The sequence below is a fragment of the Leuciscus leuciscus genome, assembly GCF_965113295.1.
Source record: "Leuciscus leuciscus genome assembly, chromosome: 17".
Classification (NCBI taxonomy): Eukaryota; Metazoa; Chordata; class Actinopteri; order Cypriniformes; family Leuciscidae; genus Leuciscus; species Leuciscus leuciscus.
In genome coordinates, this window is record NC_138741.1 from 22,224,266 (window position 1) to 22,296,354 (window position 72,089).

Genomic DNA, 72,089 nt, shown 5'->3' on the forward strand with positions numbered 1-72,089 from the left:
AATACATTAGTGACTTTTAAATCTCTTCTTAAAACATTTTATTTTAGGATTGCTTTTACATGATCTTAATTTTATGTGTTTATTTTAATTTTTTTGTATTTACATTGTGTTATTCTTTTGCTGTTATGCTTGTCTGTAAAGCGCTTTGAGAAAGCTACTTTTAAAGGCGCTATACAAAATAAATATATTATTATTAACTTCTATTAACTAATTCTAATTAATATTTGGTGTGACCACCCTTTGCGTTTAAAACAGCTTTTGTTCAGGTACACTTGCACATAGTTTTTTACGTATTTGCAGGTCGGTTTCTTCAAGCGTCTTGGAGACGTTCCCGCAGTTCTTCTGGATTTAGTCTGTCTCAGTTGTTTCTGTTTCTTCATGTAATCCCAGACAGACTCGATGATGGTGAGATCAGATCATACTGGCTGTTATCAGACTCACTTTGCATACAAAAATCTCACTGGATTATTACAATTAAAGGCAAAAGGAATGTTTGGAAATGTAAACTGATATTTCCTGACACACTACAGAAAAATATATAAATAACTGGATTAAAATTATATTTTTTTGAGTGTGAAAATACTAACGTGCATAAGACTTTTGCAAAGTAGCCTACTGTATATATAAACTTTTTGACAGTTGCATAGTGGAGGAAGAAAGGAAATTATGGCTTGGGAAGAATTAAAGGAACAGAACCATCAGATATCATATTTATTAAATTATTATTATTATTTATTGCTTGATATTTAAATTTATTTCTTATATGCTTACCAGACTCAAACCTTGTTTTTATCATTTTTGGATATGGATGTATTTATTGTTTAAACGCTAATCAGAATTATTCCCCAATTTTGGAAATTTACAGGAATATGTAGAGAATCTGATTTCTTCACAGCCTTCCTCACTTCTCCTTCCCTTCCATCTCTCATTCCGTCTGTATTTTTCTTCTTCCCTGCTTTTTCCTCCCTCACTCCATCTCTTCTTTTCTTTCAGTGGGAATAATCCCCCCTACAGGAGACTTCAAAGAGCAGGCCAGGCAGGGACAGGCTTAATTACCCGCCTGCCTTAAAACTGATGCCAAATCAAAACTTGCTCTGGTCCATCTCTGTCCTGCTTTGGCAGGGCTAATTGTGGCTTTGGATTCTATTTTGGAGAGTTTTTTTTTTTTTTTTTAAGAGGAAAAAGTCACAATTAAATCAAAACAAGAAATACGTGGGCAGCACATCACACATCATCATGTAGACTGCTTTATATAGCCTAGTTCTGGAGGCCTTGCCTGATTTATATGTGTGTGTGTGTTTATTTATTTATATATAGGCCTAGCTATTTCAGGGTATAGTATAGCCTATACTTTTAGACTTTTAACGTTGATCAATACAGTATTTGCAGTAAGCTAAATAACTCCTCAGTACTAACTCAAAAGGTCTGCACATGCTGTACTATCGCGAGTGTTATATTTGGCCAGTCCAGAAAGTAAGTAGTTTACTACTTTTTCCATGTTTTTAATCTTACACTGAAGTAATCCAACCCTCTTTTATAAGCGCGTGAAGTTTAAACCCCATCGGGATGCGCCGGGAGGTGTCGATGGCTGGCCGAGGTAGAGCATTACGTCGGGGGTTTTTAACACCGCGGAGAGTTGGATACGAGGAGGCTTAATGATGCCGTAGCAGTCGGGATGAGCGCTAATTCACCGCCCAGGGCCCACGACGAATGGGGCACCTGCAGAGCCAGCCATCAGTCAGCTTACCCACCCTCGACAGGTCCCGGGAGGGGCTCCGTATCCCTCCGACTCATGGAGCTCTGCCACTCTCCACAAAATGGCCTCATAATGACAGACGAGTGCGTGAGGTAATCTGCATCTTTGTTTTTTTCTTTTCAGTCTGACTAAATCTCACTTGAAAATTGATTTAAACTAAAAACACATAAGAATTTAAAACACAAATATGTTTATGTGCTCTAAAAAGTCTTGCGTTCCTTTAAGAATTCCCGCACGATAAGAACATGCCCGGGAGCCAGTTAAATTGAGATTACAGTAGTCTAGTTGGCATCAGAGCAAACAGAAGCTAATGAAGCTAAGCTAGATACTGATTGTAATAGCCCCCCACCCCCACTGGTGTTATCATTTCAGTTTCATATAAAAGGTTTAATATTTTAGCTCAGTAACAAATTTAAACATTATGATGAATCGTGAAGTGTGAAATAATGAGTAAACAGCATTAAAAAATCTTGTTTTTTTTATTCAAGACCTGCATACCAAAGTTGCCTCAGTCCAAACAAGGGGCATCAGCTTCTAATGCTTTGGAAATACGGGAGAGAGAGAAAAAAGACTAAAATATACACAGAAAGGCAGCTTTCAAAAACAACTAGTATAACACAAGTGAACATAATTGTCAGTTTGAGATGAATGTACTGTATAAATAAGTGGACAAACAGTCATACAGAGCTCTCTGACCTCCACAAAGTGCCACATCTTTTTTAAGATGCAGATACCAGAGGTTAATACATTCTGGGAAAGGGTTTGAAAGAATACATGGTGGGTCAGGCTGATTGATATATGTCTGTATGAGTGTGGTCAGTTTTAGTAGCTCTTAATGACTTTAATTGTAGCCTTTGGTTGGAGGCAAAAAGCTTTGATGTGAATTGCGCACAATTGAAGAGAAGATCATATACAGCAAGGTTTGGCTTGGCTTGGCTATCCTGTTACCTACACATTTAAAAAGTCCCCTGTGTCGATTATTTTAGACATATTATGAGCGAGACTGTTTGCTGTGTGTGTGTGTGTGCAGAGAGAGAGAGAGAGAGAGAGAGAGAGAGAGAGAGAGAGAGAGAGAGAGAGAGAGAGAGAGAGAGAGAGAGAGAGAGAGAGAACGAGAAATACCTTCCAAACTTTCCAGACCTTTTTCTTTACTTCCTAATCAGAAAATGATGACACAATAATGACTTGAATAGGTAAAACATTTTGTATTTGTGCTCTATTCTTCTCATGCTAAAAGACCTGAACTTTACAGGCCCCAGAAATCAGGCATTACGCCCCCAAATCAGAGGAATGAAGGGGCTTTGTTTAAATAAAGACAGACTGCTGCCAGTGCTAGTCAGAACACACAAATTGAAAAAAAAAAAAATAATTGGGGGGAGGGAGACACAAAAGTAAAAGTTTGGGCAAGCATATAAAATTATTTACAACCAAGATAAGAGTGAACAAAACATTTACTGTTGTATATGTAGCTACAGTAAAAGGTCAGACAACCTCTTAAACTCATCTGTACATTTTTTAATTTCAATTTTCACAATTGTATCCTGCCAAATGTGTGTACATACAGTATATATATTTATATATATACACACACACGCACACACACACACACATAAACACATCATAGTGCCTACACATGTATTTCATTCCAGCCATTAAGAAAATTCATTACTGAAGAAGAAACCAGAAAGATACACATGACAGGAACCTCAGTATTTTTCCTGTGATCATCTTTCCATACGTAAAAGTTGCTGGCCCCATTGCAGTTCTCTTTTAATCAATTTAATCTTTATTTTCTTACACCCAAGGCAGAAAAGTTACTAAAACTCAAGACTTTTACAGTTACAGTGACAAAACATTTTAAAGACCCACAATTTAAATTGGACTGTAAAATGAATCTTTAAAAAAAAAAAAAAAAAATGAAAAAGACGGAAAGAAATTATAATTGGGGAAAAAATATTTTTTTCTTTTCTTTTCTTTTTTTTTTTTTTTTTTTTTTTTTGTGTAAATTGCCCAGGCATTCTCCAATATTACAAATACTGGTATACTTTTACAGTAAACAAGAGAAATGTCATATATATTTATATATATATATATTTTTATATATATATATACTTAAAATCCCATCACCAAAAACCAATATACACACGCCACTATGGCATTCAGGAAACTTTATAAGCAAACTTAAAAAAAAAATTAAAAAGATTTGTTTAAAACACACATACACAGAAATATCATTTTACCCTTGTACTTGTTTCAATACTGTAAACGTATTTTAAGACAGAGTGCACTAAACGTTTTACTTTTTTCTTTTTTCTTTTCTTTTTTAAAAAAAAGTTTCTGTAGTTCCTGATTTTTGTCCAGTCTCTTCTTTGACTATTTGTAGCAAAAGAATCATCCATTATTTTCAAGGGACGCAGTCCTGTCCTGAAGTGAAAAATTTTACATATATATTTATATATTTGCCTATTGTGTGTGTTTTTGTGCAGTTATATGTACATATACATACATATATACACACATAGACACACATTAGTATTGTGCTGGCTAATTCTCATTTTGTCCAACTTCTTTAAATGACCTACGTATCTGTTTTTATCATTATTCTTTTAGAAGCAGATTAAAACCACATGGACTTAATTTTTTCTTTCAATTCTTTGCATCACAAAAGTGTAGCATTTGTCTTATAAGACAATAAATAGGAAGATCAGTATTCAAGGCACACTCATGTCAAATTGAATGGCAGTACAAAAACTGTCCAAATAAATTAATTTCATTTTTATAGTGCCAGCATTGTGAAAGCCAAGCCTATCAACACTGGCACTTCAATCTCAGATGCTCCCTCTAGCAAGGCCTAATAAATCCGTTTTTAAACATAATTTCTTGCTCAGAAGCCGTTTTCGCCATTGTTCTCAAATATGTAAATCAAAATAATAAAGTGCGGGTCAACTGCGAAAAGCTGTGTATGTTTACTTTTCTTTCTCTCTCTCTTTCATTAGTTTGCTTTGCTCTTTTTAAACCACGATATTCCCTCGCTTCAATCGTTTGCGCTGGTTAGGGCATCTTGTCGAAAGAAGGCTGTTTAACTGCCAATAAATCAGTTGGATAGAAGAGAAAAGAAATGGGAAAATTCAGCTGTGCATTCTGTAAGCGTGTTGCTACTTCTGAGAATGCGTTCAACTACACATCACAGGAAGTCCTGAATGAGAGGAAAGAAAGAAAAAAATTGTCTTACTGTTTTAGCACACGCTCAACAGGTCATGACATACACTCTTTACTGTGCAATTGACTAATCTGCATACCTGCTGATGGCTTTGACACACGGGATATGACCACATTAACCAGATAAGTCAATATCATATACGTTTTTAACTTTAATCAGATTTACTGTGCAGTATAAATTTGTCTCTCAAAATGATTGATAAATATATATATATGTACAAAAATGCATAGGGCTGTTTCAAGTGATTTAAGAAACATTGTAATAGAATGACAACATTGTTGAACGTATAATTGAATTCATTCTAATCTAATCTGGTTAAAGTGGTGACTCCCTCTAGAACCGCAGCCCCTAATACCCAAAAATGACACAACAGAACTGAACACAAAATAACAATGTTTAGATTTAAATGTCAGTCAATGGAAACAGAACAGTGATGCTGCCTTGCTTTTGACTAATGTGCTTTTAGGTTTACTAACCCGGATTGGACTGTAAAGACCCTTCTCTCTCTCTTTCTCTTTCTGCGTGTGTGTGTGTGTGTGTGTGTGTGTGTGTGTGTGTAAGTCACCCTCCTAGTGTACAAAAACTGCTTCATCCTCTGGCCTAGATGTCTGTCCCTTTAACTTAACAACAATGTAGTATGACAAGCCACTTTTATGTGAAAGATGGAGTTGATTCATGACATTTAGGGGTGGTCGGCAGTGTAATATGAAGTGTGGAGACGAGACAAGACGAGGGTTGTGAATGAGCTGAACCAGAGGACTGGACTGCTTTATCAGAGAAGACGGCTGAGATCAGATGGCAGACTTGGCAGAAGTAGCTATGCAGCTCACCCTGAGTTGTTTTAAAGCCGTCTTCCTTCTACCACTATTGTGCTGTTCAGCAAAATCAAACGGGTTTGATTAAGTGCAGTGTCTATGGAAAGGGTGCTGGCGATTAAAATTCACTATTGAGACCTATAGCACAATCCATCCTATGACTAGCGTTGTCTGGGTCGGTACTAGGTACCGATAAGCAGCTGCCTTCGCTTTTGTCTGTTTTTATAGTCTCCTCTCCTTGATTTCGAGTAGACAGGTTTTCAGCCCCACAGTCCTCTTTAGATTTACTGTTAAAACTGATATTCAGTGCTACATTCCCAATTAGATTGACATGCTTATAATCAGTTTGTGCTACAAGGTCTAAGGATTGTTGTCCGCTCATTTAGTATGAATAATAAACAAAAAGGAAACAAAAAGAAAGACATAGCTTTCTCAATTCAGCTTTTGAAATTTGAAGATTGAATGCGGCTTCTCTTCAAGAAATTACACGTGTAGCTTAAATAATCTACATTGTAAGCAGCGGCCTATGGATTTCTCAAACGATACTCTGTTTTGCTAAAAACAAACAAACAAAAATCTCAGGATGTTGTTTGGGTTAAAAAACAACAAAATCTCAGCATTTGAAATAAATCATAAGATAATGGAATAAAAAAATTATGAACTAACAATTAACCTGCACATGCCAAAACATATTTTTTTTTAAATCCAATAAATACAGAAATTATTGCACAGTTAAAGGCTCCATTTAAAATATTGTCTAATGTATCCACTCATTAATAAGGCGGTTTATTCCGGCTCCAAATTAAATTTCCCTCTTTTTTTGCATTTTTTTTCTCTTCTTTAATGTCTTTATCATTCTCAGATGGCAGTTTCTTAGGACAAACTAACTCAAACCATTAACTTGAAAACAAACAAAAAAGCAACAAAAAAACAGACTAAAAAAAAAACAGAGTATCCAGCTACCCCTTTTATAATCAAGGAATTGTGAGGCAAAATAGGAAATCTGGCTTAGCTTCTCTCTGCTTGTTCAATTTTGACCTCATTTGTCATCAAATGTTCCCCATGCCACTTTTTCATGTGTTTCTCGAGCGTGCTGTAGACGCTGAAGGGCATTTGGCAAATGTCACAGCGGTACACTTCCTTACCGAGCTGGCCGTGTGTCTTCATGTGGCGGGTGAGCTTGCTGCTCTGGGCACAGGCGTAGTTGCAAAGCTCACACTTGTAGGGCCTCTCGCCTGTGTGGCTGCGTCTGTGCACTGTCAGATTGCTACAGTTCTTGAACACCTTCCCACAGTACTCACAGGTGTCACTCCTCCGGCTCTCTTTCGAGCTGGGCCGGCCCGGTCCCGCCCCCCCACCCAAGTGCGGGGTGCTGCCTCCGCTAGCGGTACCACTGCGGCCAGAGAGGCCCCCGTCCAGCAGGTCCCCTGGTGGCGTGGAGAATCGCAAGCTGCCGTTCTCAGAGGAGTGCTCCGAGGAGGTGGCGAATGGAGATTGTCTGGAATCGGTGAAGCCAAGAAAGGGATCTTTGATGAAGTGGCGGGATGCTGCATAGCCCACTAGCCACTGGGAGTAGACGTTTTCAGATGGGATTAGGGGGGCTGGGGGTATGTCCAAATCCTTTTCGATTTTGATCCTCTTGTTAGAGGAGTTGGAAAGGCTAGGACTGGTGATGGGAGTGGGCTTGCGGGGAAACAGGCCTGAGAAAGAGTCGCCCGAGCCACAGTTCCTTCCGTTTACAGTTGCCCGCTCCACTTGGTCCATTTCCCCCACTACTGAATCATCATCGCCCACATCCCTCTGCCCCTCTGAGACCCTTTTGGAGAACGGAAACCTTTTCCGATTGTCGACTATTAAGTTATTGTACTGCTGGATGGAGCTGAGTCCTACGTTTTCCACCATCTTCCCCAAGGAGAGGTTCTTCTCATCCGAAGGTGGCTTTGTGCCATTCTCCCTATTCCGACAGAACTCAGAGTCCATACTGAAGTTTGACTCAGGCCTGCTCTCATTTTCCAACTCCTCCTCTTCTTCCTCTTCCTCCTCCTCTTCGTTGTCAGGGCCCTCACCTCTGAAATCGCCATCCCTGTTCTTCATACCCTCCCCGGTTACGTCACTAGTGCCTGGCTCGGGAGAGCTGGTGGTGGACAGGCCATCGTCAGAGCGCCCTGTCATGGAGCCAGACTTGTGCATGTGGGTCTTCATGTGGCGTTTCAGTTTGCTAGCCTGAGAACAGGCATGGTCACACAATTGGCACTTGTAGGGTTTCTCGCCCGTGTGGCTTCGCCGATGAACAACCAGATTACTCTGAAACTTGAAGGTCTTGCCGCAGAACTCGCAGGATTTCGACTTTCCCTGTGTCTGTGGCGGAGTGGTGCTGTTAGGGGGCATGGGAGGCAGCGGAGGGGTGCTCAGAAAGGGCGACTTCGGACTCGGCTGGAAGGGGTTGGGATTAAGGAGGCGATGCATAGGGTTAGCACGGCTTGGTGACAGCGGTGGAGTGGAGTTGTTGTTTCCAGCAAGCTCTCTAAGTCGGCGGGAGAAATCCATGGACTGGGACTCCATGGCCATGGGTGTCATGCGCATCACTCTCTCAAAGGCACTGGGATGCTGGGAGATTAAACCCATTTCCTCTGCACTAAGGCGTTCCAGGCGATGGGGATCTAAATGATGGCGTGGAGGGGGGCTGACAAAGGGAGGCGTATTGGGGAGGCGGTTTTCCACAAATCCTGGTGGGGGCTCTCGGAGTAGGGGCCCAGCCATCCGTAGGAGGTGGAAGGGGTTGTTGTCCCCCAAAAAGTTGGTTAATGGGGACTGTGGTATGGATTCAGCACCAATGGGGGGAGGAATAGTGATCCGTGGGGTCAGGGAGGTATTCGAGGGGTTGGTCTCCAAGTATATGCGGATCCCATGCGTGTTCTGAGCATGCTGCAGAAGGAACCAGGCGTTGGTAAAGGGCTGTTTGCACGTCGTGCATATGTAACTCGAAGGTTCATCTCTACCTGCAACCAAACAGAAAACAACAAAGATCTTTATTTACGTCTCATTCTAAAACCTCTGCAGGTCTTTTCCACAACACTTGTGCCATAGTAGTAGAAATTTAGTCCTGCTAAATAAATAACCCCCTAAAACCAGATCTGAATTGATGGAAAATGAGACATAGGGTCAAGAATGATTACATATTGTAAAGAACAAACTTTGAGGTATCTGACACCTCTCTAAATTTGCCTTGCACTTTGTGCAATGGGCATTGTCGTGTGCCCATCATGCTGTCACATGAACAGGGCAACTCATACTTAACAGAGCTTTGACAAGTGCATTTTCATACTGCTCCACAAAGGGCTGGCGCAGTGTGAACATTACATTTCCCATTTCAGCTTGTCTTTAATCTTCGCTTTTACAAATGGCTGACTCATTTTAGAAGTATAATGCAAGGCAAGAACACTAAACTGGGAAACCCTCCAAGCACCAAGACTGTCCAAGGATGCTGGAGTAATATGCCACCAAATTGGAAAAGTACAATTTAAACTGTGATTTAGGGGACTCTCATCACTATAAAACAAATAAACTTAAGTTGTCTCCTCAAAGAAACAAAAAAAAAAAAAAAAAAATTGAGAGAGGAGGGTCTGGGTTGGGGGGGAAGGGGGAGCACACATCAAGATAAATGGTTTCAAATAAGGAGTGAAAACACTGCCTGTGATTTAAGAGGCTGTGGGGGAAAAAAGTGCACCGTTGTGAGCGTTAAAGTCTGTGGCATTTAAAACAGCTCAAGGGTATTATTTACTGTTCCATTAAGAATTTCTCAAGATTGTTTTTCTTACTTCCTCTCACGTTTTTATCTTATTCTATAGTTACACTTCCTGGAAAGCCCCCTCCCCCTTAATGACATCATAGTGAATCATTGCTGTTCTGAGAGCAAGTTTGATTACAAAAAAATGTCTCACCAGTGAATTAATTGCACAATTTCTCTGATAACAATTTTATTCTTCATTCTACAGTTTTAATCATATAATTAAATACAAGCAAGTTAATGTGTGAAGTTTGCATACACTCTGGGTTCAGGTAAAGTATGAACAGTATCAGTTCTCGGATCAGAGGATGTGTTAAAAAGTGGCTCCTGTGCTTGGTGCGGCTCTGGAGCTTTAACTATACATGACTAATTGATGCTACAACTTCACCGTTACATCGGTTCCGCCATGCAAAGGGGACTCATTACCATGGCAGCACAAACAAGCCAAGTGTACAGAGTATACAGTGAAAAAGGATGCTAAACCATCTCTGCTGTACTCCTGGGGCACAGTTGTAAAAAAAAAAAAAAAAAAAAATCTACAAAGTCCAAATGGTAATTGTGCACTAGGAAATGAGTTTCATTTATTTATTAAATGAAAGCTTGCTGTTCTGACCTAATGCAGCAATTTAGGATACGCAGGAAAACATATGCTGCTGTAATTGTTCAGGTTTTTGATTTCTGGCTGTGCTTTGTGTACCTTTATGAGTGTTTTCATGTATATGTATGTGTGCGAGAGTGAGCGACTGCTGAGAGAACAATAGGGCGGCAGTCACACACAGGGCTCGGAAAAGCTGGGACTAGGAAGCCCTCATGGGTGTCTATTTCAATCATGGCCATTGTGAAGGATCAAAAAGAGCAGAGAGAATGAATGGTTAGTATCTGTTCTAGCATTCCTTTACATGCTGCCGAAAAGCAATGCTAAACAGTGGAGTGTGTTTTCATCTGAAAGAAACAGAGACAAGGGATTATATACAGCAATAGCCTGAAGCTTCATCTTATTGGTATACTGAAATGCAACATTTCATCAAGGAATTTGAATAGTAAGCACACAAAAATGTAAATTACAAAAAATAAAAATAATGAGTAGTGCTATGCTCATTTAAAAAAATTCAAAACTGCCACATTAACATAAAATAAATGAATAAATAAAAAAAACACCTGTAAATGCTAAAATGTGACGTTTTCTTATGCAGGTACCATAGCATCCTTCTGCACTTAGAGAAATACCATCATCATTAGTTTAACCTTCATGTTCTGTTTGGGGTCTGAGACTCCAATGCCCTTTAATAATTTAAAAAACACATTTAGCATTTAAATATCATGTTGATTCTGAATGACTTTCCTAACCTAATAAAATCTCATTATAAACAAATATTTTAAACATCTTCTATGAAAAATCTGAAATTCTGTCTCTGATACCACGGGTACAAAACATGTTTAAATGAAATGTTCACATGCTAACATCAGTTTCAGATATGGACAAATACAATACACAATTATATAAAAAATAATGCAAATTATTTATATATATATTTATATTTACCTACTGGGTTTTGATTAACTCAGAGAAACATAATAATTTACAATAATAATAATTTAAAGGGGGAGGCTAAATTTCAATTGAGTTTCTTACATTAACCATTTGAGACCTCAAATATAAAGCATGAACAGTCACTCTTAACAGAACATGAGGGTTAAAACAAAAATCTTCTATTGGATGATATGCATTAGCTGATATATGACATGTCGATTTTTTTTTTTTTCAATCAATGTCCTTTATCAAAAAACTTTAAAAGATAAACATTTACAAATACTTAAATGCATTTTAAAGGTTCGCTTGGAGGGGGTGTATTATTATGTGGCTGATGTGCATTCATAAGAACATCTGTTTACCTCTACCCTTGTCCTGTAAAGCCTTTGACTTAATTACAGTGGACAGAGCATAAGCTCCTGCACAATGGCCATCTTCCCCCAGCCTCTCAAGACCTACATATATGCATACACATAAAACACACACACACACACAGACCTCCAACCTCCTCTTGTTGTTTTATGGCAGATGCATTCAAAGACTAATGCTCCATGTAAAGAAAGCCTAGAAAACAAGTAACGTCTGTGTTTACCAGGCACTGTTCTTTTCCTCCTTGTGTGTGTGTGTGAGAGACAGAGAGGAAGAGAGAGAGAGCCTTTCTCTATGCTAACAACCGGGGTGTAAAACATAGGCTACTGTACTAGCTGATCCTTTTGCAGACAAACAGAAGTCATCAGGGGGCCGAATGTTCATTTCTGCCCCACAATTAAGACGAATCAATGGTCGCTGCCTGAAATGGTATTTGTGGCCGTGCTGAAGGGACTCGGGCGTGAGTTTATTGAGAAGTGTTCAGCGCCTGCACTCCCGAGGGGATTGGAGTCCGACGCAGATGGCAAATAAAGTATGCAGCCCGAGGCGAGAGCACATTATGCTAATTCTAATGTCAGCTGTACTTTAATATACAGCTCTATTTAATCACCCTATTATTTCACATTTCCATATGAAAAAAGGAAGAGAGAGGCAGAGAGGGGGAGAGAGAGGGAGAGAAAACCTGCAGCACTTCTCCTGCTACCAACACTGAGTGTGCTCAGGTTTAGGTGGATGTATCCCCGGATTTTGTGTCGGCATGGGGCGCTGTAGCTGTTCGCTATCGGATCTTGTATCAACACACGTTTGCACACATTTATACCTAACATAAACCATAATGAATCATATACACTTAATGATCACAAAACACACATTTATACAGGTAATATTTTCCAAAATGATGATACATAAATAATAAATGTATCTAATACTAGCTAATGCAATAATTAATAGTTAAGCGTTATCTTTATACATATACATGCACATAAAAACACAATCATGAATGCATAAAATGCATGCATACATACAGAGATATGAATATATAACACATACGCATAATGTACTTGAAAATTATGTGATTTGATTGGATTCTAAGTATTTGTTATGAATTTTATCAATATTTATATTTTTTATTTATATTTTTTATAGCAGCAGAAAAATGGTCACATAAAAAAAAAAAAATAAATCTATACAAATATAAATATATTACACACACACACACATATATATATATATATATATAATATATGATGTAATATAAAACAATACTTCTGAATAGCATGCATTAATAAATCTAAATTTTTTAAAAACTTTAGTAAGTAAAAATAATAATAATAATTTGGGTGCACCAATATGTACACATTTACCTTTACAAATACAAAAAGAGCACCACAAATACACTAAACATGACCTATAATTTAGACTTCCACACAGAGACATTTACTGATGTCTTTTTTTTATTTTGCATTGTTGCAATGAATTCTGACATCTCAGATTTCTCTGATTTCAAAATGAAAGGACTGAATAGCAGCCTGCCCATTCTCCTGATAAGTTTGGAGTGATTAGTTTCTCATGCTGAGCACTGGCTGATTCTATTTTCAATTAGATATTCCCAACGAGGCCCAGCTGCCGGGCGGGAGAGGAGAACGAGGACAGTATTGTGTGAAAGTGTGTGTCATCGGCAGTATCAGTCGTGCATGCAGACCCCAATTCAATTAAAGAGAAATTATCACTAATAACAATCGTGGCTCTCCGCACACATCGACTTAAACGGCATGCAAATGCCGGGCTTTAAGACACATTAACCGAAAAATAAAAAGATGACAGTTAATAGGTTTCAGCTTTGCACTGAGAGGTACAATGAGCCACTTTAGCTTTCATCCTGAAAATGAGGGGGGGAATACAAGATGAATAAAAATTATTCAACATGCATTCTCTGCTGTTCTCACATTTTATTTTACAGTTCACAGTCAGTGTCGCAAATTTACCATGACGATTATTTTGTGGTAGTCGTTAAAATCAAGGCCAATGCATGATTGTAAATTACACCTGAAGACGTGCTCGGTGAACGGATTGTCTTTTGTTGTTCACACCATTAATGAGATTAAAAATAAACCCTGAATCATTATATCATATCATTTACAATGGATAAAGAAAAAGACACAGATAATTAAAGAAAAAAAGATATTTGCCTCATTTGCCATATATTGTCACATAGTTTATGTAATTTGCTTTGAAAGGGCAATTTTGCTATTTTGCTGTGTGTGTGTGTGTGTGTGTGTGAGCGAGACACAACCAGATTGTCTTGCAAGGACAAAGGAGCAAAAATCTCCAGGAATTTGAGATTTTTGACACAATAAAGGCGGGTTATAAATTGACAGGAAGGGGGGAGAAAAGGGATATACCATCTTTTAATGAGGTGCTCATTTGCTGACAGTGGTTTTCACTATAGGGACTTCATTTAGGCTGTCATTAAGTTATTATCTAGCGTAAAGAATTTTGCCGTCCTGTAAGTAGCGTGTTGGGTCTGGAAGCTTTTCTCTCTCTATTAGTGGAAGCGTGCCGCGCTGGCCTGGACCGCTGCCTGTGTTTTGTTTGGCTGTGGTTCACACACAGCTTTGGCAGGGGGCTTCTTGGATGGCTTACAGAGGAAAGAGGGAAAAGCGCGCGCAAGAAAGAAAGGGAGAGCGAGAAACTAGCTCACTCGTGCACGGTAGCTTTTCTGGGCCCACGAGGGAGTCCGGTGTCCCATTTTTCGGCATTTACAGTTACGCCATCCAAATTTCCAACAGAAACTACAGTCATAGTACAGTAAAGACAGATCCAGAGACAGTTACACCGCTGACCGAGACGCCTTTGAGACATAAGTGCTTCATCATGGCTGTCTGGAAACGTTTTTCAGCTTAAAACAAAAATAAAAATGAAGCTGCTGAATAGTGAAAAATTACTATAATTGTTAATAAGAACAGGTTAAGGGTACTTGTTGAAAAAGCGTAGAAAAAGCATTTAAGAGCACAGTGATGTGCTAAATTTGGCAGCTTGGAATTATGGGTAATTTTTTGTTAGAGTGTAACATTAAGACCACATCCAAGACAAAACCGAACTGTTCCTTCCTATTACATGCATTTCATAAAAAAAAAAAACTTCAGTACATCAGATGCATGTAATTCTGTGGATGCTCCAAAGCGAGACAACCTGGACTTATTACGGTTGTTTAGAGTAAGGCGCTGGGCTTATGAGGAGGCCCTGCCTCATGCGAACATCTTCTGAGACCTCTCTAATCAGCTTCACCTTCATCTCTATCCCGGCATGTTCTCCTAGAATTTTTTTTATTTTTTATATTGATTAAGTGTAGTCTGGTCCTTAATGATAATTTAGAGGGACTAAACTCCACAGGCCTCAGGATGACTATTCCGTTGAACGATTATTAGTGTGGACACCCTGCTCGAAAATTAAGTTAGATTCTCCTCGGATAGATATGCAGAGCGACGCATGTCCCATTAATTAGGACTCAAGCTGCTGTTTTGCGGAGCAGAGACGGGTCTCGTGAAACATGGCGGCAGCCTCATTCAACCGCGGCGTCTGGCTGCAAAGCACCGCGCAGCTGAGTGTAAAGAATCGCCACACGTCTCTATTCAAGCACATGAACGCATCAAACAGAGATGCAATTGTGAGGCAAAATAGTTGTTTATCTGAATCTACGGAGGGCGAGCTAGAGGGAAAAAAGAAGCAAATTAGAGTCCCTTGCGACAACAGGGAAATAATACATGGATACTTAAACGACACAGCACGTCACCTCACGCTAAACGCTATACGGTATGAAAGCAAGACTTGTGAGGTAAAACAACAAAATGAGACTGTAAACATTGGTAGAACTAAGATGATGTTATGGCTGCAGGATTTCGACACTACGGCTAGTCTCCCTTTGAGGAAGGCAGGGTGCGGGATAAGCCTGTAAATGAGGGCCGCGTGCATACAGTAATGCCAGTCTCTTGTGTGATGAATGCCATTGTACTGTAAGGAAGAGGTGGGTGGTGCAGACAGAAAGGGGGGGAGAGAGAGAGAGAGAATGAGAGAGCCGCACGGCATTGTGGGTCTCCCCTGCTGTTCCTCCCTGGAGTACTGTGATGTGTGCTCTTCAAAAGGGCTCCTGTCACTGTCACTGCTTCATTTAAAGTCAGACTCCCCTGAATTTGCATCTTGCAACGTCTTACAGGACGTGCCATATGCCGTCCAAAAAAGACAATGCTCACAAATAAATTGGCATCCCCTCCCCCATCTCTCTCCGGCTCAGAAAAACAACATCTGAGGATGTTGTTTAAAAGAAGGCACACAACAAAATCCAGCCACCGTCTGTAACAAACCAAACAACAAAACATCACCTCAGGTTCAGGGAGAAAATCATCTGGTTTAAAAAAAAAAATTATACTTTTTTTTATAATGCCAGTCTTTATATCCGTATGAGGTGTGAGCGAGAGAAGCTGGTTAACACCGTTTCGCGGTGCAGATCTGAGAAGAAATATTCAGCAGTGTTAATTTAGCTGGGTTTCCGTGTACCGGAATCCTCTCAGGAGCGTGCGCTGGCCCCGAGCGGAGACTTCATACCTCACAGCCCAGTCGGAAAGTGCAATAACGAATAAAAATGCTCATTACCGAATGATTTCAGTTTTCTCTCTGATTCAATTTGCAGTAATTACTGTGGCCTGCGCTAATAAAAACTGCTACAAAACGCGAAGGTCAACTACCAGTTAGGCGTGTTCATTTTCATCTCAATGTATTCATCCTCTGCGCCTAATGGCCCAATTTTCTCCCCTCGCTCTTCAATAAATATTGCTGGAATTACAGGTTAAATAGCTAAATTAAATCATGGCTATTATGGAAGGCTGCACCATTCGGTGAGGGAAACAGGTTTACCTCTGGATCTACAATTGCTGGGGAAGTGCCAATCAGTAGACAGTTTACGATTAATGTCAACTGTGTCAAGGCCATCAAATTACAGCGTTCATTCCCAGCTCGGCGCCCTGTGCGCTGTGAAATATGAGAAACGTATGCAAATTCCTTATTACAGCAAATTCAAAAGGTTATGTGCTGGAACAGATTAGGCTTTTAAACAAACCAGATTACAGATAACTTGGATGAAAAGGACCAAAACATCTGATCTGGTTTTTGAGGAGGAATTGTGTTAAGGTCAAGCTTTTAAATACTTCGCTCAAAGTTATTAGATTACTGGAGGAAAAAAAGACCAAGACGATGATGGTCGAGATGCGCAGTGAAAGGTTTAATTGCCAGCCACTGGGTCTTGGAGGTGTTTTTTAATTGCTTGGGATGAATTTTGTTCCATCTGATTACCCAGCATACTCTAATGACCAGGGCTACTTATGACAACTGCAAGAGGTACAGGCTGATATTGAGGCTGGGAGGTAATTTGTGTAATGACTGCAGAGACCGAGAGTGAAGAGCAACTGATTTGGTACCTTCATTCATTCCGGGCTTTCTGACTGGAGCACTAGGCAGTCTGTTTGTGAAGAGTCCCCTCATTATCCGTCCTCTCGCCCCTTAACGTTTAATTAATATCTTAACCTTTGGAGTTATTTTTGGGAGACTCTGTCTTTTCATGCTGGAGATGAGCAAAGGAAAAAGGAGAAAAAAATTGGTCACATGGGACTGCAAATCCCACTTCAAAACTGGACATCCTGTTAACCAGGACTTACTCAGATAACCTTGGAATTTCCAGAGCGTTAGAAGTCTCCCTTTCTGAGCCAGAGTCATCTCTCTTTGAACTGCCTGGAGTTTTTCACACACTGGAGTTCTTAAATTATTAAGTTCAAGATTATATTCCTTGTATTTTATGGTACCTGCAGACTAGGGGGATTGAGTTCCTGCTAACAGACTAACTCTCTTCAGTGCTTCGCTGCGTTAACGTCTTCCTGTGAGAGGACTGAAAAACAAGAAACAGAGAAGGAAAACACAAAAACAAGTACTCCGTGTTGGAGATCGATAGCTCAAAATGCCATGAAGTAGGCGGCTCAGGACGAGAGAGCCTGCCGCGTGAGCTAGAGTGGACCTGGGAGACTAAGCCAGACCTGACAGCCCGCTTCTGGGCCTGGGGTGTCGGAGCGCTCCACATTTGATAGAGTCAATGTCACGACAAACTGATTTGCATTTAGAACAAAGATGACATGAGCCCAAGGCACGGGGTGCCTCCCTCCCGTCCGCCCAGCTTGTGGAAAGTTTCCTGACATTTCTTGCATTATTAAGCCAGGGGCTTCATTACCATGTGTGTGATCTGGGAGTCTCCCAGGCCTCTAATTCCTCACCTTGAATTGCTAATGTCTTGTTTATGACTATCATGGCAAATCGGAGGCAACAATTACATGCAAATCAGTCCCAGCACATTGTGCTGCTGCGAACAAAGCTGTGGAGAGCCAGCACTGCGCCTGCCCCCGGTTTCCCCTTCGTTCGGAGGAACGCTTCACGCTTTCACACACGTGACGTACGCTTGTAGGAAAAGCTACACCTGCTCCGAAAGCCTCAGAAAGGAGAGATAATCGTGAACTAGTGCCGTAAAGAGAAGCGGCGCCCTTATCCGCAAAGTTACGCATCTCAGAGAGTGCTCAGTAGGGACAGCGCTGTCTGCCACAAAGACAGTGGGCAGATCTGAGGGGAAGAGATAGCATTCAGCAGGGGAACAGGGAATCATGGGTGATTTACTAAGTGTAAATGAGGCAAAGGAATCTAGAAGCAGCTGTTTTTTTTACAGCCTGCTTGACATACTAGTGCAGACCTGGACTGGACAGCGCACAGCCATTTCCCACAGCTAACATCTGCTTTACATTCTCTGCCTCCGATCTGCCAAATCCCCAACTGGACAGGTTGAGTTCAAGAGGATAAACACACTTCAGCAGTTTGGACAACAATACTTCACTACTTTTCGCCTACTTTTTCTCCCTATTTTTCCTTCTTTCTGTCAATTACATGTCACATCTTGTCTTTAATTTGCCATTATCACCAATTTTATTTATAAGCAGATGTGAGAGATGGGACTGGAAATGATGGGGAGAAAGGGGGTCACCCTGCAAAAATAAAGTATTTTTAATCAGTAGCCTTTGACTTGTTTTTAGATATTTTAACTGGAAAAATTCACAAATCCTTGTTAAGAATATTTTTTTTTTGCTGTGCACAAGCCGGTTTCAATCTGGCATCTGCCACATAAGCAACATGGCTAAAGTTTGTGTGCTAACCGCAATGCTACCTAAACTTTTTTTTTTCTACTTATCAGCAAAAGGAAAATCAAGTTTGAGTTAGCAACTAAGAGAGTTCTCAAACACGTTCACCACGAGTGATTAGCCATTTCGACTTGTGCTTAAGGTGGAGCGTGGAGCCCTTGCAAAATGCCAAAACCTCTACTCCCATAAACCAACACAAACGTCCATTATCCTGTCATAATTTCACGCAAAGGATGTTATTTATATTCATCTCTGACAGGAAAAGTGTGTGACCGTGAGAACTGACATTTATATGACTGTCTGTGTAAAAGCTTTTCCCCTGACTGACAAAGACGTGCTCTCCTCTCCTTCTGCTGCATGGAGCGAAATCCGGGTGCATGTGGCAGCGCCGTGGCCCATCTCCTCACGTGAGATTAGGGGAGGCAGGGATTAGGCAGGTTGGGAGGGGGTACGGAGCTGAAGGGTTACTGGCATTATTTCTTATGAATTTAAACGAATGCTGAGCAGCTTAGTAAAATCAGAATGAATTAAATTCATTAACTCACTCAGTGACAGCAAAGTGGCAAGGCGGAGAGAAGAATTAACAATTTCTCTCCAATGAGGTCATGTCATTCCAAAACAGGCCAGCGGTAGATAGGGGGGGAGCGTGTGCGAGTGTGGGTCAGAACTTTGAACATCATGTCAGGAAACCGTGGCTTGCTGGGTCACTGTCAAGCAGAGGGAGCTAGAGGAGAACAGAAGGTCTCATCTCCCTTCATCCTATCTGCGGACGGGGGAAAGGTGGATGTCAAACTGTCATTACCAGTCCACTGGATTTACTCCCTCTGGAGAACATCAGCTTTTAAATAAGGCTTTAAAATTACCATAAGTGTGCCCGCGTGGAAGTGTGGCCGTGTGTGTGCGACAGTGTGGAAAAAGGTAGATGCTTTCAGTAGTTTCTGGATGAGGAACCAGAGCTAATGCGGAAGGCCTATGTCAGCAGCTCTGTGTATGAAAGCCTGTGTCATGTTAACAAATTAAAAGGATTAGAGGTGAATGGGACAGACATGGCTTAACACCGGCATCAGGCTGGTCAGCACTGGGAAGAAGGGGGAGGTAGGAAGTGGGCAGCTTTTAGATGAGATTGGGGGAGGGGGGCAATCTAAACCCCCTAATCCTGCTACACAGGTCTTAAGTAGCACCAGCCTCACCTGCTTGTACCTGCCTTAAAATGCAAGAGAGAACTTCTCAGAATTCCAAATGTTGTGAGTTTAAAACACAAGAATAAAATCACTAGAAATAGGTTATATCTCCAAGCAAATAAATGCAAAGCAGAGGTACAAACAGGGTTATAGGTAAAATCCGAATTGAAGATCAAATTTGAATTGCACTGGCCACGCCTTACAGGAAGTTGAATTAGCTGAATGACAGGAAGAAGAATTTACTGTATTACAGTTATTTAAAAAAATCAACAATAACAACAACAACATAGCTAATTCATTGTGGGAAATAATGTGTTCTCCCACCCTGGTAAACAAATATCCGTCTGCCCATCTGTCCTTCCTGTTCTTTTCTGTTAACCAGGCTGGAAGAAAACTTTATTTATATTAGCCATATATATATATATGTGTGTGTGTGTGTGTGTGTGTGTGTGTGTGTGTGTGTGTGTGTGTGTGTGTGTGTGTGTGTGTGTGTGTGTGTGTGTGTGTGTGTATATATGAAGAGTTCAGATGCAAAAGCCTCTAAATGCCATCTGAAATTTTCTTCTAGAATGATCATTTTTATCAAGCTCGTATATTTAAATTCAATACTTTCACTTAAATGGCAATGAAGATTACCTATTAATTGTCATTTAAGTGAAATTACTGGACTTAAATACACAAGCTTGATAAAAATGATCATTCTATAAGAAAATTTCAGATGGCATTTAGAGGCTTTTGCATCTGAACTCTTCATATACACATATATACATATATCATTGAAATTCAGTAAATTATTCGCGGAATTTCTTGAAACTTCAAATAATTTTAATTGTTCTTCCTTCCATTCAATTTGCAATTCTGCTTTCCTCTATTAAATTTCAGAAAAATTAAATAACATTCTCAATTCAGTTCTGAATGCTGCACAACTCTGGACACTAAATCAAACAAAAACATCACAAGTGACTGGCAAGGTAATTATAGATAATCTCATCCATTTAGTGAGTATTAACAATTTTAATAATTGTTAAATCATGGTCTAAATGTTTAAAGCGAGGATGTTTGTTTTGTGCCACTCATGTCATGTTTTTGTCTAACCGGGCACATACCATGTTTTTTGCATCAGTGCCATGACTGGTGCTTCCACTGTGAACGCAGCATAAGCCTGATTTGCACGGGACTACAAACCAACAGATTTTTGGACAGCCTCTTCAGTCTGCCCCCATGCCAGAGTGAGAGGGTCCAAAGTGTACAGGCCCAAGAGGGAGCATCCCCACATGATATGCTTATTGGCTAAACTCTCTCTATGATGTAACAAATCTCCAGTGGTTTGGAGCCCAGGCACTGCCATTACATCTACACAGAAACCTGTAAAATGTGTGTATATATATATATATATATATATATATATCCATAAATAAATAAAAATAATAAATAAATGTATTAATTAATAAAAGTAATGAATGATTTTATCAAGTATACCCTGCAGTAAATACAAAACTACGCTCTCATTCACTAAAATAACTAAAATCAGAGAATGCAAATCTCAAATATTTCTCATCAGATTCTTCCAAGACCAAATTATCTATCCTATGCAAATCAAATCAGATGTATGGCTACTGTATACCAACAATTGTTTAATTTCTTATTCTATTTTTATTTCTCCTATAGGAATATTTTGGGAAAATTTATGAGACAAAAATTATACATTACTGCAAGAGCTATATATATATATTTTTTTTTTAACTCTGAACTATATAAAAGTTGTTTCAAAGAAGTAAAAAAGGAACTTGTGAAACTTTTGTGCTATATATAGGCAGAGATTTATAGAAAAATCCAGCTCCTGCAGCATCCAGAGTTACTTTCTGACTGGCTATTGCAATTGTCAGACTAATGTATGAGGAAGGTGACTCAAACATCTGCCTCACTGATCGGTCTGTCTAAACACTTTACACTTGGCCTCAGTAGTGGGTGTTTCCCACGGCAGAGCAAAAATTAGGTTTTGGCTTGTGGTTGGGCACCTTTATTTACCAAGCAGTTAGGTGCAGAGATGCCAGCTTGGGTGAAATTCGAGAGAAGTTTGAGAGGCATTTTGTGGCTTGGATGAGGCCAGGTGATGCTTGCATCCTAAAAAATAAGCAAGATATCATGTGAGGCATAATCAGACTCTAACAGAACCTAAATCACTTCAAAAAATAGACAGCGTGTTGGAAGCATTTGCTTTACTACTGTTAATGCACTTACTCTCTCACAAAAAAAAAAAAAAAAAAAAAAAAAAAAAGAAAACTCCATTATCTTTCAGATGAAGTGTATTAGCAAAAAAGAAAATCATGTGAGGAGGGTACTTATTAGTACAAAATACTAATACTATAATACTAATACTAATACTAATAAATTGATTAAATAATATCTAAGTTAGAAAAAAAAAGCCAAAAGTTGTAGCTTGTGTTATGGTCAGTCTGGAGTACCTAACTAAATACTTTAAGCTGTAGAGAGTTGATGTCAGAGATTTTTTGGCACATAGAAAATGTCCCTCTTATCTGACAATAACATCTGATAGTTACATTTGATATGCAATCTGACAACTTTGAGGAACTTTGTCTGTCATTCATAAGTGTCTAATTCGTGTGCCTGATTTTGCCGATATTTTGTTGATCCTGGAATGACATTCCAAATGAAAATTTTATCCTAACCATATCCCTACCCATAAGTTATCCCTAAAATCAGAGGGAAATGATAGGTGAATAACACTGACATAGAAGCACCTAACCCAGGTTGTAAGCCTAAACAACAAAGATGTTGATCCAGGAACATGTTGCACTTGGTGAAATCAGGTTCTGCGTCTAATTCAGCTAAGTGGTATAAGTTCCAGAACGTCTAACATAACTTACAGCACCATTAAAACCTTTAGCAGTCAACGGGACGCCCTCATAAGTATATGCGAACAAACTCGTGAGTGTGTTTATGGGGATTGGGAGGCAGCGTCCGTGCGCTCTGGCCAAGGTCTCTGTGTTTACAATGCTCTTCCAGGACACAGCGCACAGGTTCTCTCTGTCTTAGCAGATTCAGACCAGACATGGGTTAGAGTGGGAATCCAGGGGCTGGAGAAAGGGGGAGGATGTGTGTCCTCTATCATAAACGGCCCTTATAAGGGCCTGATCACACGCAAGCTGCACCTGATGGACTGCACGGAGACAGGGGCAGCTGAGGCTGTTGGACCGCATGAGTGGTGAAAACCCACGCACACACACAGACACATTTGCACGAACAAAAAACACATGACCTGTGCGAGAGGTGCTTCCTATCATCAGGCAGTCGGGAGTGTGAAAGGCTCGCTTTAACAAGCACCTGTAAAATGTAATCAGGCGTACCAAATGCACCCAATAATCGTGCCAGCCATTGTGTCCCGGCCCACTCTGTACTTCAGACCAGGGAGGAACGGCTTGCAATAACGTACTAATTGCACAAGCACTTGATTTCTGTGGCACTCGGCTGCACTGCAACTGAATGTAAATGTTATTTTAGAGCAGCACACACACACACACACACACACACACACACACACACACACACACACACACACACACACACACACACACACAAAAAGACTGTAACTAAAGCCTTTTTGCAAACTGTATGAAATATTTAAATCACTGAGCCAGACCAAACACGGAGGATGATGTAGCTGCAATTAGCAAACAAAACAGAGGTTTGTGTACTGACAGACCAAGAGTTTTTAAAACGCATGCTCGAAGGGGGGCAGGTCTGCCTTATCCAGGCAATGTTTGGTATCCCTGTCTGGAGAGCATTCAGCTAGACAAAATAATAAGAGAAATTTGGTGCTCCAGTCAGCATAAACAAAGTACCCCTCCCTGTCAGCACAAAGAAAACATTTTCCCACATGATTATTATAACCGTGAGTCGAAGTTGTAAAATGGCCCCGATGTCAAAGAGATGATGATAATCACATGACTCTCAGTGGTATGAACCCTGGCATGCCCAGCGTGTCAAACCACACACTTGAAAATGCTCTTTGTGAGTGTGATTTTAACTCTTTGCGACCAATTATTTTTCCCTGACAAAAAAAAGTGTCTCAAAATGGAAAGCTTGATCACAGGAGCCGTGAGCTGCTCTCCTTCTGTTTAATTCCCAAGCGAAAAAGGGGACTGGAAAAAAAAATGCTTTAAAAAAAAACTCAAGAAAAGAGCACAGCCGAAAGTAATGCTGGAAAAAACATGTCAGAGACTGTAAATGGAGTAAAGGGTGGTGGTAGTGGGGGGTATGGCATTCACACAGTACGCCTGTCTCCAGTATAACTGAAACCAGGCCCTCTCCCATAACCAGTCCAATCTGTTTTCATTTGCCAGAAACAGAGCTCCTTGAACGCCCCCTTCTCTCCTCCCAAAACCCGGTTCTCAACGAAGGAAGGACTTTAAACATCAACTCCTCGCTTCTCACTGGTCGCCCATTGACACTCTAGCACATTATGATTATTGGAACTGAATTCAAAGAGATTGTTTGTTCGGATATACTTGATAAATACACTAGTAATACTCTGAGACTCTGAAAAATCTAATTAATTTGGTAAATCTTAAACTAACAGATCAACGTGTCATAATTTACTCACCCTCAGTCATTCTTAACCTGTATGACTTACTTTCTTCTGTGAAACATAAAAAAAATATATTTAAAAAATGTAGTATTGTACCCCCTTGACTTTCATTAAATAGACAAAAACAATTTAACCATTTCTCACAAAGTCTTCGTTTATGATCCAAAGAAGAAAATAAATCATACAGGTATGAAACAACCTGAAAATTATTTACTACTATTCTAGTTTAAACTGAAAATGTGTTTTCAACTTGGATTAGCAATAAAACAGCTTGTATTTACATCTTATGATGGTCAAGCTGGCTTTTGGAATATGTTTGTTGGTCAACCAGCTAAAGACCAGCTAGAAATCAGATAGCATATTGCAAAACATTGTTATCCGCCTAAGGATAAGACGTGTTGAATAGCTTTAACCAATACCCCTTACTTTGTGTGCAAGTCAAATTAGTAGATAAAAAGTACAGTGTGGATTTCGCAAATGAGAAGGTAAACCCGCTGAAACATTTAACTAGGCTGCCCAACTCCATGCCATCAAGGAAAGCTGGAACAGAGGCAGTCTGACACTAGAAAACTGGAAAATGCTCACTGTCAAAGAGAGCAATGGTTCCTGGCACTGTCTCAGCAGAGAGGAAAAAATGGACTTCAAAAAATTGCATTAGCTGAGCTATTCATTTCATTTGAGAGAATTTACATCACTGCCTGGGAACAATGTCGCAATAAGAGCCAAAACGGACCGTCTTCCCATGATTCCAGCTCTGTTATGTTTGAGAGTGGCCCTGAAATAATGTCAAAGTGTCTCAAACACCCAAAGAGAACTGTAAGAAAAGAGACAGAGAAAAAAGGCATTGTGCAAACAATGAAAGGATAATGATTCATTCTCGTTTAGTCCACAAAACCGGAAATTAGTAAAAGCCAAGCAATTTCTGCCAGTGCAACCCTTGGATTTTAGAGGGGAATCCACATGCATGTTATTGCTCTGGCGGGTTATTGATCGTGAGCAGACACTTGTGCGGTCCGCCGAGGAGTCCTTCAGAGGTGCAGAAGGAGCACAGAACGGAGGCCAGGCGGGTCTTGGGAGCCAAAGCAGCAAGGGAAGATGGGGGCCTGTGTGAGCGAATTAATTACACGTGCATTTTTGGATGGCGTATACCATAATGAGCCCCAGCTGGTCCAGGCATCCAACTCCCTTTAAATGTAACTATAAAAAGCTGGGCATTCAACAATCCTTTCACAAAGAGAGCAGGGTACTATAAAAGGTCCCTGTGATGTGTGTGCAGAAATGTGCAGGGGGCAGGCAGGGAGTCGTGCCAGCTGGGATGGCCAGGCACACATTTTAGACGTTGAGGGTTGTAATTGCACAGATAACACCGGCTTGACAAGGGCACTCAAAATCATGGGTCGGGTGACGTGGGTTAAAGTGATGATGATCTGTGAATCGACACCAAAAACTGATTAACAAGGAAATGTATTGTAAGGTCAAAGTGAAAAAGTTAGCCAGCTGAACATTAAATAAAAGGGCTGCTTAGTTTTACTGACCGACTTCACACCACTCATTTCGCACCTCAGGTTTAAACAGGGTTGATTGATATCACTACCATCTGAGGACGAGGTCGATTACCTTCCGCTTTATTTCAGCTTTGCTGATTAACTTTTATGATGCTCATTTAGCCTTGCGATTCTTATCTGATTTCTTGGCCCAACTGAGCAGAGAGAGAGAGAGAGAGAGAGAGAGAGAGAGAGAGAGAGAAAGATTGGTGGTTAGTGCCATTGAGGGAAGCGATGTTTGGAATAGCGAAAAGAGAGAGAAAGTTGACTCTCCAGCCCCAATTAAACTGGGCTGATGCACTGGCCTCCGTTTAATTTAATTTCACATGCTACCTCTCACTTTCAAATTAGGCAGATGGCCAAAGTTCCGCCAGAGGCGAAATTCCACATGGCATCCTCTTTCAACAACAGGGGCCACAGACTGCGGACGGAGTGATGCTCCCAGCCGGGGGTCTACAGATCTCTCCCGACCAAGACATGGCCACCTGGGACATAAGACAATTCTGCACATAAAGGCATGGCATAAAGACCTAGAGGTAAGTGAACAGGGTGGCCTAACACAACAACTGCCTAACTGTCCATGTGAAAAGAATGCTTTTCTAAGAAAACTCTGGCCTAATTAAGAGACTAGAGAGGCTAACTAAACAAAAGTGGCTCAATTAACTGAAAGAAATGCCTTTCATCTTTAATTTTTCCTTCAAGTCATGCCAGGTGCATTAACACCTTTCCATACAGACAACAGGGGTGCCATCTTAAAATAACAAGACTCTCTTCTCTACTCCACTCAACCGCCACAAGCAATTTCACTGGATTAACCGACGGGTTTCTCTGGTGGCTTTGAGTGCTGAAGAAAGTGATTTATTTTCCTGCTTCTAATCAGAAGGACGTGTATTAAAGCACAATAAGTGACTGCCGTTGGCTGAGGTCCAGCATTGTTTACAGCTAAAAGGTCCTTGAGCTAGCAAATGAATTAGCCTGCCAATGGGTGGTTTTGGCTTTCCAACAGGTTGCAACAACAGCGGCTTTTGTCAAATATGAAATTATCAGAAGGGCACAGCTATTTGACGATTTTTTTTGTTTTTCAAACGTTCAAAAAGTAATCCAATTGATTCTAAGCGAAGCAAACGCAATCATAGGCAGCCATATTGTTTTAATGGATTAAAGGGGCCACTATTTTTATGACATTTTGAATGGAATAATTTGATGTGTTTTGTTGAGCTCATTGTGTTTTGATAAAGACAGAGGTTGGATTAAGTGCATAAGCTTGAGCCTCTGATGAGTAATCGGGGGGAATGTGGCGCTTTGTGAAAGCAGACACTTGCTCTAGTTTCACCACGCTGCCACCCAGACAGTCCTGCAAGTAGAGTAAATAGAAAAGTAACACCAGAATTTACCCGCAGAGGAACAAAATAAACTCTAGAAAGCGACATGTGCCAAACCTAAACAGGACGGAAAGTTTGGAAATGGTTGCAGACTCACCGAACGCCAACTGGTTTGTAATGGTGAAAGGCAAGGGAAAGGGTTAACCTGAGAGCGTCTCGTGAGACGATCGAACGATGCCAGCGCCGTGATCCCCTACTCCAGCCAGCGCTTTGATAGAGCGCTTTCTCTAAACTCCACAGACGAGAGCAATTACTGTAAGAGAAGCATGATTATAGGCCTGCCATATCCACACAGGCCTGGCATTTTGCTGCTTTACATGCCGGGGGTTTCAAAAGAAGAAAGACAGAGGACAGTATAAAGCAAAGGGGAAGAAAGGCAGCAGGGGAAAGAGAGAGACCCTGGGGAACAAATATCAATATTGTAGGATGCATTTCAGCTTAAAGCGGCTAGAGTCATCACTCTGGCAGGGTGGAATGTCTAGGGCCTGCTCTGCGACCGTTAGCATGTGAAATTGGGTAGACTTAAAACCCCCTAAACAAGGGGATCAACACGCATTCGTCAAGCTGTGCCACCCGCCTGCGCACACCAGCACACGCAATCTCCATAGAGCGTTCCGGTCCTTCCGAACGCACTCCGCCACGCTTTCTACCTTCAATAGCAACAAACAGGCCCTCCATAGACTGTCACCGGGCTTTAATTTCACTCTTAAAAGCTTCTCCCCCACCTCTCCGCATGATCCACAAACTTTGTATTATTCAACCGCTGGCCCCTAATCCTCTCGAGCTAACAGAGGGAAAAATTAGCTTTTGTTAAGTGGTGATTTCTCCTGCTAAATGGCAACACCCTTCTGTGGGAAATATTCCAGGCTTGAGAGGCTTCATTAGACGATTCGGATTTAAACCGGCGAGATGGACTAATTCCCTCAGACGCGCCATGTCAAAAAGCCTGAACGGCCCAGGAGAATGTGCAAACGCTGGGAGGAACCTGCGCTAACCTGGTAATCCCATCCTGTCCACTGCTTTCTACACCCGCCCCATTGTTTGCGGCGCCAATCCACTTTTGCCAAAGCGGCTTTAGAAGGAGGTATACAGGGACTGCCATCTAGGCCTGCTTAGACCCAGCCTGAGGGGCTTACAATACGCTCTCGTCCCCGGCATCTCCCCCGCTTTACAAATTCAAATCTTCATGGAGACTAGTTCACAAAACAAACACTGTCAGTTTGATGGAGCCCCTGTAACGATATGCAAAAGGCGAGCCGGGAAGGTGCTCAGTTTTCCTGAATAGCGCCGCAGCTTTCAAACCTGCAGGAGGAGGACAGGGCTAAACAAATGAAGATAAATACGAAATACCATCATTTACGTATTTGGTTTTGAGAAGTGGCTTCAACTCTAAAATCTTAAGAGGATTTAAAAACTGTTGGTTACCTTGAATAATTCCGCACGTGTGATACAGGAGAAATCTGTGTGGAGTATACATCTCTGCTGACAATAAAAGAAGCAGAAAAATAAATAAAACAAAGGACAGCATGAGGGCGAAAGCCACCAGCGTGTGCACAGAGCTTTGCCAGCTCTCACAGTCCAAATTAGTGACAAGTTTATTCCCTGCCTGTGGTTGGGAGAGACTAAAATCCCGCCATACGACAGCCACAAAGTGGCACAGGGACTGTTTGATGTCTTCATGTGGGATATAGTAACCTCTTAAAGCTTGTACACAGTCCAGAGCACACAAGATTACACTCTCACAATTACAGTAGGAGGGCATTGTTTACTTCTTTACAGATTAATGGGAAATCTGTCAGTCCCTCGCCTGTGTCAAAAACGATAAATTACAAAAGTAATTGCAATTAAATTAATTGGAATTCAAAGAAATTCATATAACTCTAAATTCTAACTAGAACAAACTTTGAATGTTGGATTGACAAAACCTTGTTTTCAAAGTTTAAAAAAAAAAGTTTTAAAAGCCTTGATAGATATCTGAAGAACACCTATTGAAATGTGTATTTAGTTAACATACTTCATTATATTTAATAAATTAACATTTGTTGACATTTGTGTACACATATTTTCCCAAAATACGACCTGGGTTGAATTTATTTGAATAACAATTCAGTTAATTCCTCTTCCTGTCATCCTCCTGCAATTCAACTTCCTTTGTCCAGTTCAGTTCACCAAATCAACTGATAAATTGAAAGGGAACTAAAAATAAAAAAAATGGCCCAACTTTTCTTTCCTAAATTCATAATTTATGACTTATTTCGATTTATTTGAACAATATGTCTTTAGTACAATTTAGTTCTTCTTTCTCAAAGAAATCACTTGCTATGACGTTTAAGGTCTCATTGGATGGATGTAACATGAGCTGGATGATTGACTGGTTATGATTACGCTGCCCTTGAGGGTTTAGCTTCGTTGTAGGTTCTTCTCGGCCATTATCACAACACTGATGGCACACATGGCAGCATTTAGAAAGCGCCAAGCTTCAGGTATGCCAGATCCGTCACACACTCTGTGCATTGCAGCATAGCACTCATATGCTGAGCGTCTGTTGGCTCAAAAACATATCTCTTTGTTTTGGATCCCGCCCCAGAATCCTCATGCTGGTAAAAGTTGTGTTTAATTCTGTCGCTATATCAAAATGACAAGGAGACCACCAGTTTTTGAAAAAAGAAAAGGAGAAAAAGAAACACGCATGCACACTTCTCAGTCTTGCTAGCAAAGGGCATTCACTCTCTCACACACACACGCACGCGCACACGGTGTCGTGTGATGCCTTTGCCAAACCACAAGTAAGGGGCCAAAATTCCATAGGCAAATGCTTGAACCCAGCAGGGCTCTGACAAAGGGAAAAGAAAAATCAGTGGAAAGGTAACGTTAGTGAAAAGTGTACGCATTTATGTGCTTAAATTAAGGCAAATCCCTAAGGACTGAATAAATGGAGCTCATTTCAAAGATAAAATACTGAGTTATAAAAACAAAAAGCACAAGCAAGTAAAAAGACACCGCATTTAGAAACATTTTATCAGGATTTCAAGGAGGAAAAGATCACACAAGCCGACGCTAAGTAAACCGAGAAAAGAAAGCGAATCGTAAACATGTTACTTAATTGCATACTAGCAATAAGACGGATTAAACCAATCAGGTGTTAGACTAAAAATGGGGGAGGAAGAAAAGAGGAAGGTCTGGCACAAAATTAAAAATTAAGAAGGTAAACGGTCACATTTTCCTTTCTATTCTCACATCATCCATTCAGATAGAGAAGACACCAAAGCCCTCTATTGCAGAGAACAGTCATCTTGTTTAGAAATAAATAGGCCAAACAATAGATTTGAAATGCCTGTCTGCTATTGAGGGGCTGTTTTCTTCTGCTTGCTTTATGACGTTTCATTACATAGAAAGCCGTTTAAATGACTGCTCTTTTTCTTAGACCAATTACAGGAGATATCTGAGACAACAGCAAGCGAGCGATGCAATAAAGAGACCCGCACAAACACACAAATGTGCCATCTCCTCTTTCTCTCCGGTATATCCGACGCCATCTCCTCTGAACCTCCACAACCCCCCAACACAAATACGCAAATACACACTCACTCATACACACACACACACACACAAATCCCCACATCCACAAGCGCCACCGCCACCAATCACAGCCTTGACGCCAGGACATCAATTCTCGCAAGTCGCAGAAAATTACCATGCATGAATGCAAAAAAGCCTGATCAGGAGTAATTAACACGGCTTCATATGCAAATTTTATTAATGCAGAACTACAAAGTCATTATGCAAATGCAACTTTCGTCAAGCCTCTTGACAAATATTCAGAGCTCCAGCCAAAGAACAGGTTTTTCTCTCTCTCTCGTTCTCGTTCTCGGTCTCTCTCTCTCTCTCTCCAACTCTATACTTTTTTCCAAGGCACAGAGAATGTATAACAAGTATGTTAAGTTATTTCGAACTTGGGAAATCTTTTTTTTATATTCTTATGGAAGTTTAAATCTTAGCAGTAAGGCGATGATGGCCAGGCATCCGCAATTAAAAAGCTGGCTCTTGGTAATGACTGTTTGGCTTTGGAGCGAGGTAATGAACCTGTAATTCTGGGGGAAGCGTGGGGGGGGGGGGGGGATGCGGATATGAATATGCATGAGGCTCACTGCCTTTGATGATTAAAGAAAATTTTAATATTTAAATGAGTGCATGCAAAGTGATTAACTGAAAAAAGCAACGAGGCAAAAATCTGAAAAGGATTTCAAGATGCTGAGAAGAACATGGATGCAGCTTTCCTTTTTTATGGTCTATTAATGACTAAAACTGTTTTCTCTCGTTCTTTCACTCTCTCTCTTTCTCTCTCGTTTTCGGCTTCTCACTCCTCCTGGCTTTTCCTGTTCTTGCCGCTGCTGGACACAACCCAAATGCGAGGATTTGGAAGGCATTTCAAAAGCCAAGTAAAGGTAGCACTTTCCTGAATTTTGAAGTAGTGGATTAAACACACAGGAGGGAAGAAATTAAAGTCTGGTTCACCAAAGGGGATGGCTTTGGCAGCGTGTAAGGCCATGTTATAACTACGGAGGATGGTTCGACATGCACCGCAGAGGACCACGTAATCAACCGCAGATTAACAAAGATGTTGCTAAAACCAGACACTACTTTACATGATGGCCACAAAACGAATAGCTTTAAATATATCGTTGAATAGATTTTAGCTTGATTACATGTCGCTCTAATGTAAAAACGCAAGTTATTTGAAATGTAAAGGCTTAGCATGCAGTTTAAATCAGTAAACAAACTATTAATGCACATTTCAAAGTGCATAATCTGGTCCAGATAACATGACAATAAAATCCTTGCTTGTTTGGTTGGACATCCCAAAAACTTCAATGCCACATTCAAAGTACCATTAAAGGGATTGTTCTGATAGTTCACCCAATTTTGTCATCATTTACTCACCCTCAAGTTGTTTCAAACCTGTATGAATTTCTTTCTTCTGCTGAACACAAAAGAAGATATTTTGAAAAATATGGGTAACCAAAACAGTTGATGGGCTCCACTAACTTCCATAGTATTTTTTTTTTTTTCATACTATGGAAGTCAATAGGGCCCATCAACTGTTTGGAACAACTTGATGGTTGCATGTAAATGATGACAGAATTTTCGTTTTTGGGAGAACTATCTCTTTAACATGCATCTAGATTGCAAATTTGAAATGCATGCATGAGGGAAATAAAAAGAAAAATGCTGCATTGTACATCTGAACTGCCAATGGCTAGTGTGGCTAATGCAGACATTTAAAAAAGAGAGGGGTGAGAAGAAAAATGGAGAAACTAGACAAAATTGGGCAATTATCACTTCAAAACGGCTGCTTGGTTTGGCACTTCAGGCTTTATTGAAACAACTAAAAGGGAATAAAACCAGAAGACCAGCAAAAGAGCTATGTCTGAAGCAACATATAAAAAAATCAAACACGCATCTATCTGTGCACATTGATTCAGGCATAGCCCCTGCACCAGGGCAGGCCGTCCTCCTGCCAAGCCTTTGTGATTCTTAATTGAAAAAAATGGCATGTGCATCATATTATGGAAGCATGTTTTCGATATCTCCGCGCCTGTTGTGTCATTATTTATTGAAGAGCCCTCCCAGTGTATATGTTGATTCTGAGAGAGGGACATGTACTCTCAATTGAGATGTTCTCCGCAGCGAGGGAGGATCCAGATATCTGTTTATTCTGGACTGTGCATGTTCATCTCTGCTGGGCAGAAAATAAGAAAAATATACCATTTTCTGATGTACTCAAAATTCTGTCTGCTTCATAACAATGTTAAACATCTAATGGGCAGCGCATGTTCTCTCAATTCCACTCTGTAAATATTGAATTTAGACATTACAATTGAGAAAATGTGAACTGAACATAAAAGATAAGACTCAACCATGCTAGTCGATGAAACCTGAATGAAGCCAACTACCTACATAGTTACCCTAATACCTAATAACAAACAAAGATCAAATCTAAATAAATGCTAACATTCAAAACAAAGCACATCGTGCACAGTTTACAAAGCTGGCAAACCGTGCTGGCACCACACCACTGCAAGTGAAACTCCGAAACAAATCTTTCTGGGCAAAACCTCAAAAATAGGTAGGAAGTGAGGGCACGTAACAGGAACCGGCTGGCCAGGCTCAGTCTCACTGAAGCCAGGACCGGATTGTTCTCCAGAGCATTAAAACCTCTGAGAACAGAGATATACTACAGTCTCACTATTGAGATAAAATAAACGCATTTTATTACTAAAATAAAACTTAAAGTACAATGAAAATATATTACAGACTAAAAGGGATAGTTCACCCAAAAATGAAAGTTCTGTCATCATTTATTCACCCTGAAGTTGTTACAAACATGTATGATTTTCTTTCCTCTGCTGAACACAAAATAAGGTATTTTGAAGAATAAGGGTAAGCAAACAGTTGATGGGCCCTATTGACTTCCATAGTATGAAAAAAATAAAATAAATAGTATAGTAGTCAATGGGAAACATTAACTGTTTGGTTACTGACATTCTTCAGAATATCTTCTTTTGTGTTCAGCAGAAGAACGTAATGCATACAGGTTTGGAACCACTTGAGGGTTAGTAAATAATGACAGAACTTTTATTTTTGGGTGAACTATCCCTTTAAACAAACCCTTATTATAATTTTTAACATTGTGCTGAATGTAGCATCTAAAGTAAAAAAAAATGTAAATAAAAATGCTCAGTTGCCAAAGCAGAAATGTGCACAGTCAGCATGATTAATTTATTCTGCGAGCAAAGGTGTCCAATAAAAATAATCTGATAATGTGATTCCTATTCAACTGGCCATGTGATATCAACATGCAGTCTCCCATGAGGTGAATTTCTCCATGTTAAATAATACTTATTTTATACTACTGATAAGACCGGGGTCTTTTTTACGCACATTTCCAAGCACTATTCATTCCTGTACATGTTAACATTTTTAATTAAGTAATAAATAAATAAATTAATAAATGACTGAGAGCACATTTAATTACCATTCACAATGAATCTGTGACCATCAAATATGCCGATACTGAGAGTGTTAGGCCCCGAAAATCAAGCGTTTTTGGCTCCTGATGAATCGATTTGCATTACACCTACAAAGGGTTCTGCCACTAGACTCAAGACGGCATTAATGACATGTGCGGGCTCCGAAGCGACAGGGTCCCGGCAGTGTGATCACTCTCAAGGAGAGGCAGGGTGAGGGAGGAAAGTGTTTGAGGTAAATTTCTTTATAAATATAGCATGTCTCATGAAATATTCACCGCGACGATCTGGTGAGCCAAGGGTCAGAAATAACTCCCCCTGTCGCAGCACTTGTTAGACGTGTAAAGCTGTGTGAGTGTGCTTGGATGGTGTGAGAGGAGAGAGATCGAGAGAGGGAGAGAGAGTGAAACGCTGACAGAAACGGGCCCATCTCGGCAAAAGACACGTCCACCATCTCACCACGTGCTCCGCTGGCGTTCCTATGGTAATAGAATGTGAGTTAACTGATGCAGCCTGCTGTGAGGTTTTGACTGAGCACTAATGCGATTGTACTGCAATTTTTCAATCATTTATAAACATATATTTACAGTGCTTGCAGTATTGACATTCCTTCCTCAATACTGACATTTTTAGTACTAATCTTAGTATTACAGTATTAGTATTATCTTAGTGTTAAACTTAATTTAAGTAAGCCCAAACTGCCTAATATCCTAATGCTCTAAGCTATCACATTAACACATCCATTACTGCAACCAAATATATCTGGACAAATCAAAAACTTTTACTTCCTATTTGTTACTCTTATTTGCATGCTGATATTTAAGCTAACCTCAAATGCAATGTAGGTTTTGAATGACACATCATGGCTGCATCACCACACATTCACACCAACAAGAGCTTGACTACAACCAACACTAAATACTAAGCCTTTATTTACACCCCATCTGAATCAGTTTTCTTGAAAACTTAAAACACTACCATCCCTGTTGAGTCCTGTACAACACAAGTATGACAAACAGAGCTTGACAGTCTTTACTTTCACCACTTTACATTGCATATTTAAAATGTACAAACTACCCATCTGATCATTTATATGTCAGTGACTGAGGATTCAAAAGCTTATTCAGAGAATTAAACACCAGCAGGCAAATAAGAGAGACAAATAGGAAGCTTACATTTCCTTAAGAGTTTCGATTATTAGATTAGATTATTCAGACGTGATAATGGGACAACTTTAGACTTAGTCTACCTTAACCAAAAATACATATTCTAGGAATTTATGCATAATATTATCTCATCGCATAATCCTTTTGTTTCAGGTTCATGAGATCATATTACATTATTGCTCTTTAATTAAGGAATCCTCACAGCGAACGGTTTCAGCACAATGCATTGTGGTTCATAGCACCTCTATCGGAGATCTATAATTAAATAACAAGTACCATTAAATGCCTGGCCAGCTTCAGCAGGCTAAGCCATCTAGATGCATTAAGGGGTGGTAAATGTCTTATTTATTTGTTTATTTATGTACGTATTTCACATTTGGACTGCTTAATGGTGCACAGTGGCAACAGCTAGCTATGTCGGCCATCTCAGGGCCCTATTTTTCAGTTCCACTGAACTGTTTTAACCTTGCTGTGCTACACGAGAGGGGCTCTAGCGGCTCGTGCACGCAAACCAAGCCCTCCCTTTGCCCCCAGCAGCAGTTCCTATTGCCTGAGGGTATGCAGAATGTCATATTTTATTTAATTAGGGCCATTAAATATAATTAAATTCCGCTGAAACTTAAGAAGGCTAAGTGGCAATACAATACGGTGCCGAGCGAGCCTGTGTCCTGCTGATATTTATGCAAGAAATATTGAATTCAACCCTCAAGTGGTTCCTCTTCAATGGCTGTCCCGTATTGTCATAGATAACGTTGACTTTTTCATACACACTAATAAAGAAAAAGCCACTGGGAGAATTATCGCTAAAAGCAATTTCAGTAATCAGAATACTTTATCACAAGGTCTTTTTCGACTGATTATAGGGTTTCGGGAGCAAAGCACACAGTTTAGTTATCATTACGGAGTCTCAAGAGAATGGTTACGTATGGGACTTAATGAAGTTGCTGTTCAGTACCTTCACTCAACCAAAAACAAAGAATCACTTGGATGATTTTCTTCCTAAAGGCCCGTAATATACCGCAAGATATGAGCCATGATATTGGGAACGTTAACTTCAGGAAGTAAGGCCTGAAATGAGGCTCTTCTCATTGGACTATTGGTGAATCACACATGAAGGCCGGAAAGAGAGGGCTGATGTGATGGAGGCTGACATGTGGGAATGAAGCGGTGCAGTTTTAGACCTGTCACAACAGTGCTCGTGTGTCAAGGTTACACGGACGGTTTAATGAAAAGATCAAAATGCCGCTGTGAGGGTCTGGAAGTGCAAGGAACTCTTACGAAAATAATGTTAGTATGATCAGAGTTGGTTTTGAAATCTTATTGATGGATCCAGAAGTGGTCTTCCTCATCCACATCTCTCTCTATCTCCCGCATTCTCATGCTCTCTCTCATTTCTCCACTTGAAGCTAGCAGATGGATATATTATAGGAGAAAAAAAAAACCAAATTCATGAAAAATGATCTGTGCTTTGCCGAGCAACAGTACCACTGCTATTTTCAAGGCGGAGTGGCTGAGTGTTTTTTTGCGTGTCATTTTCTGTTTCACGTCGAGAACAAATGGAACGGGAAAGGTTTAGCATAAAAGAATACTTTAACCTGCTGGGAGGCAATTATGAATACAAGGCAGCCTGTGAGTGTTTAGCCGCATGCTCAAGCTGACATTCAAGCGTCTTAATCACTTTCAGAGGATGTTTCATCTGCCGTTATATTCTTCTCTGCGAACTGCCTCCCTCTCTAGCCCTGAATTAATAAAAGGTGTAAAATTTACTCTTGCTAACTGCAATATGATTTACAAAGGCAAATGAACTCCTTTCATTTTAAAATCCGTTTTTCAAATTCTTAAGTTTAAATGAGATTAAAACTATTTTTCAATGCAGATCTTACCACAAAGGTGGCTCGAAATGAAGAGAGATGTAGTCATTTTGAATGGCATTGACTGAGATAACATGAATTGGGTAATCAATTTTTTAAATCACTTTTCTTTTTATCCTTAAAATACAAGCAAATGTTTTGTTTAAGAGAACAAAAATTCAGTATACTCTGGAATAAGCTATTTAAAAGGTTTACATCAACAACAAAAAAATAATAATAAAAAAAAAGAATATATATTTTTTTATAAAAACTTTTGTTGTTAAAAAAATGTATAAAAAAAAAAAAATATATATATATATATATATAATTATTATTATTTATTAGATTTTTTGTTGTTGATGTAAACCTTTTAAATTGCTTATTCCAGAGTATACTGAATTTTATATATATATATATATATATATATATAAAAAGGACAAAGATGCAAACATAGTCCAAACACCCGCAAGTGATCAGTTGACTTAACTTAAAAAAAAGAGGAAACCCGTTGCCGAAAATAGAAAAAATTACGTTATGTGGAACTCTAGTGCACATAACCAAATTTTTTTTCTATTATGCATTATGTTTATTTACGTAATAAACAGTTTATTTACGTAATAACTTTAAGGCAATCGGTTTCCTCACTTTTTTAAGTTTAGTCAACTGATAACTTTTTTACCGTGAAGTGTCAATTGCAAGTGAAATTTACTTAAACTTTAAATAATTTACAGTCAAACTAAAATGAAATTCAACTTTTGCTGACGTAAGCAATGTATCATGACTGTCACTTCAATTAATAATGTATCATTAAAAATGTTCAATTAAGGGTGCTTACATATCTTTTCCTCTAGAACACCACAACACAGATACAGTATGTGAACAATATTAAGTCATCAAAAAATGTTTCTTTAGAGGAAAGTGAGAGGGGGTGTTATTTTCAGATTTCACTACAGCACTGTTTGTCATTAATATGCAAGAAAAAAACAGCCATTAACTGTATTGTGCATTATTTTTATTTAAAAAGTAATTCTTATAAATAAATTATAATACAGAAAATATAAAAGGTCAATTTGACTATTTACTGGTGCACTAAAACTTTCACTTTTGGACCCTGACCTCTTTATTTAGCAAATTGTGTGGTTAGCAAAGCACACGTTTACCAGTCAGTCTTTAAAAAAAAGGAAAAAAACATCACTGACGAACTGTAGTGGAACAGTTTGCACGTAACTGTGTGAACGCTTGCATCATATTTCACAACTAACGCCAACACTCTCTCTGTGCGAGCAGCCAGCCAGTCAGTCAGTCTGGGAGTGAAGTTTGCATCATGTGAGGTACTGAGTAATTTAGCAGCGGCCTCATTATTACAGACATTTAAATACACGAGGCATTGTGGTGGCACGGAATAAATTGTCTCCGATGCCTCGGGTAACTTTCGCAAATAAGGATTGCGAGGCATTAAAAAACGACGTTATTAAAAACCGAGGCAGTGTCATAAGCCGCTCCCCTGCGTTTCCCCCGGTAACTTTGTCCAACCTAGAATATTATTTTATGAGACCCATTTCCCAAGATCCCTCCGGCTTCTTTGTGAAGGACTTGACTGCGCTGTTTTGTAAGATAACTGGGAGAGTTCTCTCCCTACAGCTGGACTAAACTAAACTGCCTCTTTACCCCTATTCAATAGGAAACTCACTCTTTTAATCCTACTCTATTTCTTTCCTTCTCTCTTCTCCTCTCTCTCTCTTTTTTTTTTTTTTTGAGCATTTGAATTTTAATGAGCTTTTCACCTTTTAAGCAGATGGCTCAGGCTGGATTTCTCCATGAAAGTAGGGTGAGTTCTCTGTCACGTCTTGCACAATTTGTTTCAACTACCGGAGTCCTTCAGGGGGTTTTAGGGCTTTGAGTCAGTAATGTGATGTTTCACTTTGCACGGCGTAGGCTCCCCTAATGAAATCAGCTGAAGGAAAAACAATCTCTCTTGAGGCTCGCAGATGAGCGGTATCACAATCACTACAGGACGCCCAGAGTCCTACCGAGGTAAATGAGTGCGTGTCTCCCTTTGTCTGCAACTCTGCAGGCTGTAAGTGTATGTTTGCGCACATCAGTTTTAGAAAACACGCTGGCGCGAGAGAACGTTCGAGTTCATTAGCGTCAGCTTCTTATGCCTGCTTGAAACTTTTCTGGAGAGAGTTTGACCTACCTGCCAGGCCACTTTCTAGCTTGGGGCAAATTCCTTTTGGGGGCGTCAACAGTCTCTCGTCCTCCTCTTCAGGTGTCACCTGGATTCCAATTTCGACCGGTTCCACCACTTTTCTCAGCTCGGCGCGGGGCGGCGAGGGGCTATTGCGGTCCGCCATCTTGTCGTAGCAGCCGTGGCCAGCCGTCAGACCCTGGCATTGCTTTTTCTTGTGCTCGATGAAGAGCAGAATGTCCCCCAGTGGGAAGGTTAGTTGGCACTGGCCACAGGTGAGGAGGTCGTGGTCGCCCAAGCCCGGAGGCAGAGTCCCAGGCATGCTGGGATCCAGCAGCGGGTGAGAGTGGAGATCAGCCACGGCCAGTCCCGCATCCACATGCTCAGCTTCCGCTACAAGGAAGACCAAAAGACAGAAGTGTTTTGAGACAACATGAAATCTTAATAAAATCTCCATATGTGCAGTGGTCTAAACAAATTAAAAACTTCTGAAATGACTTTTCTTTTCTGCTGATGTAACCGAGGCCATGTGGGTGAGGAAAAATATTAACCAATAATACCACAGAATAACACGTTTAATCAAATTTCACAAACCAATCAGATCCTGATCAATAAAATCAAGTCCCACCCTAGATTATTTCCCACAAAATATTCTGTTTTTACTCTGAAATACATCCCTTCATGCAAATTAAATGCATTTACAAAACATCTTTAACTCTTCCAGATCCTTTAGCCTGCCTTCACCCAGATTTAAATACATCAATATGGGAATTCAAAATAAAATACTGGCCACTTGGATGAGTACAATTATTTACCAATATTTTATTTTCTTGCTGAATATTCTGTTTCACTCTGAAATGCATCACTTGCAAATGTTCATTCATCATTAACTCATAAGATGCCACTGTATCTATCCATGCATTTTTCCTCTTCCAGATTCTTAAGCCTGCCTTCTTACACAAATTCATGCGGGACAAAAAACTGATATATCAGTATGGGAAGTTAAAAAAATTTAATATTGGTTGAATGGATGACAAAATTATTAACCAAAGCATAATACACCCTTACAATCCAATCAAATAAAATCAAGTGTCACTAAATTATTTCCCGTTTAATATTCTGTTTTACAATAGTCACTTTATGCAAATTAACTGAGTTGATAAATGTCGATTCTTTAACTCATTATTTGCAACTGAATCTACATCTTCCCATGCATTTTCCCTCCAAAACTGCATCCCTAGCCACCTTCATTCACCAATTCATGAAACAAAAACCTGACTTGAACACATCAGTGCAGGAAATTGAAATAAAATACAAATGGCGTGGAACTTGAGACATAATCACACATTTTCTGAGTTCAGGGTCAGATCATTTAGCATTTATTTATTTGGCAGCTTGTTAAAATAAAGGAAATGAATGTTGGGGCCCATTTAAGCATTCACCTATGTCCCATGACAGTCCCACTAAACTTCGAGAGCAGAAAATAAAGGCCGACTTCAATTTAATCATCCCAGCGGCCACACACGAGGCACCTCGCTCTCGTTCGGCGTGTTCTGTCCTGTAACCAGCCAACGCTTGATAAACATCCATATGTGAGGCCAAGACCCAAGAGCAAAGAACTGTTATTAATATACAATACAGTACTTGTGAGCCTGAGAATGAGTCCGCCAGACTTGAAACAGAAAGAGAGTGAGTCTGAAGGGAGAAGAGAGAGAGAGAGACCGAAAAAAGCAAGAAGGAAGGAGGGAGGGTTCTGTTTTTGGCTGTGAGAGATATTTGCACAGCCATGAGAGCAAGAGGCCCTGCAGATCTTCTGGTTGATTCTGTCACCTAGATAAACAGTGCAGTGCGACGGGCGTTGAAACCACAGAGTACCCCGGACAACCTCAGTCCCTCTCCCTCCATTTTGAAATTTCAGCCTCACCTTTAAGTATGCGGCCACAATCGGCCCTTTGTAGCCCAACGCCGAGTGCAAGAGCAGTTTTATCAAAGACAGTAGAGGCCCTTGACAAAGCCCCCTCGGGACCCCCTGACAGACAGCTCTGTTGATGTTACATTTGACAGCTTATCCTTGCGCCATACTAATCATAAGATCTAGACAAACACCTCTCTGACTGCCACTTTACACTCTTCAGCTTCCTGTCACTGCTTTCATGCTCTCTCTACTCAACACGCTGCATGATTTGGGTGAAAGCAGGAAAAAAGAAGAAAAACACTACCATAGCAACACTTAGAGCCACACAGCGAGCAGGTGCGGATTTTTGAAGTGCACATAAATCTGGGAAGAGAATGAAGGAAGGAATTCTCAAATTGTCAGAGCCTAAATGACAAATGTAAGACTTTTCTTTAAAGAAACAACGACCATGTGGAACAACCCATAAAAGCACATATTAGGATCTAATTTATTAGATTGTTTTAATGATTAAATTTGGCCTGTGCACGTTTTTTGCTTTTCACCAGTACGAGGCCTAAAAGCCTCTCTGAGGCCAGAGAAGCGAGTGAATCCATGCCGCTCACTGGAACGGCATGAGAAGAGACAGACGCCGAGCGAGAGACAAAGATGGAGGAACGTACCACTCTGCTCACACAACACAGGTAGCCCTGTTTACATCTCCCAGAGGAACCGCCTAACCACTAATTTTCGATGATAAATTACGAGCAGCCTGCGCATCCATCTGCAATTTGTCCACGGTCCAAATTATGAATGCGGACAGATTTGTAATGTCAAGCTTGGAATGCAGCTTTGAAAACGAAACCACTAAACCCTCTCTTATCTCCATTTCAGACGAATACATACTACATTAGAGCGACTTTAGATCTGCATCCTGTTAAACAACAGCACCAACACTTTGCAATCATTAAGGAAGCATTACAGTTAGCATAAAGCATTCAAATTGTCACTAAAAACACACATTGTCACTGGGTTCAGATTTTGCACCATAATGAAGGAAATAACTGCAGATGACTAAGGTACTTCAACCCCCCTTAAATCCAGCCCCCCGACCCCGACTCAGATATATACGAGTGGAGCACAGACCTCCTCCGGGCAATATCAGACCATCTGTGCATTAGATTAGTCTGCATGTAAATAAAGAGAAAAGCCTGCAGAGACTCATCAACCTACAGTATGTAATACACTGCACTGAAAATTATGACTGTGACTTCATTGCGGTGACTTAATTTAAATATTTATAAATATATTTTCAAATATATATTTTCTAATTATCTATTTTATTTTTTCAACAAAATTTTTTTTATATTTCAAATGTATTATATTTGTATAATATTGTATATTACCATATCCATATGGATATCCATATTACCATAGATAGATAGATAGATAGATAGATAGATAGATAGATAGATAGATAGATAGATAGATAGATAGGATAACACTTTTTTTGTATAAATTCATTGTGTTTTTTTTTTTGTGTGTGTTTTTTTGACCCCACTATAAAGACATTTCTCCATTATTGGGGGAGGTCTCACAACAAAAACTGTTTTACATTTATCTGTAACTGTATTTGCACCTGTGAGCACATGCACAAAAAAGCATATGCGTTCGAACCGATAAATGAAGATTGCTTGCAGGCATATGTACGTGAGCAATATGCGTGCATGTACGCCTGTTTGTGTGTCACGCATTTGTGCATCCTGGGAAGCTGCACCAGCAGAGATGCACACACACACAGGAACGACTAACCCTAACATACACATCACTACAGGAAGAGGTAATTTTCTATGATTTGCAAGTTCAAAAAGACAACATGAACCACAGTTTATATTTTTTACATTTCTAATAGACTAGCTATAATTCGCCAAACAGGTTATAAGTTGTACAATAAAAAAAAAAAACGTAATAAGCAGAGTTAAACTCTCAGACTGCGTAACAGGAGGTGAGAGTGAGATTGCAGCATCTCTGTACTGTGGGAGAGAATTTAAGGTGTGCTAGTGGAAAGCGTTAGTTTAATGTGTCATAGGTCTAGCACAGAGCTGAATCAAAGTGACAGCTGGAGAAAAAACCCAGAGTGGTTAAGAACGAGCGCAGCTGAAATTTTCTCTCTCCCTCTGTCCCCTTCTTTTGCTCTGTCTGTGCCAACCACAGGAAACACGCTGCTTGCAAGCAATGCCGCTAGTACGCACTTCAAAAGAAGGGACCCCCGTACACACAAACACACACACACACACACCAGGTGTTGTAATCATGTAAACATACGATACAGTCTTGGACTTGACTATAGAGTCTGAACTAATCCATAAGGGAGTAAAACACCATAGATATGTAATTAATTCACCCTTATGTCATTCAAAACCTGTATGACATTTCAAGCAGCTCTTTTCAATACAATTAAAGAGAATGATGACTGCAAAGAGAATTTTCAGTAAATAATAACTTAAATTCAGTCGAAGACTCAGAATATAGAATATGAACAATTATGATGGTGCTTTTATGGAAAAGAGCAGCTCAGACATTCTTACAAACCTCTCCTTTTTGTATTCTACAGAAAAAAAAGAAAGTCATACAGGTTTGGAAAGACAAGCGGTTATATAAATGACAGAATTTTCACTTTTAGGAGATCTTTTCTTTTAAATAAGTCTCTTGAAGGTACGAGATTGAACTACGCAGGCCCGATCCGGTGGTTTGCGTTTCCTGCTCTAGGCAAACAGGTGAGAGTCTACAATTCCTCACAGTCAGTCACACACACACACACACACACATACTCTCATCCACCAGCGATAACAATGCTGTCACCAAGGTAACATTACAGCTCATGATTTTCTCTGATCCCTCAACAAATACTCCATATAATTCTATCAGGGCCACCGAAATGTCAAATGTTATTTGTCTTTATCAAGCACTCTCTGGCAGGCGGAGAGAAAGACAGTGAGGGACAGTGGAAGTAAGACAGTCTGAATAAAATTTATAGGTGGCTAAAAAAGGATGATATGAAATTAAATCTCAACTTTGGATCAAATACACTTACTATTTTACCTGAATTTCATTTTTGAATGAAAAAAGCACAATAAATACAGTACGCAATATTTTTCATGCACATACTACCTTAACATCATGCAATTAGTAAAACGTAGAAATGTTAAAAATAAGCCTCATTCACCCAAGAAATCAACATTTATATGAATCAGAATGCACACTAATGGGATTTCAGGAAAACATAAAACTAAAAAAAGACATGGCTTCCAAAAACGAACATCACAAGGCACGTCTTAACACAGTTCTGGGATTTATCCTTTTCCATTCTGGATTTGCGTACCATTGTTCACGGGCCCTCTGACTCATACTTACGAAGTCTTTTTGTTTGTGAGGAACCAAATTGCTGTTGACAGGTATTTGGCTGATCACGGTACAGTCTGGCTTTCCCTCCAAAACACACAAAGGTCTGCGTGTTACGTAACAGCGCTTTAGCAGCCCAACGTTAGCGTACCTTTCATCCTCGGACTGTCGCCCTGCAAACCTCACCATTAACGCTCGCCGCTATTTGGCTCACGGTTGAGCTGTTGAGATTTTCCGTAGTGATATCAGGACGAAAAGTCTCAGACATCTTTAAGGGTTTTTTCAGCCATTGCTAATGTTAGGGCCTAATTAGACAACACACACCATTTAACGGATTTCATATTGTTTTTTACTGGGTCCATAAATTTTCATATTTAAATCTTGAAAGATTTTATAATGCTGTCCAGATATAAAGATTTACCCCGTGCCAATTAAAGCCATTCACAGAACTGTGTGAGCGGAGGGCTGAGCGTGCTGAAAATGAAAGCCAGGGAAAGGGCCTAATCAAACAATAAAAAGCTCCGCTTTACTGTTTGTGCGTTATTTTCTTATGTTTCCCCATCAGCCCAAGCTGCACAGGAGAAGAAGCAGTGGGTGGGGGCTTCGCTTTTTGCGCTTCTACATACACAAACCTCACCACACCAGCCCACAAACTAAAATTCTGAAATACCCACTCTGAGCCGCCCGCTACCCAAGCACATACATGTAACAGAGATGCAGGCTAGCTGAGTAGGACAGGCTGGATTTGGGTTGAGCCTTCCACTCAGATGGCACGCAAACAAACAAACACACACACACACAAACAAATTGACAAAGAGGTAGCGAGTCAACGGCAGCAGTCTTCACGTCCGTCGTGCGTGCAAAAGGGCCTGTGTAACACATGCACACGTATCAGCAGCGCGTACAGGAATTTATCAGGAATTAATTAGTCTGTCATTAATCTGAAACCTACAGTCAAGCGTACCAACGCTCAAACCGCAAACCTCCGCCTTGCGCTAGGCCTCTAGTTTTTCCTGTTTTCTCTTGCTTAAAAACTTCTCTGTGACCTGTTTGTTTAGCTAAATTTGTGTCAAAATGTATTACATAAAACACTCTTCAGTAAGTGACACCATCATGTTCTAGAAAACTGCTAGCCCGAAGGCCTTCGCAAATCCTATAAAAATAAAAAACAAAGAACCACACTGGTTCAGGATATTTAGATGCTTTAGCTCGCAGAGCGCTTCTGTGCAGATGCAAAGCGCCTTGCCGAGGTTTTAAAACACTAGTAAATGCGTGCGCGGTGGTGGCGTGCATGTGTGAGCGCAAAGCGTGGTGCATGTGCAAATGAAGCTGTTAACAAGAAGAGAACAGGGATCATCGTGGCATGCGGCGGCGGTGGAATTTTAAAAGCGTGATCCTCGGCCGCCGCGGCGGCACTAGTCCATTGTTTAATTAAAAAAGGGGGGAAAAAAAGAAAATGAGTTGTCTTGCAGGTAAAAAGAGATTAACATGATGATGTCCACTGGGAGCCCGTCTAAGCATCACTAACCCTTTATCTGCAAATCTCATCAGGGAGATATTACCTAATATTTTCACAAGGAAAGAAGATGGGAGGAATTATGGGTAGCTGGAATGACTAAATATCACCTGAAGCTTAGCGTCTCTCTTTTTTTCCCCCTGCAAAGCTTTTGTTTCTAATGAAATAACACTAAAAGGCACGTGCTGTATATCACAATCGCAGAACTAGTAACACATTCCCACACAACACACTCATCTGATGCTCAGGAAGCGGAGCGTTTCCATGCTTGGAGCCGGTCAGAACTCAGCCAGCTGTGGGACGTCAAACACTCAAGCCACTATTACGAGTGTCTATCTCTCATAAATCAAGCCATGGAAAACTATGCCCACTTTTGATGCCGTCCAAAGGATTCAGTCGCCTTGATGCATTTATATTGACAGACAGCCATAGACTTCTGTACATTTCATCAGAGAGGGCTTTCTGTTGCTCTCTCCCTCTCCCGCTCGTGGCGCAAACAAAAGGCACCTGAAACTGAAAGGAAGAGAGAATATGCAAGCATATTAATCAAATGTGCCAGGCAGACATTTTGCCCATTGTTATGTGGAGAGTGTAAGCTCTGTAGAGGCTACCATTTTTTATATCACAGACTCAAATTTATTTATTTAGATGGCAAGAACAATAGGTCCTCAGTCAGAGGGGCCCACAAGTTCCAGAGACACTTCATCATTCACTTTTAAGCATGCTTGGAAAAACGAACGAGGTGACGTTCAACCTAAATTTGTTTGTTTTGGTGTCACGCTTGATGTCCTTTCTATATTTAAAGCTACACCTATCAAATACTTATTACACATCTAAATGAGCACTGAGAAGCGATCCAACTCTCACTGTAAATTATTAAATAAGTGTTTGAGCGCTAAAGACAAAGTAAAAAAAAAAAAAATGGAGAGAGAATGACAGAGCCATCATGTTTTAAGAGCAGCTGCTGCTGTGAGGCGTTGACAGTTTGCATCTGAGCATGTGTTAATGGCAGTATCGTTTGAAACATCTATGCAGAGTCGTCGGAAGCCGCAGCCCCCTATTTCACTCGACTTAACCATTTAAGTACATTTAGGAAATATGTTTTTAGACTTTTTCAGAACTGTCTTCCACCCCCACTGGCAGACTTAGAGCTCCCCCTAGCAGGTCATGGCCAGCAAACTCTGCACTGCAAATGCAAGGTGGCCCAATTCAGCACCCAGACAAAACGAAATAAAAACAAGGACATTTGATTCCCTGAACTATAAAATAAATTAATCAAATGAGCATTTAAAAAAGAAACTTGAATATATTTTCAGACCTGTTTAGTTTAACTTAAAATATGCTATTTTTTTTAATAAAAAAATAAAACCCTGCCTATGCCATACATACGTTTGCAAATTACAAATAAATAAGCAAACATTTTAGAAATAAATAAACAAATAAAAAGGAAAAGACGATTTATTATGGATTTCTGAAGCTGCACACCTGCATCCAAATGCACGTTTTTTAGCTACTATAATCAAATATGTTAATGTCTTAAACAGGCAAGAATGTGTTTTGATTCGAGCTATTATCATAAATTAAATTCTCTCAGATGTGATGACATGAAGTCATGGCTAAAATTTATGTCCTAAACACATTCAAAAGCAAAGTTCCGAAAGACAGTTTCCTGTGCTGGCAGGTGTAATGTGAAACATGCATCTCAAGCAAGAGCTGAAATTTATGTTACAACTTCATAATTCCGCAGTTCACCGGAGGAAAATTACCTTCTCGCTGTCATCTGATTTCCTTCATTTGAAGAGGACATCTGTTAACTCGCTTTTAGATTTATTTTTAAAGCACTACTGTATATAAGGCACTACACTGACATGACAAATTGAACAGGTGTAAAAATCTAATTTAAAATCAGCTACATTTTTACTATTTTTTTTTTACTAATTTTAACTCAGTGAACGTAAACATTAAGAAAATGTATTAAAAAAAATGACAGTAATTTAGAGAACATTAAGGGCTTGTACGACACGTGATTTTCATAATTCTTATTAGAAAACGAAAAAACTGTAAAATACTCTGGATTTTTAGTTCAGTCAATAAAATAGAATGAAAATTCCAACATGTATAAAGAAAATACGCTAAACACTGCAACCGTTCGCATTTCACGCAGAACTAATAAACCACTGGGTTTATAGAATATGTTTGAGTGGCGCGATGTAGCACACAAACCACAGGCTGATAAACCATTAAAACTACTGATGTACAGCACTGCAAAGTTTGCAGATCGCTCACGCCGAGAACACATAAATTACCATTTGGACGTAGACGACTACACACACACACACACACACACACACACACACTGTCTCTCTCTCTCTCTCTCCTGAACACTTGAGCAGACAAAAATTGCCACTCACTAACTCGAGGCTAATCCAGCTAAGACACCGTGGTTAACAAAACTAAATACCACAGAAGACATGCTGACGAGCAGACATGCACACACACACCCTTGTTTACAGCTCCAAATATGTCCTCAAAAATGAAACTTTGAGGTTGGGACCTTTCTGTTTTTGACCTTGACATGTAAAGCAAAAAAACTGAGATATCAACTGCCGTCCACATTTTCATGGCAATTTTGCTGCTTTACAAGAAGCTTTTTCCCATAATCAGCCACATATCAAATAGAGTAAGAGTGATCAAGCTGGCACAGGGTCTTTGAGCTTGCACATTTGCACACATGCTAGCATGCACGAAAAATTCTAGTACGAACAAAAACACTCGTTACATCAAAATCATAGCCACAAACTCGTACACATCAGCATGTGATGAGAATTCCGAACTACGAGGAACGAACGTACCCCTGAGCTCAGATGACTATCTGCCAGCACCTGGCCTACATGTCCTCTGCATAAAAAAAACACTAAGGCATGATACGTTTGAGGGAGCTCTCTGAAGCTTATATATTCATTCACTGGTGAACACCTATCAATCTCTAGTTTCTAAGAAGGAGAAAGTCAACCACCTTCTTCTCTCTCTCTCTCTCTCTTTCACTGTGTGCATGTAAAAAAAAAAAAATAAATACACAAAAGCTTGATGCCTAAACTGCACGTCTGCATTTGTGTCCGTTTGTGTGTGTGAGTGTGTGTGAGGGAGAGAAAGCACTCAGGGAAAGTTCCTTGGTGTAACTGGAGCATTCTGAAATTTAAAGCCCAAATTAATAACCACAGCCATTGTACATGCAATGACTGATGGGACATGTGATAACTATAGCGACAGAAATTCAAAAAGGGTCATTTTCCACTAAACCAGAATGATTGTTTTACATGCGTATTGAACGGATGCAATTTATGCAGAAAACAAAATCGGTTTGCACATGCACATGCTGGTGCACAATTAAATATGAGAAAGAGATATAAACGACTGTCATGATCGCATATGCGGATGACACACAAAAAGGGCAGCGCATGCCCTGTGGCAAACCTAGCTACATGCAATACAAACAAGTTCATGTGCATTAAGCTTTAAATAACATCTCAATTCTCATTCGGTCATAAGTCATAGTCATAATCGTAAGACTCAGGCATATTTGTAAACTCAACAGCAAATTCAAACACACAAAGAAAAGGCATGCTAAATGTTTACAGTGCAACCGCGTACATATGTGCACAAACAGTAACAGATTAAGCCATTAACAAAAGAATGGTGTGTGTTAGGGCATATATGCACAGCATACATGGCCCTAACCCTGCAACACAAACCAGATTTGGGTGGTATTACATCACTAGGTTCTGCTATGAATTATCTATGCTCTGTAGACTACACTTAAGCATGAACATGAAACTAAATCAGGACAGATTTCATTGTCTTTTGAGTTATCTGATATGTTTTACTGCAACAGTTGCATTCTAGGAAAAATACACATTTTAAAATTAGTTGCTGGATGTGTGTATATATATATATATATATATATATATATATATATATATATTTATATTTATACATACATACACACACACACACATACACATACACTGTCTCCTAAAAATGATGCAAAAGTCTCTCAAGGAAAATCTAAAAAGGAAATTATCATCATGCAATCGAATATAACTCTTGTCTTTGTTTGGAACTTTGTCACGAAAAGTCTCTCTATGTCAGTATCTGCCTCACATTACCTACGCTGTACAGTCACAACCCTCACTCGGGGGCAAAGCTAAGTGTGAGAAACATTATTAGACCTATGCCTCCTTTGTTTCTTTGTATTGTGCAAACTTCTGTTTTCTCCATAAAAGTACAGGCATTGCATAAAAAGGCGAGTTACGTAAGAAGCCAATTCAAACATTAATTTTCTTAATTAGTATAACAGCTAAAGTAAAAGTAAACTTGACATTTGTATCGCCTACTTTGAGATCAAGTTAAATTTCATTTAAATAATTTTCCTTGCTCTGACACCTCTTTTCCTTCAAGTGCACATCTAAGATTTAAAAGCACAAATGTTGCACAATTACAGTCAATTTAACCTAGTTCTCTGCAACCGTGCAGTGTGCACTGCAAAAATAAAACCTTAAACCGTTCATGTGCTCGGTGGTTACAGGTAGCTTCTCACCTTGAGAACTACTACACATATCTTGTCAAAAAGTGCAAAGACTTTGGTTTAAAAGCGAAACGTGATACATAAAGTCACACTGCATTAGGATTTGAGAAGACAGGCCTCGAACTCGAGCAAGCAATTTTTGTAGGCTAAATAAAATGTATTTTATCTTGCAATAAATTATTTTAATGATCATATATAGCCTATTAAAATGTCCAATTCATATATAGGGATTAAACTAGAGAAAATAAAAAGAAACTATGTTCACTCTAAATTAGCATAATTTATGAAATGATGTCTAAATACTAAAATAGCATACACCTCATTCAACCTACACTTCTATTTAAACTAACAAAACTTAACTTTACATAAACTTTGCAAATACTTCAATAATCAATGCAATTTAAAGTTTTTAATCTGATCTCATGGCCTGCTAACAATTCTTACATTAATCCAAACTATCTGATAGCCTATTAAAATAAAATAAAACACAACTAATACAAAACATACTAAATGAAAGATTTGTATTTTAAGGCAGTCCAGAAAATGGTTATATTAATTCTTTAAATACAGTTTCAAGTAAATCACTTTTTAATTATTTTAAGTAGCACTAAGTCTATAAACCTGACTGTTTGCTTAAAGCTGAACTCATAAATATCTTAACAATTAATTGAATTAATTCGACTGTTCCAATTCTGTTCTTCTACTTGAGAAGATTATAATGATTTAACGCATTTTAATGTAATCAGTTCATCACTAACACCACAAATTCACACACCAATCGTTACTCTCATTACTAGACCGATTTAAAAAAAAATCGCTAAACATGGCTAAACAACCACCTAAACACAAATAATAATAAGTAAAACCAAAGATTGACTTACGTGTTATAATTTCTCTTTGCGACAAATGCTGAGGGTTTCCCTGCTTGCGACGGGACATTGCCCTGGCATTTACACTGGCATCGCCCAGAGACCCGCACAAGGAATAGTCGGCTCGCGTCTTCTGTCCTCCGTGTCCGTGGCGTGAGCTTGTTTCCTCCCTCGGTAACAAACTTGTTTCCTGGGACTTCCAAAGAACTGCCACAGCTCCGAGCCGTGGATAGAGATAAGGGGTTCCGTGAATGTGAGAGAAGCGAAAGTGTCTTTGCGCTCCGGCTCTCCAGATGACCAGAGACGCGCAGACGCTCAGTACCTCAGCGACACACACATGCACTTCAGCTGTGCCGCGCGAGATCTGTCCGAGGGCGAAAATATCCTTGACGAGTGACAGTTGTGAAGAAACCACTGGAAATGTCTCAGAATGTGATACCCGGTGCGTTTGGATAGGTTGGACCCTGTGGTGGCTCTCTCTTCGTCCGGTCTGCGCCTTGTGGATTTGTCAAAGGCAATTCTTTTTTTCTTTTCTTTTTATCTGAGTCAAAATAATTCTAAAAAAGAAAAATAGTCTACTTATTAGATTGGATAAAAACGAATCCAATTTCTCCTTGAGTTGGCACTTGATTGTGCCAAGCACTGGACAGTTCTTCTTCTCTCCTGGGCTCGAAGTGCATGCGATGCCCGGTTACTTTGCACTCTCTCCAACTCTTTGCACTTGCTCCCCTATTCGGCTTTGCGCACTGGAGACCAGGGACATGGACTTGCCACCTCCTTTCCAAATGAATGAAGCTTTTTTTTCTCCCTTTTCTGCCTCTATGAAGATGGCGGAGTCCTGCTTCTCCGGGAGCTCTCTGTGTCTCTGTGGCGAGGGCTGCCTCCGTACAATGGGATAAAATTCAAGTTCAAGTGCGGACGTGACGTTAAGTCTACAGTGGGAAAGAAAATTGGAGACTGCAAGAGCACTGGGGGCGACTAGTGGTGGCTTTTCACAACTATCGGATCACCAGAACAGTGGTGGAGAGCGTGGACATCGCGAGCCGCTGTCTTACACACACACACAGACACACACACATACACACATACACACACACACAGACACACGCGCACAAACACACAGCACCTGACAGACCGGCGCACTGCTTGTCTGTATCCGCTTTAGTGCAAATAAAACAATGCAATGTTGCATGCACTACAACGTTAGCTTTTTTTTTTTTTTTTAAGAAAAAATTATAAAAGAGTTTGCCCGTGATTATGTTAATGTAAATTACATTTACATCTTTTATGCATGCAAATAAAATAAAAATAAAAAGGGAAACTGTGATATTGATAGTCATGCATTAACAGTAAATATTCAAATCAGAAAATCTCAAATTATTTGATAGAAAGATTAAAGCGTGAATGCATGCACAAAGAATACACTTCAGCGACACATAAGTGTGCTGTTTTCCTCACAAGCAATAAATTACATGAGACAAGACAGGCGTTGATATACTCGCATCACATTTCTTCTTTATGTGTTTTATGTCCTACAGAAATGACATTATTGAATTAAACTCACATTTGGAGAAGGAAAAAATCTGAAGGAAGAAAAAATATTGTGAAGTGTACAATGTACATTTTTTTATCTGTTTTAGTAGGCAATCTAATGTATGTTTTTATCATTTAAATCCACATATTATTGTTGTTTAAATTTTATATCACATTTACAGTATTTGAACAAATTACTAGAACTAGAATAACACTAGAACTGTTGCATGCGTCGAAACGCAAGACTGAATACTGGAGGAAATGAAAATAGGGAGGTGTGTTGTGCAAATACTTGCATGATTTGAGTTTACTGGGTGAAATGCAAGCTGTGTTCCCTTGCTTCTGTTTTACACTCAGCGTGCATCAGTAATATGAAAGCTGGTCATGTGGCTCCGATTTTTTAATACATTTTTGACTGTATTATATTTGGCGGCAGTTTCTTCGGTATTGGTATAGGTTCTTTAACATTGTGTTTTAAAAAGCTAAAAAAGTATTTTATCAGGCTCTAAACCTTTTTTTCTCTTTAGAACCAACCTTCATTTTTTTTAAATGCTGGTTCTACTGAAGTCAAATCAACTGACATATGGTGACAAATTATATGGTGATATCAATATTGATTAAAAAATAAATTTCAATGAATCATGCTTTCTGGGTAATCTACTTTCAAATACATTGAGTTTGCACCTTTGTTTTATAGTTCAAGTTTTAACCTGGGCTTCACTCTATAACCTGCTAGTTTGTTTAAAATGACACTTCAATTAAAAAATTAGAGGTCACACTTTAGTGTTCATACATGTGTTAACACTGAGGAAAACTAATGAACTACAAGCACAAAATATGTAATTATTTTCTAGAATTCTAGCACTTAATTATAGTAACATGTAATATGTGAACATGTTTAGTGTAAATTGAAACCAATTAGATGGAAAAAAAAAACATGCTGTGGAAAAGTAAGCTAATGGTATGGGATTGAGAGGGAACAGGACAAGTTATTACCATTTTAATTCATATGGAGACTGTACCTTCAACAGTTGATTAACTTGGTGTGTAAAGGAGCCAAAGGCGCACAGAGGGTCCGGCTTGTGCCAGTTCAGAGGCAGGTAGTGCCCAAATGAGAGCGTGTCTGCGTCGTTCCATCTGCTCATTATCCATCATGGGATGTGACGCTGGGTGGCACAGCCTCGCCAACAATGCTGTATATCCTGCCACTGTCTCTCATTTATCCTCCGCCCCTGAACTCTGCTAAATGAAACCACAACTTTCACGTAAAGTATTTGAAGAGATAGATAGATGGATAGATAGACATATAGATAGACAGACACGTAGATAGGCAGATAGGCAGATTTCTTGTCACATATCAAGGAAACTGAGCCTGAGTTACAGAATTACATTTGAAATTCCAGGTGTTGCCAAAAAATGACATTTTTATGATTTACAAGAATGTTTAAATCTGGAGACATCATCTTCCTGGAAATCAAGGTTTTTGCTGATACGGGCTCTGCTACTGCTGGATTATTCGCCCTATAAAAAACATGAAATGTTCTCTGAAAAGCAGTGGTTGCCCACAGCTGAGAATCCTATTTTATTGCATGAATTCATTGGACACATCCATTACTTTGCTCAGTTTCGTATTGAGTTTTTCCCCCGTATGCCAATACATTTGTCTCTATAACAATAGTTTTGGCTGAAATCACAGGTAAAAAAAAAAAAAAACCTCTGAGAACCAACTTTTTCCTCCATACATTACCAGTGAGAGTGTAGGAATAGTGTCTTTCATTCTTGTTGACGCAGCAATTGTGTGCACATGTAAATTGTGAGGATCTAAAATGGTTATTTAAAAAATGATATGAAACTATTTTACACATTTTTGTTTTAATGGTAATAAAGTTACCTGTATTTTGGGCCACATTTTCTCAGGTGCTTAGGGAATTTGGACACATGAGCATCTTCATTTATGTCTAGTTCCATTAAAGACAACTTCCATACGTGTGCCTATGGAAGAAAGCAATGGCAAAATGATATAAAACTCATTTTGTGCATCTCAATAAAGTCCTAAATGCTGTTCTTTTAAAAACAAAGTACTAACAGAATAAAATACAGACACGTTGTTTTTATCAACATAACCTGCCTCACTGAAGTGAATCACAAATCAAATATTGGAAGCACAAACTCAAAATTTAGTTCACTTCAGAATTGATACAGCGCACCATATTTTATATTGCAATGCTCATGCAATAAAATCTCCACATGTAATGTCAAACCCAGACATTAAATTCTTAAAATTTGTGTTCAGTTATAAGGACTAAGTGTGTCCACCACACTTGACAAGATATATTTATTTGCAATCTAGCTCTTCTATGTGCTGAACTTGCAATGCAACAGTACCCTCTATTGGCCAATTATTGCCATACAAATTCACAAGCTTGGATTTCAAACACCCATTTCCTTCAATTTCACACATCATAATTCTTATTTTTTTTCAAAAAATTTTTTTTCATGTCAAAATGAAACAACCAACCTCATTTGGAATGGCTAACAAGTATTCTATTAGAATTAGTACATTACTATGTACAGAGTTCTTGTTTTCCCTTCATCTACTTTGTATTTAATTAAAACTGTGGTCTAAAAGTGTCTTTACTTACAAATTAGTTTAATGATAATTTTGTCTCTTCAACACTTTATAATAAAGACCTGAACAGACTTTTCGTATGTTGAAGGATGCCATCTAGATTGAATTTAATTAGCATTTAGTCACCTTGGTTTTACTTCATTACTTGGAAAACTCACCATATACAGTATAAGTCAATCACAAACATATTGGATGTGTGTTTGCTTGGAGATAGCAATATAGCAAATGTAAAATTTATTAAAACGAACAAAAAAATAGCCTGATGTGCCCTATCAGCCTGCACAAAACAAAGAATTTAAAAGTTAATTTGTGGAAATGACTATGGAAATGAAACCAAGAGGGACAAAATCTACCTACATTTTTTTAATTCAGGAACAAAATCTAAAACCCACTAAAAATCACAACGAATATGAATACACACCCAGCATATCCTCATCATAAAGCTCATTAGGATCAGTCTATGAAGATTCATCTTATTTCATCTGTCCCCAACTCTCTCTCACCCCTGCTTTGTCACCATCAAGAGAGAAACATTAATCTAGTGAATCTGAAGGAATGTCAGCCTTAATTGCGGTTCATTGGGGGAAAAAAAGAGATAAAATGGAAAGACATGGCTTTGTCAAGCAATAAAAGATGTGAGCGATAAGACCGTCTGATAAATCACATCTCAGCCTCCTGTCATCACTCAGCTCAAGGCCTGGTGGCCATCTTGTGGGCGGCTCTCACCTCAGGCCTGCAAATGAAACCAAACAGTTTTGTTTCTGCCCATGGGGCTTTCAGGACGTCTCCTATCACCGACCCCTGTTGGGACGGCACATCCCCTGCACTTTCCCGAGACCCGGCGAGGGGGTCCAGGGGGGTAAAACATGACTGTTTGAAAAGAAAAATGGCAACAGAGTGTGACTAAATCGGTTTGTTTGGCAGCCGGACAAAGGCTTGATTCCACCGCTCCCGAGAGAAAACGCGGGGCCCGCGAATCCTGGCATCAGATCGGAAAGTTGAGCGTTGCCAAAGGCGCACATTCACAACAATTAGCTACCTTTTCAGTCCCAGCCCCGTGGTTATCCATCCCCTAGGTGGTTATCTAATCGCCTGCTTTTGTTTAGAGGAACAGCTCTCTTTCACTCTGGGCTGACATCATTTACGCCTGCCGGCTGGCGCTTCTCTAAATCTGCAGAGGAGCGCGGGAGTGGCGGCCCATCAAGGAGTCTAAGTAGATAAACAGGGACGTACACAACCTCTTAATGCAACTTCATAAGCCTCTAGTTCTCAAAGAGCGCCACAAATGGGGCGATCGTCTAGTTTCTAGCACGCACGCAAGACAAGCTTTGCTGGAGAAACTTTCAGAAGAGGTGTGAGAGTGCCGGCCTGTCGACTTAAAACCACCACGGAGAGGGAGATCTGGCGTTTGAGGAGACCACAGGGATTAAACCGAAGAAATGTGGAGAAGATCTCGACTTTATCCTTTAGCTTCTTAGCTGATGTCAGTTTTGCTCAGCTGTCCCCTTTTTCAGTTTTCCCCTGGCAGCACATTTCATCGCTGTGGTGTTTGTGGCATGAAGCTGTCCATCATTAAATCTACTATAACCTAATGGCTCATATGCTGGTCAGATGACCTTGTGTGCTGAGGTTACCCTGAGGTGTGTGTCTTTACAGTGATGAATTGTATGGTCGCCGTCTCCTGCCGTCCTTACACAGAAGTCACTCCCGGTTCACACCGATAATGCCGCTCCTGCTGCAAATATGGGGCTCATTTACATCAAGCGATGACAAATGTGTGTGTGGGATTGCGTACAGGCGTGTGTCCTCCCACCGAGAGCTCGCGGGATGGTTCGGGGCTGTACCGTATCAAACGGCCTGACACGCTTTCAACAAGAAGACCAGGCGCAACTGCTGCAAAGTACAAAAATGATGACACAAATTAGTTCTTATTGTTTTCTTGTGGGCATGTTGCAGTGATGCAATCATGAGCAATGCTCACACTGCCATTTTTGAAGTGTCAGGGTACAAGAGAACGATGGCAATCCAGTTACCTTGCTATCATCCCTTCAGGAACGACTGAGAACAGCTTTGCCACAACCATCCTTATATCTGCAAGATGAAATAATAAAGCAGGAAGGGACAAGAGGTCATGCATTGCAATGATTTGATCAAAGTTAAGCACAACATAAAGCTTAACTGTGTCCTTAAATGGGCAATTACTTTTATAAAATGGAGGCAACAACAAATGAATAAAAATCCCAACGTTCAACAAATTTCTGCATCACAAAAATAATGACCATCACTGTACTGAAGTCAAAACAAAATTGTTAAAATATTATTAAGAGAATATTTACTTTGAAGGTTAACAGTTCATATTTTTTCTACCCACTAATCGAGTAATATGAGATGTATAAATAAATACATTTTGAAAAATAAATAAATAATATTTATTTATAAATAGTATTTAAAATTAATTAATTAATTAATTAATTAATTATGGACACTAATTAAATATTACTTTATACATAATTTCCAGATAAATAAATAATAATACAATTTGAAAAGAAACAAACAAACAAACAATAATTTTGACCTAAAAGCATATTGAAACATTACTAATATCAAATTAAAATGATCAGGTAATATTAAATATCAGATGTGCTAATAATGGTTGCATTAAACATATTTAATTAATACCTTAAGTTAACATGTTAAAAAACAATATATGTGACCCGATCTGGCGAAATGAGTCGGAAGTCGCAACGTTCCATTTTAAGATATGGGCCGTTTATGTGGAAAAACAATGAAATAATAGATTTTTTAATTTATTATTATTATTGCTAAATTTCAAAGAACAGACATTCAAAAATAATCTCCTAAAGTTTCGTAGTCCAGATAATTGAGAAAAGGTATTTAAATGACTATTAAAGTTTACAAAGCTTTACTAAATTCGCTGGAAATGAATATTGCTTTTCTCAACTCCTCTCGTCACCTCTGAGCATTTCCCGGGAATCCCCTCAAACGTCTCTGCTTTCCAAATATGGTGTTACACGTTGTATAGAACCAATCATAAAGCTTAGAAATGTACACAAACGCTGATCATTTGTCAATGGGAAGCCCCGTTTCGACTGACCGGCACGCGATTGGTCCAGCCATCCTCCTCAGACTCGTAGCGCTATGTGTAAACAAGCTAGCAGATCTCCTCAGAAAGATTAAATATTATTAATTTGAGAAATGTCGCTGTCAAAAGAGAGCAAAGTCGCCAAAAAGTCGCCAAAAACGTTGAACTCACTGGAGGCTTCTAACCTAAGCTCTGCTGCTGGTCATCAAGAGTGGCTAAGGCTAGTCAGTGATTGTTTTAGATCTGGAGACGTGTCATCCTCTGATGACAGCGACAGCCCTGTGGTATTTATCGTGTATGGATGTGAATGAGTGCAATTATTCTGTGAGTGTATTTATCTGCAAGGAGAATCCATTACAATGTGTTTGATTTATTTAAACCCAATATTTAACTGTTGGTATTTCCGTTATGAATATGTTACACTGTTATTGTCATCTAGATTCTAGCCTACACAAAGATATGATTGCATAGGCTAACATTATTTGTTCTCTGTTTCCTTGTCTCTCTCTCTCTCTCTCACACACACACACACACACACACACACACACACACACACACACACACACACACACACACACACACACACCCCCCCTCTCTCAAGCAAAACTGTAGCACCTCTGTTCAATCTTTCTGATTTTAGTAAATGTTTGTAAAAGTGCCTTTTAAATTATTTATTCAAATAATTTTTTTTAAATAATTTGAGCTTCAGCCTGGCATAATAGCATATATTAATGTCTTTGGTCAAATTAAGCTGTACAATAAATAGTTCATCCCTTTAAATGCAATGGATTTTGAAAGATAAACAAAAAACGGGCAAAAAACTTTAAAAGCGATTTTCTCAGGTTTTCAATTGGAAAAAGAGGGCAGACGACCATAATTCAAATGTGTATATCTTTACAACCATTCAAGGTATGACTTTGACTAGGATATCAGTTGAAAGCTTATGGTCTCCTATTTCCATTAATACCAAAATCTCAATTTTGAAGTTTGGGTCACTGTGACTCATTTTGCTGGATCAGGTCACATATATATATTTTTTTTCTCCCTCAAATGATCTGCAGACTCTTAAGCAAACCCTTGCAACCACAGTTAAAAAAAACTGGTCTGTAGCAAATTTGGCACATTAACATAGAATTCAATTAATCTGCGGTCACAGGTGTGCATACATCAGACAGCTTTGAATGTGGCTCATCCAATCAGATTGCAACTTTAACTTTTATAAGGTAAATCATGTTTTTGGCTATCATAATGTTAAGACTGCCATTTGAGCAGTGGTGCAGATTCTTTCACAGCAGACTGTAAGCGGTGGACAGAGTTAATCAACACGTCTCTCACACACACACAAACACACACACACACACACACACACACACACACACACACACACACACACACACACACACACACACACACACACACTGACCCCACAGGCTGAACCTGCTGTATTTGTTTGTCGCAGTGACTTGTTATCAGGAATCAGCGTTTCGAAGGAACACCATACATACTTTACACAAATAGGTCTTTGCACACACACTATCTCTTAGACACACACACAGGCGTACAATCTTCGTGGGCCCTGCACTCTGATGGTGAATAATGGCGTCCTTTTTTGAAAGCGGCAGTTCCAGTCGTAGTCTTCTCCATCCAGCACCATCAGCACTTTAGAAGATTAAGTCCTACCTTCCCTTATCACACCATGCTCCCTCCTGCAGGCTCGACACGGGGTCCTCGCAGGCCGGCCATGTCCCCCCTCTGCCAGCCCCACATCGCCGTCTCGACAGGGCCTTCATTTTGGCCTCTCCGCCGACTATCTCCTTGTTTCACATTTCTCTCCTCCACACTCCGAGCTCATCTCTCTTCGGTCGTGCGATTCATCACCCCAGGATCAGCAGCAAACGGCCTCTCCGTCATTGAGCGTTATCTACCATCTCAATGTCAGCCCCTTCAGCCAGACTGTGCCACGCTGCACTGGGTGGAACGAGAATAAGAGAAAAAGACAAGCTTGATTTAGGAACTTTTGGGCTAGATCTATAATAAAAGATGTTAAAAATAGATTTGTATGGTCCTGGATGCTGACTGGTCAATACAGCCAAGACATTCCATCCATACAGCTAAGTAAGAGCGTCTACGTGTCGCAAAACACAGAAAAGCACAGTGTTACAGGAAAAGATCTTTCAGGAATGGATTAATCAACCTTTTCAGCCTAATAATGTTTAATAGCGACCACATAGCGTGCGTCTCGCCTGATGTGTTAGTTAGAGGAAATGTACTGCCTTGTATCCGAGTACGCTTTAATCCCTTATCAATACAGTGCTTGCCCTTAATTATGCAGAGGTGACTGATAAATTAGTTTAGACAGAATTGTGATTATCAGTTCAATCTGCCTCTATCTGGAATTAAAATCGATGGCTCATCAGCACACTACATGCCACACTAGCCCAAAAGGTGGAATACACAATACAGTGCACAGCGCTCGCAGGAACCGTGTGATATCTTTTCACACTCCAGTTCACTCACTTTTTCCCCCCAAATAGATTTTCCTTATGATTATTTATGTAATTGGTTAAATGGATGTCGCTTTGTTTTAAAAAAGTAGTGGGGAGTAATAAAATAATGACTTGTTGGTCTACAGGTAAGCGTAAGGAAACCAGTGGCCAGTTGCCATATAGCCGCTAAGTTAAGACTCTTGTCTTAAGAACTAGTCTGGCCAATGAGCAATTAGTTGGGCTAAGCAGTCTTACTTTTCGGATTCAAATTAGACCCAATCTACCTTTTTTATGTCACTAATAAAAAATGATGGATCATCTTGAAGAAAAAATATTAGATGACTATGATAATTTGCTGTTTATGATTTTTTTTTTTTTTTTTTTTTTTTTTAAGGTTAAACAAGTCAATCATATTTTGCACATACCATAATTTTCCAGCCAAATAATTAAGTAAAAAAATATGTATCAAAGAAAGATTTTTTAAATATTTTTTTCCTTTACTTAATAATTTATATTAATTAATTTGTATAAAAACATTGTTTAAAAAACATATATACACACAAAAAAAATGCTGGGTTGCTTCAACCTATGTTTGGGTACAAAAATACGGAAGAACATTGGTTTTTAAATTTTTAAACCCATTGGTAGGGTTTGTCCATATTGTGTGTGTGTGTGTGCGTGTGTGTACAGGTTTATAAAACAAGATCATCTACATTGTGCCAGCGGTCCCCACGAGGAAAATGGGTTAATAAACATACTAAATTATATTTTTTGAAAATGTAAAAATGCTGAAAGTTTTCTGTGATGGGTAGGTTTAGGGGTAGGGTTAGTGTAAGGAGATAGAATATACAGTTTGTACAGTATAAAAACCATTAAATCTATGGAGAGTCCCCACAAAGATAGTGAACCAGACATGAGTGGCAATTTTTGTCTGCTCAAGTGTTCAGGAGAGAGAGAGAGAGAGACAGTGTGTGTGTGTGTGTGTGTGTGTGTGTTTTATACAATGTTTTGGGCAGAATATGGGTTGTGTGTGGAGTGATGAATCACAATGAAACACGAGTTGCATGGTGATGCTCCGGAACGGTGTCTTTGAAAATCTGCTGAGAAATATAATAATAAATGCATCTCTACCACAGTGAAACATGGAGGAAGAGACTGTGTCATTGTGTGGGGAGCATTTTTAGTAATTTAATGATTTGGAGTACAGGAGAATATTGAAGAATTGCTTGCTTCCCACATTTGAAAAGTTGTTATCTAAAGAGGAATGATCAGATGTTATTTTTCAACAAGACAATGCTCCTGCCCAAATTGCAAAGACAACCAAGTCCAATGCTAACAAAGTTTTTGGTGGCCCAAAAAGGAGGATTTGCAAAACAGTTGGATTGATTTTTCACCATGTTTTTCAGCCTTTGAATCAGAATTGAGCTGGACACCTTAATTACAGGATTTAACTCATTAACTACCCACTACTGCCCTCCTCTGGTTGAATGCTTCATAGTGGTGAATATGGCAAGCCATTGTACAGTATTCTACTGACTGTATGAGAACTAAGCAAGAAGTTGAATAGGAATAATCATCTTTTAAATCAAACATACACTCCCGCATTGTATCATTTAGGTATTATAGAGCTATTTGCAAAGGCAACAAGCAATCAGTCCTGTACAGAGCCTTAACAAGCCCATTGTATGATTGCTCCAGCCCATCTAATGCCAGTTATGTTCATAACTCCTGCTGGTGTGTGTGCTTAGCACCACTCACTTTAATTAACAACAGTCGAGGTAGCACAGTCACATTTAAAAGGTTGCCATTCCACCAATATGAAAGCACAATTAAATATTAATTGCCTACTGAATAATAGATGAAGAGTATCTGTGTACAGTTCAGGAGCCTAATTCCTGTTAAAGTACAAGTCTTTAATCAAGCAGTAATGAGCACTGCTATGTCAACAGGCGTTGTGCCCTATCAGCAAAGAAGAGAGAGAATTACCATCGAAGGCTCATGCTGCCGAGAGCCTGTATCAATTTTAATGTAATTATGCTTTACTAATAACAATTCAACTCATTATAGCAAGCGCTCGCAGAAATTGATTCTGTAAACAGCAGACACGCACAATTCTATTGTGATTATTCTCTTGAGGTTTGTTCCTGCTGTGTGGTACTTCGTGGTGAGGACTATAGTACATGCAAGTACATACACAACACAAACTGGCGGTCTCCAAGACTTCAGTTTTCTGAGCTATGATTGACCCGTCGGCTATCATTTTACCCATTATTATAATTGCATGTGGAATAGTTCACCCAAAGAAAGTAGAAATTAAACCAATTCCATTAAAGTAGTCCATATGACTTGAGTCCACTTCCAAACTGGAGGAGAGAGAGCGATGCAAAGTAGCAATGTAACACAATTTGTGGTATTTTTAATGAGTAACACATTGCTTTGAGTAATACATTCTCCTTGTTCCTTAAGCTATAATATTAGGGATGCATGATATATTGGTACTTTACTACCGTTCAAAAGTTTGGGGTTGGTAGTTTTGCGTTCCCCCCAGAATTTTTTTTGTTCGCCCTCAAAAGCTTTGCGAGCGAACGCAAAGTTTTATAGGGGAACGCAAAACTCTGACATATTTCTTCCCCCCACTATGTCCCTTTAGGGGCTCTGTAGATTTTTAGTTTTCAGTGTTTTATTTTTAATTAATTTAGACAGTATAGAACTGTAATATTGACAATTTATCAGTTATCAGCTTCAGCATGAAAATAATTATTGGTTTATCGTTATATCAGCCAAACTTTTAATATCGTTGCATCCCTATACTATGTATGGCTTTAGACATGAGTTGCATGGCTTTACATGTTATGTTTCTGTCTTTTTTGGGGCTCTACAGTGCAACTCACCATCCACTTATGTTGTATGGACATGAGAAGCCTGGAAATTCTGCAAAACATCTCCTGTTATGTTCCTACAAAGAAATAAAGGCAAATGACATGGATAAATGAAGTCAGAATTTCAAAACATTTTATGGCATAAAATGAAAGATAATGTAAATTACTAAGAGCTTATGACTCTGCTGCCCGGTCAGTCTTTGGTCTTCCTGTTAAGAACCATTCAGAAGGATTGTGTGTGCCGCACTTCTCCTTGAGCTAGAAAAGCAGATAGAGAGAGAGGAAGAGAGACGAGGTGATGCCGCATTCACCTTTGATCAACTATGATTTTTCACACCGCACCAGAGAACTGCACTTTTCACAGTCCACTCATGGAAAACGGGAGATGCTTTAGTGTCCAACCATATATGCATCACAGCCACTTTCCCGCCACCCTGACCTAGAAACGGAGGACCCGGTGAGCTGGCTGACCGGTGAAGGGGGCGAGGGGCCCCTGCTGACAGGAGCTGGCCGCTCAGGTGGAGGCACTGAGGAGAGGAAGACGAGATGGCTTGTGGCACGCTGACTTTCCAGCTGGCCAATTCGTCCCAATGTCAGGACCAATGTCTGTAGAGGAGGAATGCAGAGAAAGAGAGAGGGGAGAGTGTTCAGCATAAAGGCAGACCCGATGAAGAGAGGCCAGTGGAGCTGAAGTCACACCTCAGGGTGTGCCTCGCTCCTCTGCAGGGTCAGAGTGTTTGACTACAGGGGGTCAGGAAAAGGTGAAGGAGAGTCTCATATTGCAGCAGTAGCTTTGCGTAGCCAGAATTTTGACCATCGGCGTAAAGCCTGGTCCACATTAAATCATATTCTAGCCAAGAACAGTCCAATTAGCCAGGAAACAACATTTAAAGTGAACTATCAGAGTTTTTTTTAGAGGAGTTTAGGGGTGGTTCAATCTAAAATTGGATAAAAAAAAAAAAAAAAGTTTCCAACATCGGGCCAACCGTTTTCTTTGCTTAACAGTTCCATTCCGTGCCAATCCAGCCAGCCGGTACAGATATGGTTTAAATTTCCACTGTGGGACTGATAACGGAGCTCTTTGGTATGTAATACAAATGCGTCAGTCGTTGCCTTGATAATCTAAGAGTTTACAGATGATTGTGAGATGTAAATAGTGACTGCGTTATGGAGGATGGTCAGATATTTCTTTTAATTATTCATTTGTGTTTACGTTGCTCAAATAGCACGCTTAAGTCACAAGTCCTGAAAAGTGAAGCCAAAACGTTTCGATCGCCCCCCGGTGGCTGGATGCAGTATAGCTCATAAACCCCACCCTTTTCATGTAATTTATGTGAGACAAACTAAACAATCAAATTACACTTCAAATAAACTTTTGCCAAAGCTGATCTCTGTCATTACAGGTAGTTTTTTTTTTTTCTTCGCACTGATGTAAGTTCAAGTGTTAGTTTTTTTAATAAATTTGGTTTTAGTTTGTTTTCTCTGAGTTAAAGTCGACATGAAATCAAAATTGACCCTATTTACTTTGTTAGCGCATATTATTAGTCTTGTGGTGAACAATTAATCCGTGCAAGTTAATACGCAGAAAAAAATTGTTTGCCGTGGTAATCTTTAATCAAAATCTGAAAAGTTACTTCCGGTCTGGAATGGTGTTCCTTTTCTGATGACGTAGGCTTGACGGCTTGGGTTGAAAACGCTTAACCACTCCCCTCAAACCGTTAGTCTGCTATGAGCGAGAGATGGAGAGGAGGAGCGCTAAAGTAAAACCCTGCCCTCTGTTCAATATTCCGTTTCACTTGGAAATACGTCACAACACTGGAGAAAAGTCGTTTGCAACTTCCGGTTCACGGGGACTTTAAGTAGTCACTGAAGCACCAACAGACCGGATTCGGGAGGAGATTGAAGCTTCAACTTTAATTTCTACATTTCCATAGCGGTTTATTAACCGATTCTGTGGGAATGTGGGCGGGGTCTTGATACTGCAGCACCACTTCACGCTCACTACTGCGCAGGCTCAGGCTCCAAGTCTGGAGTCTTGGACATTGGCAGCTTCACTTTACTACAATGGAAGAGAGTGAAAGTGCATCATCCATCTTTTTTTAGTCTATGTTCAGCATGGTTAGCAAACAGTGCAGAGAAATTCAGGCCAAGAACGGTTAGTAATTGTGACGTTCCGAACCAGGCTCAAGTGAAAATATAACTGGAACAGTTCCTTACCATTCTTAGAACAGTTCGGCCCGACAGTGGAAAAGCGGCCATTGTTTCAGCTCTGATTATTCTTATTGGATGAGTCTCATTCAATCCTGATGTAAAAATTAGAAATGTGTGTTGTATTATTAAAAAGGATTATTTTTTATTATTAATTTGACATAATATAATATATATATATATATATATATATATATAAAAAATAAAAGCCAATACAAAATATAAATAAATAATACTATAAAATATTAAAATAACTATCATATTGCTTTTTTTGCTGCATAAAAAAACGAAGCCATATTGCTTTCAAAACTTCAAGTGCTGCGTTCATGCCATGTCGTAATTACCGTAAATAAAGCTCTGTATGCTTTTGAATCGCTCTCGTGGTACTTTGATGTCATACACCGATCGCGCTGCACACCGCCACTTCACATTGAACACAGCTTAAATCTGCGGTGGTCAGTTGGTACAGTGTCCACGTGGTACAAGTCTTGGCTCTCAGAAAATTACAAGTTCTACAAGCACGGGATGGTGTAAACTCACCTAAAGTGGTTTATAGTGTCATAAGTGAAGTAATTTGTCAGGGTTTGGGTGATGAATGGAACGAAGATTCAAGAGCAGAGTAGCAATAGGCTTTATTTAAATAAATAATTAAACAAAAACAAAAAACTACCTCGTGGGGGAAAAACAGACCAACGGAACGAGACTTGGAAAACAGGGCAAGGCAGGACAGGACGCAGTTGTCACGTTTTGGGTTTGTTCTTGTCATGTTTCTGTCATGTCTTGTTTCCATGCCTGTCATGTGATTCCCTGTTTGTCATGTGATTCCCTGTTTGTCATGTGATCCTGCCATGTCTTGTCATTGGTTAATCGTCTGATCATTGTTCACAGGTGTCCCTTGTTTTGTCATTAGTCTGTGTATTTAAGCCCTCATGTTTGCCATGTGTCTTTGTCAAGTATTGTGTTTCCTGTAGTCTGCTGTTGTGCAATGGTCATGTTTTGGTTTTTGTTTTCATGCCACGCCATGTTTTTGTTTTATTTTAGTTACAATAAACTGCACTTGGGTTCTCATCTTTCAACTTGCCTCCAGTGGATCCCTTATTACAGAATACTTGACCTACAACAATGAACCCAGCGGTTGCCCTCCTGAACCTACGCCAGGGAAATTTTCCCATTGAAACGTATGAGGCAGAATTTTGTGAACTCTCTCACCTGGTGGATTTTAATGATGTGGCACTCAAAGACATTTTTGGGAAAAGTCAGGTACCAGCAGGATTGTATTTATTTTTTCAACAAAGTTATTGCAGATATAAAATTCAAAACGGTCAAAATGACCGCCATGGCCGTTCTAGTGTTAAAGTGAACTATCAGAGTTTATTTTTAGAGGAGTTTAGGGGTGGTTCAATCTAAAATTGGATTTAAAAAAAAACGTTTTCTTTGCTTAACAGTTCCATTCCGTGCCAATCCAGCCAGCCGGTACAGATATGGTTTAAATTTCCACTGTGGGACTAATAACGGAGCTCTTTGGTATGTAATACAAATGCGTCAGTCGTTGCCTTGATAATTAAGAGTTTACAGATGAGTTTATCGTTGTCTGGTCCAGGGTGGACCAGACAGCTCAGGTGGCCAGGGTGGACCAGACAGCTCAGGTGGCCAGTTGGCCAGTATCATTGTTTGTTTCATGTTTTATTTTAGTTACAATAAACTGCACTTGGGTTCTCATCTTTCAACTTGCCTCCAGTGGATCCCTTATCTTAGATGTTAAGGGATCTTTATTTCTTTGACATTTGGCTCCAAAACTCTGGAATAGTCTTCCTGATACTGTTCGTTGCTCAGACTCGCTCTCCCAGTTTAAAACTAGATTAAAGTCGCATCTCTTCAGCCAGGCATTCATATAATCCCACAGTTCAAACTACAATCCGGCCTCTAGCTCATAAATGCCAGAGGAGAACTGGCCCCCGACTGAGCCTGGGTTCTCCCAAGGTTTTTTTTTCTCCATTAGGTCACCTGATGGAGTTTTAGGACACCATTAGGTCACTTGATGGAGTTTTTCGGTTCCTTGCCACTGTTGCCTTTGGCTTGCTCAGTTGGGGATATTTTGGGGATATTTAATTTAATTTTATCAATCAATAAATTCCTCTTGAAATAAACTTTGTTGTATTTAAATGTAATACTGTGAAGCTGCTTTGATACAATCTGTATTGTGAAAAGCGCTATACAAATAAACTTGACTTGACTTGACTTGACTTATTACAGCAGTGAGGCTAGACACGAGGGGTAAACACAGCAACACACAACGACACTTGACGACGAACTGTCACAGGACTGAACAACACAAGGCGAGGAAATAAAGAGGATAATGAGGGAGAGCAGGTGGGACAAATGAACCAATAATCAGGTTGTTTTTTTTTACAGCGTAGCCTCATATGACCTTGAACCTGAAATTGTGTGCATGCCAGCCAATCAGATCAGATCCTCAGCATTTTATCTAAGACTGAGGCCCTGTCCACACGGAGACGCGTTTCGCTGTATACGTATACCGGTACATTTTTTATCGTATTGGTGTTTCGTCCACACGGATCCGGCGTTTTCGGAGACTGAAACCGCTATTTTTTTAAACCGGGTCCCAAGGTGGATAAATCTGAAAACGCCGCCCTTGCGTTTTCGTGTGTACGGCCAATCTGTATATTTTGCGAAACGATGATGTCATCACACCAAGTGTCAACTAGTCAGACACCGTTAAGTCACAGCAACCACATTTATGGTTTTTCATATTGTTCAACAAAGTTCTTGATTAAAAAAGAAAAAAAGAAGCTACTGTGCCTAATATTATTGTTGTATACAGCGTGCAAGGTTTATGCGCGAGCTCCAAGTCTTCTTCTCTGTTTTTAGTGTATGTCTGAGGCAGAATTACAGCACCACATACTGGTCTGGCATGTATACTACATCGTTTTGAGTCGGTTTCAGTGGTTTCGTGTGTACGCAGATATTTCTTGAGACGACGCCGTGTTTACGTAATTTTTTTTTTGAACGGGGAAAAAAGATATCGGATAGGGAAAGCTCTGGCTTCGTGTGGATGTGGCCTGAAACTACCCCAGCTGTAACTACAAAGTTCCATACACTACTCTGTTTGCATCAAACACATTCTACACCCATTTTGTCATATTCTTTAGGGTCAAGTACTTGAATAAACAGCTGAAGAAAACCGTGAAAGTGAGAAACAGTGATGTCAGGACTGTTTTACAAAAATGCGAATGGTGTAACAACATCTCACCTCTCTGTCTGCACAATTCCTGTGATTGGCATTGGCGACACTGGTCTCTTGAGGAGTTCTTTCACCAGGTTGCATTTGTTAGGTCTCAGAGGGCATGCTGGTCTAGCGGTCATAGTATCCACCTGAAAGAGAGCATGACTTTTAATGTGTATATTCTCTCCAGAGAAAGAACTTGAGTTTGAAGACAAACCAAGGTCCTCAAAGCCACATACCAAACATCCATTTTCTCTTTCTCTTCCCCTTATGTTTCTCCATGCAGTTGTATATTGATCTCACAAAAGAGAAAATTCATTTTCCCCAACACAGAAATGTTATTCTTTTATTACAGAGATGTGTGCAGTGAAAACAACACATGCTCTCTATCACTTTCGGTGCGACACGAGCCACAATTCTATTATGGGAGAGCTGCACCAGATACAATGAAGTATTTTCAAGGGATCTTGAGGCAACAAAGTATATAAAATGCCATAAATAAATTATGGCAGACAATTTTAAGAGCATTAAAAGTTTGATCTCCTTCAGGGGAGGCCGCAAGGGACTTTTTGAAGCAGTAATTATTCATAAAAATGAAATGTCATATTAGTTTGTCCCGGTCTAATTTGATTTCACGTTGATAAATTTTTTCCGCTTCGACAGGATTCGGTGGGACAAATGTGGTGTTCTCCTCACATCATTTTCTCTAATAAAGACACATTTGTTTGAATATACAGATGAGGAGTTCTGAACAATGACAGTAATTAAAACCGTGGAGCCAATAACCGATGTTTAACGATTATGTCTCTTATTGCATCTGATTAGTGATAGAAAAAAAAAATGTATACATGTTTGAATGGATTGATACACTTCTAAAAAGGTGATTTGAATGTGAAACAATGAGGACAACACCATACTTTTCAGACAACTTCCTGTTTTGACATTTGATGTACTTGGTCCCACTCTTAGACTTGCTCAGAACAGATGTTAGCATGGGAGCTGAATATTCAGCTGAATTATCAATTTTATAAGGATGCTACAAAGAACCAAATAAATCTAACATTAAATGTTTATGGTAAGAAACAAAAAACAGTACTTACTGAGTTACACTTTGTGGTTTCTTGTTTGGCTAGCAAAATCATTTGCTTGAACTTACTTTGACTGTTTAAGACTTCAGCAGTGAAAACACTAAATATATATATATATTGGAAGAAGTCTCTTCTGCTCACCAATGCTGCATTTATTTGATCATGAATACAATAAATAATAATACTGTGAAATGTTATTACAATATAAAATAACAGAAGCAGCCATTAGTGTCTTTACGTGATCACATGATCCTTCAGAAATCATTCTAATATGCTGATTTGGTGCTTAGGAAGCATTTCTTATTATTTTCTATGTTGAAAACAATTGTGCTGATTAATATTGTTTGGAAACTATGGTAAGTTTTTCAGAATTCTTTGAAAATTATTTAGAAAAAGTCTGTAAAAGTTTTTCACTTTTGATCAGTTTAATGCGTTTTTTGTTAAATAAAAGTATGAATGTATTTTATTTAAACCCCAAACTCTTGAACGGTAATGCTATATGGAGCCTAAACAGTGCTCTTCATTGTTCAAAAAGATACTTTGTTTTTGAGAACATCAGCAAAATAATGCTAATAGCAATAAAATAGATAAATAAATTCAGTGTTGATTTATAATATTTCTCAACTTTGTTACCAGCAGCCCACAAGGTATGTATGGATGAAATGAAGTCTGAATCATCACCTTTCTGATCAGCATAAAGTACCGGAGGACACTTGCATGGACGATTTATTTCAGCTTGTAATTCTCCTTCTGTTTGCCTGTTTTGCAACCACATAGTAAGCCGATTTACTTCCTTTTAAATATTTGACATTTCTAATATATCTTCATACAAGACCTGGTCTGTTTGTTTTCCATGGTGGACCACTGATACTGGTTAACACTATCACTATCCAAAGCAGATAATGAGGTGAACATGGACCTGCGCTGCAGTAAAAGGACACAAAGAGTACAATTGAAACTGAGAGAGACAGTGTAGTGTAGTGGGCTGACATGTCCTTTGAATCCCA

The 72,089-nt window shown here is 39.5% G+C and overlaps 1 protein-coding gene and 1 long non-coding RNA gene across 3 annotated transcripts; one reads left to right on the plus strand and one right to left on the minus strand.

Moving 5' to 3' along the window:
• Nucleotides 1-2,726: 2,726 nt before the first annotated feature.
• LOC309478928 lies at nucleotides 2,727-3,652 on the plus strand. Its single transcript, XR_014199130.1, has 2 exons — nucleotides 2,727-2,780; nucleotides 2,829-3,652. It is a non-coding gene; the product is annotated as an uncharacterized lncRNA (long non-coding RNA).
• On the minus strand, nucleotides 3,251-52,130 carry bcl11ba (BCL11 transcription factor B a). 2 transcript variants are annotated; one of them, XM_082142737.1, is made up of 4 exons: nucleotides 51,925-52,130; nucleotides 39,655-40,042; nucleotides 6,937-8,786; nucleotides 3,251-4,952 (listed from the first exon to the last, which is right to left on the minus strand). In XM_082142737.1, the coding sequence occupies exons 1-4, from the start codon at nucleotides 51,980-51,982 to the stop codon at nucleotides 4,930-4,932; spliced, it is 2,319 nt and encodes a 772-aa protein (XP_081998863.1). In that variant the 5' UTR covers nucleotides 51,983-52,130; the 3' UTR covers nucleotides 3,251-4,929. The 2 variants fall into 2 exon arrangements, with proteins under 2 accessions (XP_081998863.1, XP_081998862.1); XM_082142736.1 differs by having other exon boundaries at nucleotides 3,251-8,786.
• Between the last annotated feature and the right edge of the window lie 19,959 nt (nucleotides 52,131-72,089).

Excerpts from the sequence above, each read along its gene's own strand:
- bcl11ba (XM_082142736.1), bottom strand. The coding sequence starts at position 51,982 with ATGTCCCGTCGCAAGCAGGGAAACCCTCAGCATTTGTCGCAAAGAGAA. Across the intron at positions 40,043-51,924 it reads GCAAAGAGAAATTATAACAC|CGGAAGCTGAGCATGTGGAT; the intron begins GTAAGTCAATCT and ends TCTTCCTTGTAG. Across the intron at positions 8,787-39,654 it reads GAAAGTGGCCTGGCAGGTAG|AGATGAACCTTCGAGTTACA; the intron begins GTCAAACTCTCT and ends GGTTGCAGGTAG.